The 72,089-nt window shown below is 41.1% G+C and overlaps 2 protein-coding genes across 4 annotated transcripts; one reads left to right on the top strand and one right to left on the bottom strand.

Annotated features, from left to right (window-relative positions):
* Positions 1-11,481: 11,481 nt before the first annotated feature.
* MRPL37 (mitochondrial ribosomal protein L37) lies at positions 11,482-26,629 on the bottom strand. Its single transcript, XM_020799647.3, has 7 exons — positions 26,129-26,629; positions 25,272-25,455; positions 23,265-23,380; positions 19,980-20,165; positions 19,637-19,782; positions 12,388-12,591; positions 11,482-11,686 (listed from the first exon to the last, which is right to left on the bottom strand). The coding sequence occupies exons 1-7, from the start codon at positions 26,517-26,519 to the stop codon at positions 11,609-11,611; spliced, it is 1,305 nt and encodes a 434-aa protein (XP_020655306.3). The 5' UTR covers positions 26,520-26,629; the 3' UTR covers positions 11,482-11,608.
* CYB5RL (cytochrome b5 reductase like) lies at positions 26,220-59,913 on the top strand. Of its 3 annotated transcripts, XM_078392909.1 has the most exons (8): positions 30,191-31,288; positions 35,485-35,664; positions 40,731-40,879; positions 46,643-46,730; positions 46,822-46,856; positions 50,411-50,515; positions 57,202-57,405; positions 58,129-59,913. In XM_078392909.1, exons 5-8 carry the CDS (start codon positions 46,842-46,844, stop codon positions 58,330-58,332), a joined length of 528 nt encoding a protein of 175 aa, XP_078249035.1. In that variant the 5' UTR covers positions 30,191-31,288; positions 35,485-35,664; positions 40,731-40,879; positions 46,643-46,730; positions 46,822-46,841; the 3' UTR covers positions 58,333-59,913. The 3 variants fall into 3 exon arrangements, with proteins under 3 accessions (XP_072853749.2, XP_078249035.1, XP_078249034.1); XM_072997648.2 differs by lacking the exons at positions 30,191-31,288; positions 46,822-46,856 and adding an exon at positions 26,220-26,347; XM_078392908.1 differs by lacking the exon at positions 46,822-46,856 and having other exon boundaries at positions 30,199-31,288.
* The last annotated feature ends 12,176 nt before the right edge of the window (positions 59,914-72,089 follow it).

The raw sequence follows: 72,089 nt of genomic DNA, 5'->3' as shown, positions 1-72,089 counted from the left end.
GTTACTGCCACTTGATTGCTTAGTATTAAATGTATTAATGAACCCTGGCATCATAGGCTTTAAAATCCACACTTTGAAATTCAGTTCCTCCTCCTAAGTTATACATCCGTTCATCATCTTGTAAGCAGCAATTAGCAGCAGCCTGAGAGTCGTGATGGGCTTCTGCCCACAGATGCTTGTTCTTCAAGCTGTTGACAAGCCTAAGCTTTGCTTCAATCCTTGGTCTACTTGTGGAGGCGAGTTCCTGCTGCAGGTGCTTTTTCAGAAACCCCCAAGGAAGTTTTTAGATTCCTTTCTCATAATCCTTTAATCGCAGATCACTGGTTTAGCAGCCCCACTGGAGCCACTCATTGAGACCAGTGGTTCCACAGTCTGTCGCTTTCTCACACTTTGCCAGCTTGCACTGTCTCTTTCATACCAACCACCATGCACCTGCTGGATTTTCTACTGGACAGCTGTCCTCCAGGGTTCCCATAGCCAATTCTATATTTTACACTATAGTTTGGAAAAGTTTGCTTGTACAGTGGGGTCTTGACTTGAGAACTTAATCCGTATTGGAAGGCGGTTCTCAAGTCAAAAAGTCTGTAAGTCAAGTCTCCATTGACCTACAGTGCATTGAAAACCGATTAATCCCGTAACAGGCAGTTTTTGTTCCATTTTGGTTTTTTTCTGGTCTGTAAGTCAAATCTCAGTCTGCAAGTCAAACCTAAATTTTGCGGCCAGAGAAGTCTGTAACTCAAAAAGACTGTAAGTCAAGCCGTCTGTAAGTCAAGGGTCCACTGTATAAACATCAGAAGCCACCATGCCCACTAGGACTTGTTAGCCTTCTCACCTCTTAGCTGTTGTTTTACTTGCTTCTTTCTGCAATATATTGGTGTGAGGGAGATTGTTTCTGCTAACACCAGCTATTAATGACTGGAGGATTAATTATTTAATGTCATGTTTTCACAATGCTTAAGAACTACATGCTTACTTAAAAAAATAATAAATCTGAACTTTTCTCCTACTGTATTATTGGCAGGTTTGTGTAAGCCATTGCTTTCCTTTCAGATTTCAGAACTCTTCCAAGTTGGTAGTTGCTAAATATAAATGTGGTGGGTTGTTTTTTTCAGTAAAAGCAGGTTGTTGACTTAAATACTTTGTGGAAGGTGTTACAAGCATACTTCAGCAGCGTTCTCAAAGCAAGCTTCCAAGAGTGCTCTTCAAAAGTCCTGGTCTACAAGCCCCATTCATACTCTGTCAACATGCCCAGTGTTGGGGATACTGAAAGGTATAGTCCAACACACCTTTGGATGGCGGTTGAAGAACCTGCAGAAAAACTAGGTTTAATATTTGCCACAACACAGGTTACACAAAACTGCAGAGCTACTTGAGAATACCTATTCTAATACTGGATTTAAAATAATGGACAAGGTAAGCCCGAAAGGAGACCCTAGAATTGCCTCACCCAAAGGAAATAAAAGCATTAACATAGGAAAATTTTATTGCCACCGAGGAAGCAACTTTTACTCTTCTTGGAAGGTTCATTGTCATCTATCTAGAAACTGGCCTAAGAACAATAGGTAATAAACAGCCTGTTTTAAGGAATGTTTTCAAAAGTCAGACAGTGTGACATGGATCTATTTCCATTTGCCATTTCTGCTAGTGTAAATACAAGAGGAAAATTAAGACTTGAGTTGTCTGTGGGTACATGCAAACCCCTGGTACCACTATTAGCACGGCCTGTAGCATTTGATTTCATACTAGCTTCACATCAATGGAACATGCTGTTTTAAGAAACAATTCTCCCCTTGAACAGCATACTGTACAAGCTTCATCATTCACTGCATTTTATCTGAGCCATGCATACCTGTTGGAAAAGTTCAGACAAAGAGATCAGTGAGTGGGAGCAGCTTCAAAAACCTATCACAAACACTCTGGCAGGTCCCTGGGGCCTGGCCTTAGAATTGTCACTGTAGTATAGAAACTGTAGGAGGAGAGAGTATTTGTCTGTGCTCATAGCAGAGGGAAACAAGAGGGAGGAAAGGCGTGTTGAGAATACAGATTGTTCCTGGTGGTTTTGTTGATGGTTTTTCTTTTCATCTCTAGAAGACACAAAACAGCTCAGCCAGGTCTTCCTGTATAGCAATAGGGCTTATGTATCCATTGTCTCCTGGCCTTCTCACTGTGGCTAAGGGACTGGTGGATGCTGCTCTTGGGCTAATTTATAATCTCCCAGATGCCCTGTCTGCATCACAAGTCAGTCTTAAGGTTTCTCAAAACCCACCCAAATTTCCAAGTTGAACTGCCTAGAGATTCCAGTTTAAAAGGCCTAAAATGGTATATGCAGCATTGCACCAACTGCAGTTGACAGCACCAGCTAAACAGTCTCTTGGAGACATACTATTTGCTTTATAAAGATAAGCTTGTAAAATAATTTTTCTTCCTCAATTATACACAAATAACAGGAATTCAAAAAAGACCAAATGGAATAATTTTTTAAACTATGAACAAGAAAAATGAGTATCTTCCAAATGGAAGTTCGTGGCATGTTTCAACTTCACTTCTCGTCATCTACCTCTTCAGTACAGTATGAGAACAAATATTTTACTATTATTTTGTTTCGATCCTACTCTTCTGCCTTGCACTTAACAAGGTAACTGCAAGTTACAGTGTAAGACATTAAATAAAGGTACAAACCAGTATACAATAGTTTTATACTCTTTAAAATTAAGCTATTTGAAAACAAAACAATAGCAAAATGATTTTTGTAAGGCGCTCCGAGTAGACGCTGTCTAGGGGGACGGGGTATAAATTGAATGAATAAATAAAATAAATAAATAAAATAATTGCCGTTAAAAGATCCTGATCAGTGCTCAAAGGTGTGTTAAAATAGTAATAGCCAAAATCATCTTGCCAGCATAAAAGTGGTATCACTTTTAGTGGTAAATTGCTGCAAGTTACAAGGTCTGTGCAGACATTGTTTTGTGCTAAGTTGTATGAATTGGTAACTGTCTATGCTGATTTCATAAATTGAAGCAAACATTGTGTTAAACGTTATACCAGTTGTGTTGCAACAGCAATAGGATTTTAGCCACTGTCTTCACCTGCCAGCAGAAAGGAAACTCCATGGTCTGGAAGCAGCTATGGAAAAGGCCTTCCCTCTCTTGTCCTTTCAGACATGCCTTCAGGGTTAGTGAGGCAAAGAGAAAGGCCATTCCTCAAGCTCTTAAGACTTGGGCAGGCTCATATAGGGAGACACATCCCTTCAGGACACCTGGACCCAAGCTATACAAGGCTTCACAGTGCATCACCAGCACTTTTGAATTGTGCCTAGAAATTGACTAGTAGCCAGGGAAGCTGTTGCAGCAGAGAATCTGTATGCTCGCTATAACGAACGCCAGGCAAAAGGCGGACCACATTTGGGACCTGGACCTGCTGGAAATTGAAAATGCCTTCCCAAGGTCGTTTTTGCTTTATTAAAGGCAAACCAACTGTGAGGCAGTGAAGATCAACTACCAGTGTTATTAGCTTAAGATGGGTTCTTTGTCTCTTTTGGAGGTATGCCACACTCTTTCAAGGTATCTCAAGACTACGGGGAGGGGGAATTGCTTCAGCTAATTGAAGGAAATAGCAAGCGACTGAATTTTTTAACATCTTATGGTTGATTTGTTGCTTGTCTGCTCATCTTTGTTTCGGACTGTAACTCTTAGCATACTGAAAAGGGGATCCCAACAACTGTGTTTGAAAAAGCTAAATTTCCAAAGCTTTAGAATTATGTAGCCATTTCTTCTACCTCATGAGAATAGGAGAACGCTATGGCAGAAGAGCAAACATCTACCTACCAGCTTTCCCACATTGATCAACTAGTCTGCCTGTAGGAATCCTGTTAGCAAGAAGTGAGAGCAATTAGTGAGACATCTTCAAGTGTTGCTGTATGGGAACACATCTGAACTTAATGAATGCATATAGCTATAATTAATAGCATGCATCCATCCACTCTCTGTTAAATTGTCTAATCCTCTTTTGAAGCCACCTAAGCTAGTGGGCGTTACATCTTGGCACCAAACTGTTATGAAGTTCCTCATACAAGGAGTTACTTCTGTGTTGTGACTCTAGTGCCAATTAATTCCCTTGGGTAAATTCCAGATCTAGCTACTTTATCCACATTATGATTACTCCATAAGCTCCTGTTACCCATATTTTTTCCTTAAGGAATACCAAAAACCAAATATTAGAACACACAGGAATAAACAAAGTGATTTATTCCTATGCTCACTCTGATTGCTTTTTCTGACCTCTTCCAGCTCTACAATATCATTGAGAGAATTGATGAAGGTGTGGAGTGGCAACCAGCAGACTTTTGTAAGGACATTAAAATACTGGTAGTTTGTTTTTCTTTTAATCTTAGGAATTGCACCCTTTCTACAGCAGCTGTAGAAAATACAGCTTGAGTTGTATACTCTGTCCTGCAACCTTAAGACCTCCTTCCTGGACAATTATTACATTATATTTGAGACAAAAATATTGTGCATGCATCTTATATTTAAAATGGCACAACAGAACCTCAGTTTTGGAGCTCCTTGTAGGCAGCTTTGGTTCTCACATCCTGCGTTATCTGCATTTTAATGTTCCTTCCTATTTCTGTTTACCTCCACTTATGAAGAAATAAAAAAGCAATGCTCCAATGCAACAATTCGGAATACTTCACTTCTCCCCATTCTCCATCTAAGTACTTCCTAACTGTTTTTTGTTGTTAAGTCATTAAGTCATGTCCGACTCTTCGTGACCCCATGGACCAGAGCAAAGCTTCCAGGAGTTTGGACAAATACATGTTGGTAGCTTCAATGACACTGTCCAACCATCTCGTCCTCTGTCTTCCCCTTCTCCTCTTGCCTTCACACTTTCCCAACATCAGGGTCTTTTCCAGGGAAGCTTCTCATGAGATGGTTGAAGTATTGGAGCCTCAGCTTCAGGATGTGTCCTTCCAGTGAGCACTCAGGGTTGATTTCCTTTAAAATGGATAGGTTTGTGCTCCTTGCACTCCAGGGGAATCTCAAGAGTCTCCTCCAGCACCACAATTCAAAGGCATCAATTCTTCGGCGGTCAGTCTTCTTTATGGTCCAGCTCTCACTTCCATACATTGCTACTGGAAAAACCATAGCTTTGACTATGCGGACCTTTGTCGGCAAGGTGATGTCTCTGCTTTTTAAGATGCTGTCGGAAGGTTTGTCATCACTTTCCTCCCAAGAAGCAGGCATCTTTTAATTTTGTGGCTGCTGCCACCATCTGCAGTGATCATGGAACCCAAGAAAGTAAAATCTGTCACTGCTTCCATATCTTCCCCTGCTATTTGCCAGGAGGTGATGGCACCAGTGGCCATGATCTTAGCTTTTGGGTTTTTTTGTTTTTTATTAATTTTTTTTAATTTTGGAGGTTGAGCTTCAGACCATTTTTGGTGTTCTCTTTCACCTCATTAAGAGGTTCTTTAATTCCTCCTCATTTTCTGCCATCAGAGTGGTATCATCTGCATATCTGAGGTTGTTGATATTTCCTCCAACAATCTTGATTCCGGCTTGGGATTCCTCCAGTCCAGCCTTTCACATGCTGTATTCTACATATAAGTTAAATAAGCAGGGGACAATATACAGCCTTGTCATACTCCTTTCCCAATTTTGAACCAATCCGTTGTTCCATATCCTAACTGTTACTTCCTGTCCCCCATACAGATTTCTCAGGAGATAGATAAGGTGGTCAAGCACTCCCATTTCTTTAAGAACATGCCATAGTTTGCTGTGGTCCACACAGTCAAAGGCTTTTGTGTAGTCAATGAAGCAGAAGTAGATGTTTTTCTGGAACACTCTGGCTTTCTCCATAATCCAGCACGTTAGCAATTTGGTCTCTAGTTCCTCTGCCCCTTCAGAATACAGCTTGTACTTTTGTGACTTCTTGATCCACATACTGATGAAGTTTACCTTGTAGGATTTTGAGCATAACCTTGGTAGTGTGTGAAATGAGTGCAATTGTACAGTAGTTGGAGCTTTCTTTGCCACTGCCCTTCTTTGGGATTGGGATGTAGACTGATCTTTTCCAATCCTCTGGCCACTGCTGAGTTTTCCAAACTCCCTGGCACATTGAGTGTAGCACCTTAACAGTGTCATCTTTTAAGATTTTAAATAGTTGAACTGGGATGTCATCACCTCCTTGTTGGCCTTGTTGTTAGCCATGCTTTCTAAGGCCCACTTGACTTCACTCTCCAGGATGTCTGGTTCAAGGTCAGCAACCGCACTATCTGGGTTGTCCGGGACATCCAGATCTTTCTGGTAGAATTCCTCTGTGTATTCTTGCCACCTATTCTTGATGTATTATGCTTCTGTAAGGTCCCTACCTTTTTTGTCCTCTATCATGTCCATCTTTGCACAAAATGTTCCTTTAATATATCCAATTTTCTTGAACAAATTTCTGGTTTTTCCCTTTCTATTATTTTTCTCTATATCTTTGCACTGTTCATTTAAGAAGGCCCTCTTGCCTCTCCTTGCTATTCTTTGGAAGTCAGCATTCAGTTTTCTGTAACCTTCCCTATCTCCCTTGCATTTTGTTTCCCTTCTCTGCTATTTGTAAGGCCTTGTTTTACAGCCACTTTGCTTTCTTGCATTTCCTTTTCTTTGGGATGGTTTTTGTTGCTGACTCTTGTACAAAGTTACAAGCCTCCATCCATAGTTCTTCAGCCACTCTTTCCACCAAATCGAGTTCCTCAAATCTGTTCTTCACTTCCGCTGTGTATTCATAAGGGATTTGGTTTAGATTATACCTGACTAGCCCAATGGTTTTTCCTACTTTCTTCAGTTTAAGCTTGAGTTTTGCTATAAGAAGCTGATGATCAGAGCCACAATCATCTCCAGGTCTTGCTTTTGCTGACTGTATAGAGCTTCTCCATCTTTGGCTGCAAAGAATATAATTAATCTGATTTCAGTATTGCCCATCTGGTGATGTCCATGTGTAGAGTCGCCTCTTGTGTTGTTGGAAAAGAGTGTTTGTGATGACCAGCTTGTTCTCTTGACAAAACACTTGAGCCTTTGCCATGCTTCATTTTAAACTCCATAGCCAAACTGTTGTTCCTTTTATCTCTTGTCTCTCTACTTTAGCATTCCAGTCCCCTATAATGATAAGAACATCTTTCTTTGGTGTCAGTTCTAGAAGGTGTTGTAAGTCTTCATAGAATTGGTCAATTTCAGCCTCTTCAGCATTGGTGGTTGGTGCCTAAATTTGGATTACTGTGATGTTGAAAGGTTTGCCTTGGATTCGTATTGAAATCATTCTATCATTTTTGAGATTGAATCCCAGTACAGCTTTTCCCGCTCTCTTGTTGACTATGAAGGCTACTCCATTTCTTCTATGGGATTCTTGCCCACAATAGTAGATATAATTGTCCGAATTGAATTTGCCCATTCTCGTCCATTTTAGTTCACTGACGCCCAGGATGTCAATGTTTATTCTTGCCATCTCCTGTTCGACCACATCCAGCTTACCAAGGTTCATAGATCTTACATTCCAGGTTCCTATGCAGTATTTTTCTTTGCAGCCCCGGACTTTCCTTTCACCTCCAGCCACGTCCGCAGCTGAGTGTCCTTTCGGCTTTGGCCCAACTACTTCATTATCTCTGGAGATACTCGTACTTGTCCTCCACTCTTCCTCAGTAGCATGTTGGATGCCTTGCGACCTGAGGGTCTCATCTTCCGGTGTCATACCTTTTAGCCTTTTGTTTCTGTCCATGGAGTTTTCTTGGCAAAGATACTGGAGTGGCTTGCCAGTTCCTGCTCCAGGTAGATCACGTTTAGTCAGAACTCTCCACTATGACCTGTCTGTCTTGGGTGTCCCTGCACAGCATATCCCATAGCTTCTCTGAATTACTCAAGCCCCTTCGCCACGACAAGACACCAATCTATGAAAGGGTCCTAACTGTTACTGTTTTGTATAATAAGTTATACATTTGCAAGCTTTGCAATTATTTCAGCATTTTCTATATGGAGCTTCTCCTGAACACTAAAGCTACTGCAGAATGCTACCACCAGTTGTGTTGGGAGGGAGATGTAGTAAAGGTGATCTAGGTGATCACGGAACAAAAGGAAAGCTAATGATGTGGGTGATCACAGACAATTAGGAAAGTAATTCGTTTCGTTTAGTCGTTTAGTCGTGTCCGACTCTTCGTGACCCCATGGACCAGAGCACGCCAGGCCCTCCTATCTTCTACTGCCTCCCGGAGTTGTGTCAAATTCATGTTGGTTGCTTCGCAGACACTGTCCAGGAAAGTAATTAACCTTAGAGAAAATACAAAGAAGTCGACCACAGGTGTCCAGTCCGAGCCAGCAGAGCCTAAAGGCAACACCTTGAGATCTCTTTTATTAACTTAGCAAGGTTACATATGTTGTGAGAATTCAGAAAGGATACTGGTTACCTAATTGCCACTAGGATTGGACAGAGAAAGCCTTTAAACTTATGATCTAACTCTAAGGGAAAAGGCAGAATGAATAGGTTACCTCGCCCACTGGAAGCTGCTGCTTCTCTGCCAGGAGAGTTTGCTCTCACTGAAACAGATATCAACTACAGTGGTGCCCCGCATAGCGACATTAATCCGTTCCGGATTAATCATCGCTATCCGGAAACATCGCAATGCAGGGGGGAAAACCGCATAGAAACACATTAAACAAAGTTTAATGTGTTCCTATGGGGCAAAAACTCACTGTTTTGTGAAGATCCTCCATAGCGCCGCCATTTTCACCGCCTCGGTAAGCGAGGAAATTGTGCGAAAATGGTTGCGGTGGCCATTTTGGGCACCCGGCGGCCATTTTGGAACCGCCGATCAGCAAACATCACAATGCAAAGATCGGTAAGCGAAACGCTTACCGGTCATCGCAATGCAATGTTTAGGCTATTAAAACATCGCAATGCGATCGCATTAGCGATTAAAAAATAGATTGCTATGCGGATTCATCGTTAAATGGTGCGCTCATTATGCGAGGCACCACTGTAACAGTCTTGGGCAGGAGCTTCCCACTGTGTTGGTAAAACATAAACATATTACATGTTAGTTTTGAAAGATCCGTGCTGGCCCCTAAGCAACCATCAGGCCAATTCAAGGTGCTTATATTAGCTTTATGAACCTGTCAATGGTTTAGGATGCAACTAAAGGAAACATCAGCTTTCCTGATCCCTTCCAACCAAAGAATTCACAATCAGGTCAAGAGCTCTGCTCACCATGCTCGTAGGGAATGTGGCCGAGAGAGCAATAATATATATAGCAAAGTTTCCTATGCTTATCTTGTTTAGGAGCCATTTGAAGATACATTTACTTACACAAGCTTTGGTCTAGGTAAACGCTACATTTGTTTTGTATCTTCAGCCAGAATCATATTAGTATATACTGTGAGACGCATCCCTCATAGAAATAGCTAAGTTTCTGTTGTGTGGCCAGCATGTGACAGGAGCCTGTTTAATTAGCTGCTTCCACTGTCATAATTGATGTTCTGTGCACAGTCAACAGGAGTACAATTCTGGCCTTACCAATTATTTATTATCTTAGAATTATAATTTGCATTGTGTTTGACTATGTGTTCACATTATGTTATTCGCTACCTTGGGCTCTTTGTGAGGAAGGATGGAATATAAATGAAATCAGCGATATACAAATAACTCCCATTTTTATGCCATTATTAATTCACTCAAGATCCTTCAGCAAGGTTTTGCTTCATAGAAGGCATGCTTTGGCGTGGGGCAAGACTTTTTCTTCCATATACTTGATATTCTGGTAACTTTTTAACAAAGTACCCAGGACAACTATCTAGCTTGTGATTTCCTAGTTCTTCCCACCATCACTACATGCTCCCCTCTTTAAAAATCGGGTGTTCCCTTGAACCACAAGATTGGAAAGTAGATAAAAGTCAATTTTACAGACTTAGTATATTTGCTAGAAGATCTGTAGTTTCCCATTTATACTCTCTTAAGACTTCTGGTACAAGTGATCAAAATACAATAAGACTAACTTCAAGAAGCCCTAAGCTAGAATTTCTCTTTAACTTCCAGTGCTCTCAGTTCTTCAGTTTCCCTACATAAAAGTTAGCTCGGCCATAAGCACCTGTCCGACATGTTTCACAGTGGTGACAATGGACGAAAAGAATTCATTCAGCGTCTCTGAAAATGTTAGCACATCTTTTGTCACCTTTTGTATAACTGTTCAGAATACACTTAACCTCTGTGCTGGTCAACCTACCCATCAAGTAACTCTCTTATTCCAGCAATTTTCTTACATATGCTCCCCTTTTTCTGAGTGTAGTGACAGGTAGAGAAAGACAATACCAAGGCAATAACACAAGGTGTTGGCTAGTGCCACAATGTCTGGATGAACATTGAACTAGTTTTCTCACCCTCAAGGAATCTGCTGTGACCAAAGATGGTTAAGAAAGAAGCTATCCACAGCTACTAACATACTATTTTTGTCACTTCCAAAAGCCAGTCAACTATTTGTGCATTTTATTTTTCTGGGCACATTCAGCATAGCTCGAATCAACAACCACTTCCTTTCCAGTGAATAGTACTGTGAGTAAAAGCATAAATGTGACTAAGCCAGAAGCAACACTATATATAAGCACTTTTCTAGTTTCGCAGTAGGATGTGAATGGATGTCAATATTCATTCTTACCTATTGTTGACTGCCACACCTTCATCTCTGCCCCACCCAGCACTCTCTGAACTCGTATGCATATTTTAGGTGAGCCACTATTCTTGTGATTTCACTAACATCCAAAGTATTTCAAGGATATGTTCGTACTGACACCTTTTGACACCTCCCCACCATCACCACACACACACTCCCAGTTAGGGTGTCATCACATAAAGAAAAAAGCTGTGGAGCAGTCCAGTACAATCAATTTCCTAGCAACTGTATGATATATGAGGAATTGTACCTCAGCCTGCCCCCAATTCATGTGCAAGCTGAACCTTTTTGGTCCAGCTCTAGCGCAACTACTTTTGGGGGCCAGGCTGGAACTACAGTATTCCCCAACAGATGGAATGATTGCTTTAAGAAACACGGCACCCAACAAAGCAACTCTTTCCAGCTGTCTGATCACACATTTAGTCCCCACAACTGGGGCACTGTCCTTCTTAACAACAGTAAATAACTTTATGTAATAGTCTTACAGTTGGGAAGATGTAGAATTTTTACCCACTACCCAATGATTCATGGACTGATAAAACATACTACAAGGTGTTCTGTATTTTGCCCTGTTTAACTATTGTCAACTGTAAAGCTGTGTTTAGTGCAGTTAGCAGAGTGGCAGAATGAGAGATGGCAGCACTGCTTACGGGGACTAATCATAAACTCACCAGTAGACTGTACTTCCCAGCTTCTCTTCTTAAGCCATAACAATTATAACAACGTTGTGCACATGCTAGTTCATTAAGTTATTAAATGATTTGATCACAAGAGATGCCATTTACACGTGCTTTAAAAAAATCTCCTTTATTCAGAAATATTGAATAGCCTCCAGTTTTTGACCATACTGCTAAGTATTGTTTTACAAGAAGAAATGTGGCACAGGCAGGTTAAACGTGGGCCCCTCCAGAGGGCTGTTCACACAGCACCATGCAAGTAGAATGCCAGGAACTTCTTGAATGTGTCTGGCTGATAGCCATGTATTCCAGCTGGAATCTGTAGAAAGAACATCTGGGTTTTCAATGTCTGGCACACAGATTAGCTCAGCAACGTATTTCAATATGTTCCAATATTGTCCTAGTGATATATTCTCACTGTCACTCCTTCAGGAAGCTATGGGTTCTTTTTCAGGGAAGGGTATTAATGAGGGACAACTAAAATCTTTTTTCTGCTTTGCATGCCTTGGACATGTGTCATTAGAGTCAGGATCTAGCTATTTTGATATCATTAGATATTACAGGGATTATTCTTCACTGTTCTCATGATGTACCCATGATGTACCTCTACCAAAGTTAAGGCATTTCATATTAGGTCTCAACAGGGCTTGGAATTGTTACTTTAGGAAGCAATATGCTACCTGTTAATACTGTAAGTAACAGATTATCTTCAGATTGGCAGCATGATAAATTTGTTTTCTTTCATACAAAAATGTGAACCTAAAAATGGTCAACCCTCCCTTCTAAGTAAAATTTCTGCAACACGTATTTTTCATTAGGGCCAAAAATATTCCTATATAATTTGATCATTTTTCTTAAAATCTGTAAAAGTACTAATAATGATTCCCTATACTAAAAATAAGTAATATCCTTACCTTTAGATGCTTTTTTTTCCTGCTCCAACAGATAAGCTTTTCTGACTTAACTACAGAAACAGAGACAAAGTTCTACTTGGTCACAAGTTATTTCACCTTAACCTACCTCAACAATCTTCTTCTTGATTACTGGATATCTCCTGGCATCCTCATACAGCAGCTGATCAGCATCCACCCAGGCCAGGTTTTTAACACCATCACTAGAATCTAGATCTGTTGTATTCAGCTGGAACACCAAAAACTGAAACCAATGTCCATCTGTACCGATACTTTGTACAACAATGGGGTTATCCAAGATTCTAGGTTCATTCTAGTTCGGGAGAAGGAAAAGGAAAGGAAAAAAATGATAACATACTAAATTATATTTGCTGGTCTGAGATCACAACAGCACACAGAACAGCCCTTTCAAACTTTACCATCCAATTTATGTTATACTTCAGTACATTAAGATGCTGTGCAAGCAGACAACTGAGGAAAGAAAAGTAAAGTATTACAAGAAATGATCATTACAGATGTCAGAAAAATACACTTGAGTTGTCTGGGGTTAATGCAGGTATGAACCTAGCACACTGCCAGAGGAATACTTCAAGTTGATAGGCCAACATGGTAGACCCTAACAATTCCTGGGCCTGCTGTTTACTCACATCTTTTTGATAACTGAAGTCTTAATTTGCCTGCAGGGAAAGTAACACTTACAGCAATCTAGGCAAAAGCGAAACATGCACAATAAGTTCAGGAGCGTGAGGGCTAAACCCTGACATTTGTGTGAAAAGTCATTGTGACAAACCCAGACCTACTGGGATATGTCACACAGTTACACTAAGCTGCCACCAACCATTCCCTTTAAGAAGTCACACAGACCAGGGATGGATTTTTAAACAATAAAAGAATAAGGTTTATTTACATACAACACACAGGGATAATAAAATGATTAGGTGAATAAAACAAAGTAACGTGGCTTATTCTCACTCATACAAGCATACAGTTTGGTTCACACAGAACCCTTAACTTAAAGCACAGACCCTGAACCTATCAGTTCTGGCTAACCAACAGACACCTGAACCTATCAGGTTGGTACTCTGACACACAGTAGTACCCTGTCTGACACACAGACTCCCACAACAGCTTCTTCTTCCCAGCTGCTGCTTCATCACAACCCAGTATCTCTCAGCATCTAAACTTCACCACACAGGCATCACATATTTATACAGTACAGCCCCTCCTCCTGATGTCCCGCCTTCCACTCCCCATAGGATGGAACTTTCCCTCCAAACCCATGACAGACAGGTAACATCAGTGCTGTATGTAACACCTCCCCTCTTTATAAGTTGTTTTGTAGGGGGAAAGCTAACGTGCTTTTCACCAAAAAACAACCTTGATAAAACACACAACAACAGTTATACATACCATATTATACTTACTTATACTTACATTCTAAGTTAACCATAGCAATTAGGCATTTAAACATTTACCATATACATTACATCAATTTACCTTTATTCATACAAACCAAGTTCAAAAAACAGGTACATTTAACTTTTTGTCATCATTATATACATATAGTCCATGTTCTTTCGCCGTCTTCATTCTTCAGGTCTTCTTGATAAGGCGTCAGCAACACAGTTCACTGACCCTCTGACCACCTTCACTTCAAAGTCATAGTCCTGTAGGTTTAAAGCCCACCTCATAAGTTTGCTATTGTGGGTTTTCATTGTCTTTAACCATTGCAATGGTGAATGGTCAGTACACAGAATAAAATGTCTTCCCCAGATGTAAGGCTTGGCCTTCTGGATCGCGTAGACTATGGCCAAACACTCCTTCTCCACGGTTGCCAAATGTCTCTCACCTTTTTGAAGTTTCCTACTCAGGTAGGACACTGGATGCTGGTCACCATTCTCATCCTCCTGGCACAGAACTGCTCCTACGCCGCTGTTAGACGCATCGGTGTAGATGATGAACTCCCGGTCGAAGTCTGGAGCACGCAGGACTGGATAGTTGATTAACGCCTCCTTCAACCTCTGGAACGCCGCCTCACAGTCGCTGGTCCACGGGATGCGGTCATCAGCCTTCTTCCTCGTCAGATCGGTCAGCGGAGCCGCAATCTCGCTAAACCTCGGGATGAACTTTCTGTAGTAGCCCACCAACCCAAGAAATGATTTGACTTTTTTCTTGGTGTTGGGTCTAGGCCAATCACGAACTGCTTCTATTTTGGCCTCTAGGGGTTTTATCATTCCTCCCCCTACCATGTGACCCAAGTATTTTATTTCTGGGCTACCCAGCTGACACTTGCTGGCCTTTACTGTTAGCCCTGCTGCACTTAACCTCTGCAGCACTAACTCCAGGTGTATCAGGTGATCTTCCCAGGTATTACTGAAGATCCCTATGTCGTCAATGTAGGCCACTGTAAAGTCACTGAGCCCTGCCAAGGTCTGGTCCATCAGCCTTTGGAATGTGGCTGGTGCATTTCTGAGACCAAAGCTCAGGACTCGAAACTCATAGAGACCAAAAGGGCTGCAAAAGGCAGTCTTTTCTTGATCCCTGGGATCAATTCTTAATTGCCAATATCCCTTTACCAGGTCCAATGATGAGATGAACTGACAACCCCCTATGATTTCAATCAGGTTGTCTAGCCTGGGCATTGGGTAGGCATCAGGAGTGGTTACACGGTTTAATTTCCTGTAATCGACACAAAACCTAATGCTCCCATCAGGCTTGTCCACAAGGACTATCGGAGAGGACCAAGGACTAGAAGAGGGGACGATTATGTTCTCCCTCAGCATCTCGTCCAGCTCCTTCCGCACCTTGTCCCTATAGGGTCCCGTTACTCGGTATGGGGATACTGCCTGCGGGGGTGCATCCCCTGTGTGGATCCGATGCATCACTCCCTTCACTATCCCCGGCTTGTTGGAAAACACCTGTTGATATTTACTAAGCAGCATTTTTAGTTCTTGCTGCTGGTCTTGGGTGAGTGCAGGACTGATCTTTACCTCCTCTGGGTTGTATTTTACTTCCCCTCTACCCTCCCAGAAGGGTAATTCAGCTTCCTCACTCTCAGCTGCTTTTATCGCGAATAAAACCCTCGGTTCCCCTCTGTAGTAGGGTTTTAGGGCATTCACATGAACCACCCTCCTTGCCTGGGTCTCCTCCTGCTCTATAAGGTAGTTCAGGTCTGACATCTTGGAAATGACCCTATATGGTCCTGCCCATTTGAGCTGCAGTTTATTCTCCCTGCAGGGCCTAAGCCAAAGCACTTCCTCCCCTGGGTCAAAGTGCCTCTCTCTAGCTTTGTGGTCATACCATGTTTTCTGTCTGACCTTCTGAGCTTGCAGGTTTTCTGCTGCCAGCTCTAGATTTCTCCTTAGGTCATTCATCAAGGTGTCTATGTAAGTCACAACGTCTTGTGGGTCATCCTGGGTGATCTGCTCCCAATTTTGTTTGATCAAATCAAGGGGCCCTTTCACCCCTAAGTGTGCAGCAAACATGTCAGAGTGACCCCTTTGTAAGATCATGGGGCGATACTTTTCAGGTACCACCAGCTGACTTCTGATCCCATCTCCCCCTTTTGAGATATTCCTCAGGGTTTCTCTATATAAAATCCCCTTTTTCTCCAGAAATCTCACTGGGGTTTCAGGTGTTAGCTGGGCGTCAGTCACCTGTTCAAAACACTTTTGGAGAGTGGCGTCTGCCTTTTGCTCCTGTCCAAATCTGCTGTCTGTGGTTAAGGTTTCCACCACAGCTTCTGAACTCCCCTCTGCTTCCGTCTCTGGCTCATCATTACCCCCCTGAACTGTCCCTGTGGTGGCTTGTGAGCGTGTAATCACTAGCACCCGTTTCACATGTTCAGCCAGGTCATTTCCCACGAGCACGGCTGCTGGCAGAGTCGATGAAATCGCTAGCCGCCAAGCTCCCCTCCAGCCTTGAAAGTTGACAGGTACCTCTGCTACTGGCAGAGAGATTACCTGCCCCTCAATCCCTGCCACCTTCATGCACTCATTTGGGATTATAAACTCCCTAGGAATAATATCTGGATGGCACAGGGTTACCTGGGAACAAGTGTCCCGCAGCCCCCTATACTGACGGTCAAGTATTCCTACGTCCACCCCTGCTGTCTCAAACAACTGAGAATCTGTTTTTACCAGCAAGCAGCGCTTTACCTCCACAAGAGGACCATTTTCCTCAGCCTGATCAGCAGAGGTAGCTGTTCCAGACTGAGTAGCCATGGCAACAGGCTCCCTCAGTGACACTGAGCCTTGCTCTTTCTGGACACAGAACACAGCTTTTGGCTTGGTCCCACTTGACTCCTGAGGCACCATTCCTTTTAGCTGCCTTAATTTCTCACACTCTGAGATTAGATGACCCTTTCCCTGACAGAAATAGCATTTTCTGGTGTATTTTGATTCTCTCTCATCTTGTTTTGGTTTTCCCTCCAAAATCTGAGGTCTTAGTTTCATGTCTGAGGGCTTCCCTTCACCATGGGCCCCTCCCCCTTGCTGGCTTTTCCCTGGTCCCTGAGAGTACTTGCTGTAGGTCTCTTTGGGTTTACCTACAGATTTCCCCTCACCCAAGGGCTTTCTTATTTGGGAAATAAAATCTGCGATCTCTGCGGCTGCTGCCACAGATTTCGGTTTCCTTTCCCTCACCTGGAATTTCAATTCCCCATGCAGGACTGAATAGAACTGTTCCAGTGCTATCAAGTCTTTAAGCTGTTCATAGGTCTCTGTTCCCTCCTGCGATAGCCATTTCTCAAGCAGCCTCACCAATTGGGCCCCCACTTGGGTAAAAGTCTGTTCTGGTTTTTTGGTGAGGGACCTGAATCTTTGTCTCAGCTGCTCCGCATTTATCCCATGTCTGGCAAACACCAGTTTCTTAAACTCTGCAAAATCTTTCATCAGTTCCTCAGGCATCTCGGCATAAACCTCAGCCAGGCTACCACTGATTAAAGACCGCATGATGGTCATCTTCTCAGTTTCCCTCACTGAGAAGTCCACAAACGCTCTTTCCACTAAGGAAAAGAACACCTCAGGACAATCTCCCTTGTGGTACACAGGGAATTTCTTCAGGTCAGCTTTAGACAATTGGCCTCCCTCAGAATCCCTATTGTTATTATTGTTCTGGTTCATCAGTTCCAATTTTCTTAATTCAAACGCCATTTTCTCTCTCTCCAATGCCAATTCAAATTGTCTCTGTTTCTCTCTTTCCCTTTGCTCCATTTCAAATTGCCTTTCCCTTTCCTCCCTTCTTTCTCTCTCTAATCTTTCCTCCATTTCCCTCACCCTCAGTTCATGCTGTTGGGCTATGAGTATTTTTCTGAGTTCTGGGTCTTGCTCTCCTGTGCTGTCACCTTGCACTGAGCCAAATTCCTCCTCAGAACCTTGGTCAATCTGGGGGTCTTTCACTTCACTCATTTCGGCCATCTGGCTTCGAGTCAAGGGCATAATCCCCCCCTCAGAACAGGCTGCTTTAAAAAGTCAAGCCTCAAAATAAAACGACCACTTTTTTCCTTTCTTGCCTCAGAACCAGCTCTCCCCAGAGATTGCTGCTGTTCTTCAGCACTTAGCTTGCAACAGTATCGAGTCAGAGCCTACCCCCCTCTGCTGGGCCTCTCAGCTGGCAAGCTAGCTCGCTGTTGCTACGCAGTTTTGCCTCAGCTTTTTCCCGCCAAAACTAGGCTGCCTCAGAGCACCTTAATCTAAGTCTCCCCAGTTGGCACGTTCTTCTACTAGCGCACCTCCCCGTGAGGTACACCTAGAAGATTACCTACGCGCCTCAGACTGTCCCTGACTAGACCCCCCTTCTCTGGGCACACCTGCCAAGGCTTTGCTGGACCGCTGGACAACTGGACCAGTCGTATCCCACACGCTGGACACCAATCAATGTGACAAACCCAGACCTACTGGGATATGTCACACAGTTACACTAAGCTGCCACCAACCATTCCCTTTAAGAAGTCACACAGACCAGGGATGGATTTTTAAACAATAAAAGAATAAGGTTTATTTACATACAACACACAGGGATAATAAAATGATTAGGTGAATAAAACAAAGTAACGTGGCTTATTCTCACTCATACAAGCATACAGTTTGGTTCACACAGAACCCTTAACTTAAAGCACAGACCCTGAACCTATCAGTTCTGGCTAACCAACAGACACCTGAACCTATCAGGTTGGTACTCTGACACACAGTAGTACCCTGTCTGACACACAGACTCCCACAACAGCTTCTTCTTCCCAGCTGCTGCTTCGTCACAACCCAGTATCTCTCAGCATCTAAACTTCACCACACAGGCATCACATATTTATACAGTACAGCCCCTCCTCCTGATGTCCCGCCTTCCACTCCCCATAGGATGGAACTTTCCCTCCAAACCCATGACAGACAGGTAACATCAGTGCTGTATGTAACAGTCATGACCTGACATACCAATGTAATAATCTGTAAAGTTATTTCAATCTCCTGAATTCTCCTGTTATTTCCAAGGAAACACTCCTCTTGGCCCACTGCAGCAAAAACACCATTTTGTGGAACTTAAAGACGAACAAGTTTTATTCAGCAAAACTTTTGTGGACTGTAGCCCACATATCTGACAAAGCGGACTATCATCTACAGACACTTGTGCCAAATAAAGCTTCTTAGTCTTTAAGATACAAGAGTCCTTTATGGTTTCTTGCAACAGTGAGATACCACACACATATGTAGAAATTTTTCACTTTTATACAAGAAACCAATATCCATATTTTGCACATTTGAAGTCTGCAACTTAGGATTCAATAATGGCTTCCCAAGCAAGCGAGGATGACAGTGACCATACAAATTACCAGCACTATTTTCCTCTCCTACATTATTTTATTCAGGATGGACAGTCCTCTCCAATGACCAAAATTCATGCACAACAGAAACTATAGGTTGAGCAGAACATACACACGCCACTTTCAACAAGCTACTCCTGCCTGTCTGGAACAGAACTTACTCACTTTCTAAATTGTGTACTACAGACAACATTCCCTCTAAGATGCAGGTGTGTGTGACTGCAGTGCTGCATCAGTGCCCTGCACACACAGCCAGTGTTGCTGCCCATTTGGTTCCATTCGCAGCCAGAACCCTGGGCACATGTGGTGGAAACCTCACCCACATTGACAGAAAATTACAGGGATTGTTGATTACAGGACAAACCCCAAAGCCTGCTCTGTCCATACAAACCTAGAACAGAGATTTCAGCCAACATGATTCTCTTTCAAAGACAGAAAATATCCAATAAGCTGTTACAGGAAAGGCTGCCAAAACACACACACACACACACAAAGGCCCATTCCTTATTCTAAAAATAACACAATATCATTTTATTATACTTACTCCATATAGCTCCTTAGCCTTGGCCAAAGCATTTCCAAAAGCAAACATTATCATTTTTGCCCGCATATATTCTGGTTTCATTATGTACTTATCATACGCAACAAAGTATATGGTGTGAGGATGATATGGATAATCTCTCTGAAAGCCTAGAATACCAAACAGATGATGTTAATAAACAGCAATTAAGAAACCTAATGCTTTATTTATTCCATTTACTACATTCTTTACATTAGACTCCAATATATAAAACATCATCTTGTAGAATTTTATGCATAACAAGTTCACCTGTACAAAACATATAATACTTTTCTGCATAAACCCTATTTTTTTTTGCAAAAGTTACCTGTGTCATTTTTTATCTCATATACATTCGTTTCCTGAAGGTCCATTGTAGGTGCAATGGGATAGAAGGTTTCTAAAGTGTGGTTTTCAGTGGCAAAGATCTCCTCGCTGGAAGCTAAAGGTGGCAGGGGACTTTTGACATTCAGAAGCTTCCCATTAAGACCACGTACTTGAAGAAGAATGGATTCTGTAATGGAAAATATGGTGTCATAAATAAATTAATATGTTTATAGTAAGGTGCCCAAAATTCTTTTATGAGATATATGCAAGTGAATAGGCCTTCTTTTCCTCAGAACAATGTTTTAACTATGGATAGCCCCATGAAGGGAGACCTACGCTTTCTCTAGTTAGGTGGCAGATGTCAGCTTTCTTCTGTACAGACTCACTCTCTTTCCTGCTCTGTTGGGCAACAAAATTTCAACAAGCCTTACAGTAGCAGATATCTAGAAGTACTCATTAAGAGTTCTGATGACATTGTTCCCCAACTCCCTTCTAGATTTTTGGTACCAAGACTACAACAATAAACCATTAGTCATGGTGCTAGCATCAATTTGGCCACTGTAACACGCTCTACGTGGGGCTGCCTTTGAGGCTGATGCAGAAACTTCAGGTGGTGCAGAATGTGGCAGCCAGACTCCTTACTGGAGTGAGAAAATACCAACACATTTCTCCAATGCTGGCCGCATTGCACTGGCTGCCCATTAGTTTCCACGCCAACTTCAAAGTTTTAATGCTTACTTACAAGGCCCTAAACGGTTTAGGACCTCAATATTTGGCGGAACGCCTGCTTCCACCAAGGTCTACCCGGATCACCCACGCGAGTCAGGAGGTGAGGCTGAGGAGCCTGATGCTGAGAGAGGCCCAGAAGGAAAAGACACAAAACCGGGCCTTCTCGGCGGTGGCTCCTCGCCTCTGGAACAATCTCCCTCCGGAGATTCGCATGGCCCCTACGCTGGGCATCTTTAAAACCCAATTAAAAACATGGTTGTACATCCAGGCCTTCCCTCCAGTCAACTCTTGATTTCATTTCTTACTTTTTCCCTATTTTTTATTTTATTGTAATTGTTACTGAATTATCATGTTCATGTTTGTGTTTTATTGTTTGATTTTGTATTGGAAGCCGCCTAGAGTGGTCTGGTAGTCCAAATAGGCGGGGTATAAAATAAATAAATAAATAAATTTCCAGAAGATTTACTAGCCACCTAACTGCACTAAAAAAATAAGCACACATGGAGCAGTTGCAGTATTAGACTATGAGCTGGCTTGGGTGTTAAGATCATCAGGAGAAGGCTTTCTCTTGGTCCCACCACCTTCACAGGTGCATCTGATGGGGAAACAGGAAAGACTTATCTGTTGCTGCTCACAAACTTTGGAAGTCCCTCCCATCTTTGCTGTCCTGCAAGCAGGCAAAGGCCTTTCTCTTCAGGCAAGTCTTCCCTCAGCTACCTGTGTGTGATTTTTAGATGGATGGTTATGCATTACTGCTTTGACTGGATTTTTAGTACTACAGTGGAACCTCGACTTATGAACGCCCCTACCTACAAACATTTCGACTTATGAACTGCTCCGTTCACAAAATTTTGCTTCGACTTATGAACGGAAAACAGTGTTCTGTTTAAAAGGTGTTCTCCTGCCCTTTTTTTAAGCTAAAAGGTGCTTGGTTTTGTTTAAAAGGTGTTCCCTCCCCCTCCCTCCTTTGCTGCCCTTTTTTTGACCTAAATTCATCTTAGGTCAAAAGAAGAAAAATTCTTCCCCTAGTGGTAGAGGACAGATTAACCAGCTTTGCATTAGTTCCTATGGGAACTAATGCTTCTACGTGCGAACGGCGCCTCTAGATAAGAACGAAAAATAGCCAGAACAGATTAAATGGTTTTCAATGCATTCCTATGGGAATTTTTCCTTCAACTTACGAATGTTTCAACGTACGACCACAGTTCCAATACGGATTAAGTTCGTAAATCAAGGTTCCACTGTACTTGTTTTCCATTTTTGGTTTTTCCATTTCTCAGAATGACATTTTTTAAATTTTTGTATACTTATTTGCTTTAATATTGCCTGTTAGTAATGTAAGATGCCTCCTTATTCACTGTTCATAGTTTTAAAATATTATCTTTTACTTATGTAAACCACCGTTGCGTACTCATTGTTTTCAACTTTAAATATTGTTTTCCGTTGTTGTAAGCCGCTTAAAAAGAGAAAGGCAGGATGAAAATGTTTTAAATAAATAAATAAAACTGTCTTAACTGTCCGGCAGCTAGATACTGCAAAGTCCCTTAGTATATTAAAGCTAAGGCTGCAGAACTGCAAATACTAAATATTCAAAAATATAAGTACTCATTTATTACTACTCAAAATGGATGTTCGCCAAATCTGAGTACATAAAAGCAAGCAAGAAATGGCCCCTTCGAGAGCAAATTTTGTCAACAGTAGGGAAAGGATCATACCAAGAATATTTGCAGCTATAATCCCTTTCCTAGTTCTGTGAAGGTTTAGCATGAAGCAAAGCAGTCCAACTGACATGCAAAATCCACGCTTCATTTCGCTGCTTTTTTAGGGGACCATGGCCACAACAAAATGGCACCCATCATCAATCAAATATAACATTTTTAATGACATTTAACAATCTGATTTAATACAGATATATCCCAAATGTTTCATGAACATACTCTACTGAGCAGCATTTTCCATTTGCATCCTGTTAAACAGACAAGTGATGACAGCAAAAACAGACACACATTTTGCTTTATGTATGGCAGTTTGCAATAATGGATTGTCCCCGCTACCGATGTCAGGACAGCCACTCCATTGGTTTTAATATCACAGCACTGCTATTCAAAAAAAGTTTGTTTTTGCTTTATGTGATTTCTTCCGTTTTTCTAGTTGTTGTCCGTAGACTTTAAAGATGGAAAGTCCAGCAACAATAGTGTCCCATCAAGTCAATTTTGACTTACAGCAACCCTTTCCAAAGTTTTCTAGATAAAGAGTACACAGATATAATTTACCATTCCTTTCTTCTGGGGGTGCCCTGGGACTATGCAGTTTACCCACAGCCACACAAGCTGACTCTACTCCCAAGAAGAACAGTGGAGAACTGAACTCACAACCTCTGGCTCTGCAACAAGTTACCTACACCACTAAGCTGTCCTTCTGATTTAATACCAAGGGGACACAGTTATATCACTTTTAGCTTTTATTTTAACCCTTGTGCAGAACCTTCCCTTTTAGTCAATAATGACTCTAGAAATAAAAATTTATGGGGAAAAAAGTCTAGAAAACTTTCACTAACCTCGTTGCCATGCAGCTGACAATCTGTAGTCTTCAGCAATCATTCTTTTAGCTAATTTCGGATATTTGGCTGTCATCATTCTGCACAAATGAAGCAAGTCTTCCAGAAGTACGAGGCTTCAGAACAAAGGGTTAGTTACATCTCTTGGCACAAACCAGAAATTCCATTGTATCGTGATTTTCGGGATATTTGAATATAATGGCTAAAATCCTTTTTGCACAACAGCAGGCCTTTTAAATGAGTGGGGATTTGTGAGTAAACTCCATATGTTCCACTGATTCAAACAGGTCTACTCTGGGTTCTGACTTACTTTAGCATAGTAAGTCTCAACAAGAACAGACCCATATGAATCAATGATACTTACAGAGAAGTTTACTCTTCAAATCCTCTGATTCAATGAGCCGAGTCTACAGCAACTTATTATACAAAGATTTCAGCCTCTGATTGATTACAGCATTTAAAAATGGCTACTATAAATTAAAATAACAAAAATTGTTAATATAAATTAAATGATAATTACCACATTTTGAAATAGCATGTCAAGTGTTGTTTATTACTCTGATCAATGTAGATTGTAATAACTGATACAATCTACATAAAGGAGGACAGTGTTAAAAAGTTCTGCATAATAGCAACCCAAATTCCATGACAAGTATAAATAATGCAATTTTGTTCTGAAATTCAAGTTTTCTAGCCACAGGGAGAGACAATCAGAAAGACGTAGATGGAAAATTTTACTTTCTTTTAACACCAGAATTAGAGGGTCATCCAAATATATTAACTTAAACTGGTTTAAAACAAAGAGAACACTGCACAATTAACTGATGACATTTACTGCCATTAAGATTTCTTCAGAAGACCACTTGAAAAGTCACACAGGAGTTAACATCAAAAGTTAAAGGGAACTCTCTTCTTTCTCTTCTACCTCATGAATGTTCTTGTGAAGCAACAGTGGTGGTGGGCTTGAGTACTACAGTACAGCTATGGAGCATTATGCTCTGCACTGTAAATAAGCTACTGCTCTCAGGTTGCAGCACATGCTGTTTGTACATTTCTATGGAATCTTTTCAGCCAAAGTATCTTGTTTTTTTTTTATTCAAGCTATTTGTGGGCTAAGATTCTGCAACGAGTGCTGCATCTAACAGTAAATTCTGTGCTTACAGAATACATACAGCTGTTTGTACATGACCTCTACTTATTTAGAACCAAGCTATATGAACAACTTCCTTCAAATCACTCCCCTCTTCATCAAAGTTTTTGATACATCCCCACCTCCATCCCTATGCTTTAAACTGGTGAAAACAGGTAGCTGCAATAGTTATGCATTTTTCTTGTTCACTGCCTCTATTTCTTACTTGACTGTTTACCTTATATCACAATTTTGTATTGTATGCTCCCCTTCGATATGCTTTCTCACACTCTGTAAAGCATATGCACGGTAAAAGTGCAATAATACCAAATAAATTTCACGCTTAGCACCAGAGAGAAACCACTGCATAAAGCACACAACAGGAAGGTCTCAGGACAGCATTTTCTAAACCCGGAGAGTGGAAAACCTTTTTAAAATGGAAGCAGGAAGTAAACTCTATTCTTACAATTCCCACGCAAACTTTTAAAAAATCTGCAAAATGAACTCTCAATGTAAGCAGAAACTGATGCAGGAATACATCAAACAAAGTCCTTTAAGAGTGGGTTTCTGCTGCAACCTTGTACTGTGCGTCTGTGTGGGCAGAGATCTGTCTCCGTGGGCCAGTTCAAGGAAGCCACGGACCGGATGAAAACAACACCCCAATAGCCAACCAGGATGCAGGAAGCCTTATTCTGTAAATGAGCACTACACTCACAGAAATCTCTAACAGTTTTACTGATTTCTCTCCTAACACCACTTGGAATTTATAATTCTGGAGTATGCTTATCTAATAACTACATATTCTGTTACAGCAGTTTAAACATGGCGTATTGACAACAATGAAATCAACTAATAGGCATCTTAACTCACACACTCACCAAGAACTTTCTTTTGGTATCTCTTCCTCAGTGCTAAGGCGAAAAAATGCATGAGAGATTGCATTTTGGACTCTCTCATCCTGGTCCTCCAGCTGATGAGCTGGGTCATTCATTATGTTAAGTATTTGAGGAGGTAAGCCTTGTATTAGCTTTGTCTTGGTCAGCCACAATGCTTGCTTCACACCTTAAAGATCAAGAAAATATATTACTAGAGGAAATTTCAGTAGTGCATTTTATGTCAATTGACCTTACACGAGACTACTACGCTTTTCCATCTTACTCATTAAGGACTGGAGTGGGAAAGATGATGACAAAACCATTCTGACAGCTAGAAGTGGTTATATTTATATCCATTTTTCCTTCAATCAGCCTGAGATAGTGTACAGGGGCTCTTCTGTGCCTGGGAAGCATGGTAGCCAATAGCTCTGTAGGAAACCACTGTTGTGAGGAGACAACTATTTCCCAAACCTAAGGACTATGCAGAATTTTGCCTTTTGAAGGTACTGTACAGTATTTAGCACAGCAATACACATCCCTCAACGTAAGAGTACTGTAGTACATTGCTTCATAAGGGTCCCTGGCTGGTATCCTTTTACCGTTACAATGTGACACTAGGATTGTAAACCCCACATAACTGATCCTGGCTCTCCTTCCTCTCCTCAAAGGTTTTGTCAAAGTGTACAGGTTATAGCCAAGTGCCTAGTCAAAACCAGAGACCCTCAGACTTCAGTTTCTGGGCTAAAACTCCCAGAATTCCCAGTTTCTGGACTAAAACTCCCAGAATTCCCTGGAGTGCCTCCGTTGCCCTGGGGAAGATCCGCCCCGCCTCCTCCCGGTGCCCGGCGCCCCTCCCGTACCTTCCTGTACCCGGGTGCTCTTGTGGAACATGAAGCAAGGCCGCTCCTTGTAGCCAGGCATCTCCTCCATGGGAGGGGACGGGTCTTGGTACGGGTGGTGCCATCCCCGCTCCCACTTCGGAAAAACCGGGGCGGCCAACCAAGGGACGGGGTACAGCTTCTCTTTGTACGTCACTGTGTTCAGCTCCGGCAGCTGCTCCCGCACCGGCGGGGCCTTCCGTAAGTACCACGGTAAGGGCTCGCCGGGGGCCGGCCCCCTAATCGTCATGGGCGTGCGAGGAAGGGGGCCCCGAGGCTTCCTCGGCCCGTAAAGGCTATTCCTGGCACGGCGCTGCTCGTAGAGCAACGGCCAGCACCGCAGCCGCCTGGCGGCCGAGCGTAACGGCAACATCTTTTCGTCCCTCGCCGGCGCCCGTCACTCTCCACCGTAGCAGCCTCACCTCCTCCTCCTGGTGCTGGTGGCGGCCGCCATTTTCCCCTTGGCCGGCGCAAAGCATGCTGGGTGGGGAGGCGGGGTTACTTTGGAGCTGTGGGTGGAGCGCTTTTTTTTTTCTCCAATCCCTCGGTAGGATAAGGGAGAGCGGTCTGACCTTAGGATTCCGTGTGAGGAGCCCAGTGACCGGCTGGGAGGGGTAGAAGTCGGGCGTTCTTGGGGGGGGGGACGACGTAGATGGTGAAACAATAAACAAATAAAATAATGTGAAAATAGAAGGCTCTAGTTTTCGCAACCATTCCCTCCGCGTGTAAGAGAGAGTTTGGAGAGGAAACTTTATGGTGGCCAGCTCGCTTTGAGGCGGAGGGTTTTGAGGGGAGAGTCTGGTGCCCAGTAGATTTGAGCAGGAGCTACTCAACTGTCAGCTAGGCCTTTTAGCAAATCTCCCAGAAACTAAATCTAAATGACTAGATTAACGGTACCTTCCTAAATGTTGTTGCTTTGTATTGTATGTATTACACTGATAACCCTGTCCTTTTGGCAGGAGTCCGAAAACAGCACACCTAGTACCCTGGCTCTGTTCACTGTCCTTAAGACAAGACAACCCTGAGTGGTGGTATATTTCTTCCAGAGCTAACAAGCCTTTAAGGTGAACAAAGGAATCCCATCAGAGGATGGGTTTGTGTATGTACTTGGTGGTATACAAATAGGTCTGGATTTTACCAGCTTTGTCTTCCCAAATAGTTATGAGTACTGTAGTGTTTAAACAGGAAATCATATTTTATTTGCAAGGTGGAACACAATAATAAAGCATACCAAAGATGTGATCACACTGGGAAATATTTCACAATTTGGACCACTTATAGAGCAAGCAGTCCAGTGCAATCTATTTTCTGCCAATCACACCACATAGCTGGAAATGTTCTTGCCCAACCCTGCTCTGTGTCCAAGCTGGACCTCTTTGGTCCAGTTGTGGGGCATCTCCTTTTTAGGGCAATTCCCTGGCAGGCAGAAGGGTTGTTTTAAGGGAGATTGCTTCTGTTAAAGCAACCCTTTCCCAGGCATGCATCCTTGCAGCTCTCTCATCACACTCTTAGCTGCTTGGCTGGCAGCATGAAGTTCTTTTATTATACCTGTCTCTTCTTTAACCTTTCTCTGAACATCAGCATGCCCCCCCCTACATTACACCATACGCTGTGACCCTTAGAAACTAGCTTTATTTGTTCATTCATTCATTCATTCAATTTGTATCCTGCTCCCATTAGTATAATAGCACTACTCTGTCCATCAGAGGAGATGGGTGTGCAAGGTTACGGAACAAGCTTTATGGCAGGGCATGAATTGCATCTGGTCTTGTCCTGGCCTTGATTGCAAGGTTTTGTAGCCCTATGATTCTAAACCTTTTGTCTCACCAACCACTCTATCAAAGAAACTAAGCCCCAACTTAATACAAAGAAAAAGAAGAGAAGAACATTTACATGTTTGAAGGCATTCAGTTATCATAATTTAAGGTACAGTTGTATGTAGCAGGATTAAGAAACTAGTGTCCAAGGTTACTGTTAACATATCAGAAGGTTACATATCCATGGCAGGTATATAGACAATATACAAATATACAAAAAATAAACTCTTATTGTTACTGTGCCACAATCATGGATACATTAGTACAGTATCATGACAGATTACTCACCCATGACTTAGTAGAAGAATACCTTCCAACATTTCACAAAAGAAAGAACAGAGGAAGTTGCTTTGTATTGATTAAGACCGTTGGGCCATCAGCTTAATAATGTCTGCACAAGGGGTAGGAAAACTAGTACTGTATATTTCAGGTGATTAGGACTGTTAGTGCCACAGGCCATGGCCATAGGAGCCAGCTACAGGGAGCATATAACACACTTGTTACTAGAACTGCACTGGCTACCAGTCCATTTCTGGGCCCAATAGATTGCACTGGACTGCAGGGGGTGGGGGAGGGGGAGGGGTGGAGGTGGAGATTAAAAAGCCGGACGTTTTAAGGAGGACATGATCCTGAAAAGTAGGACACGTCCTCCTTTTGCCAGACGTCTGGCAACCCTATCCTTTAGGGAACCTATCTATTATTTGGTCTTCCTCTTTTCCTGCTGCCTTCTGCTTTTCCCAGCATTATTGTCTTTTCCAGAGAATCCTGTCTCCTCATTATGTGCCCAAAGTGGGACAGTCTCAGTTTCAACAATTTTGCCTCCAGAGATTTAGTTCAGGATTGATTTGAACTTACAGGTTATAATTAAAATAAATTTGGATAGATTGAAAAAAGAGATAATTGGAAGGATAAAAGATTATCAGAAATTAAAGATTTCCTGGTTTGGTAGAGTAGCATTATGTAAAATGAATATTATTTCTAAATTAAATTTTATATTTTGGATGCTTCCTATAAAGATTACAGAAAAACAACTGAAAGAATGGCAGATAAATTGTTGCTGTAATGGAAATAAACATGTGAGGATTAATAAGAAATTATGGTATGTAACACAAAAAGGGAGATCTTGGATTACTCAATTTAAAATTATATTACAGTATGTATATAGTAAACCAACTTAGACATATCCCAGATATTATTAAAGGTAATAAAAACTTAATTTGGACAGAAATAGAAATGCAGGATAAGGAAGAAAAAATTGAATGTATATTGTTTAAAGAAAAGTTTGGAGAAGAGATTAAAAAGACTACTAACCCTTTCCTTAAAAATATGTTAGGAAATTGGAAAAAGTTTAGAGTTATATTGAGCCCACTGATCTCTCCCTTATCTCAGGTTGTAAATTTAAATAATTTTCCAGAAAATCTTTTTAAAAATCTTAAGAATATATTAAAAGACAAAGGGATAAATAGGATGAAAGATTGGATGAAGAAGATGAACTATAAAGGAAATATAAAAGATTTTGGGAGGAGGGGGGATTTCTTGGTTTAATATAGTTCAAATAGAAAGGTGGACAAGGGAATGGAAAAGAAAGGAAAGGAAAAGTAGAAAAATGACAACATTTGAAGAGATCATTGAAAAAATATTGAAATCAGACAAAAGGATAGAAAGAAAAGGAACTGTAAGTCAAATATATAAACTATTAATTCAGGCCGAACAGGATACACAAGGATTGAAAGCACAGTGGCAACATGATTTGGATAAAGAAGCATTAGGAGAACAATGGGATAAAAAGTGGGACCAAAGAATTATGAAGAACATGTCTGTAAGGATAAAGGAAAACTATTATAAGGTAATATGGAGGTGGTATTTAACGCTGGTAAAACTGAATATAATAAATAAAAATGTATCATCACTATCTTGGAGGTGTAAAAAAGAGAAGGGGACATACAGTGGTGCCTCGCTTAACGAGCGCCCCGTACAGCGATGAATTCGCATAGCGATCCCTTTTCCGGGATCGCTAATGCGAAGGCATTGCGTCGGCCCCAATGGGCGAAATTCGCATAGCGAAGATCGGTAAGCGTTTCGCTTACCGACCTTCGCTTTGCGACCCACGGATCAGCTGTTCAGCGGGTCCAAAATGGCCACCGGAACACCCGAAATGGCTGCAGGCAGCGTTTTCGCGCCCTTGGTAAGCGAGGGGAGGGTGCGAAAACGCTGTGCGCGGCCATTTTGGGTGTTCCGGCGGCCATTTTGGACCCGCCGAACAGCTGATCCGCGGTCTTGCTGCGGCCAAAATGGCCGCGCGCAGCATTTTTGCGCCCTCCCCTCGCTTACTGAGGGCGTGAAAATGGCTGCCGGACCAGGAAAACATCGCTGTACGGTGAGTTTTCTGCCAATTTGGAACAGCTTTTTTGATCCGTACAGCGATGTTTTCGCATAGCGAAGGTTAATCCGGAACGGATTAACCTCGCTATGCGAGGCACCACTGTATTTACATATGTGGTGGCTATGTGAAGTAAGGAAGAAAGAATGGAAGCAAATTTTTAAAGAAATAAGGGAAATAACTGGATTAAATATTCAGATGTCCCCATCAATGGCTTTATTGAAAGATCAATTGTTGAAAGAAAATAAGGATTTAATTGTAATAATGGTAACAGCAGCAAGGTTAATCTTTGCAAGAAACCAGAAGAATGATGACCAACTAAATTTAGAGGAATGGTATAGAGAATTATGGGATATGACAATTCATAATAAATTGACGTGATATAAAAATAAGAAGAGGCCTATCAAAAATAATGATTTTAAGAAAATATAGAGTGTATTCTTGGAATATGTATTTCGGAGAGGGAAGGGGCATATGCTGAGGGAAGAAACAATGCATTTTTGGAGAGAAAATGGACTGCATGAATTTTTTTAAAAAATATTGTTAATACTAGACTGAGGGGGAAGGTCATACTGGTGTTTATGTATATGTAATTGTATTTTAGGTTGTGTAGATTGGATGTTTGTTTAATACAATAAAATAAATTTTTTAAAAAAGGATTGATTTGATCTAGGACCTTAGGCATTCCAAGTATCCACAATGATCTCCTCCGAGGCCATATTTCAGACAAAACATTTTTTCCCCTGTCAGCTTTCCTGTCCAGTTTTCACACCTGCGCATGGAAGTTGAAAATACAAGAGTGGGGATGATCTTGGTCCTGGTTTCCAGTGACCCATCTTTACACTTGATGATCTTTTCTAGTTCCTTCACTGCTGCCTTTCCAAGTCTCAGTTTTCTTCTGATTTCTTGACTGCAATCTCTATTTGGCTTGATGATTGAACCAAGGTATACAACATCTCTAACTATTTCAGTTTCGTTATCATCAACATTACGGTTGTATAGTTCTTCTGTAGTTATGTTTTTTGTCATCTTAATGTTCAACTGCAGTCCTGCTTTGGCACTTTTTTTCACTTTCATCAAAAGTCGTTTCATGTCATTGCTGCTTTCTGCCAATAAGATGTTGTCATCTGCATATCTTAAATTATTGATGTTTCTTCCACCAATTTTCACACTTCCTTCATCTGAATCTAGTATGGCTTTTTGTATGGTATGTCCCACATACAGATTGTTTTTCCCCTTTTGTTGTTCTCTTTTTCTTTGCACTGATTGTTTTAGTAGTTCTCTTTGTCTCTATGTGACATGTTGTAGCCATCCCCAAATCTGGAATTATAACTTTATGAGGTGCTGAGAATATTCTGTTAGTGATCAGAAAATCTGCTTGCCTACTTAACTGAGATTCCCCTTCCCAAATTTCTTGGGAAGAGATTATTACTGTTAAATGAGATCAAGGGTACAGCATAGGTACACACTAGGAATAAGAAGCATTTGACTGTTTGTTTCAGACTTCTGATTTTTTTATCATTCTTCCATGGATGGATTCCTATCCATCTCAACTGATGAATCTATATGGGGATAACATTGATAAAAATGTGGGTAATACTACAGATTTGGGTTGGGCTGATTCACATTGTTCTGTTGAATACACAGCGCAAATTGAAATGTGAATCAGCCTGTAGTCTCCACTACCCAAAATCCATAATCCCCCCCCCCGTGCTGCTGAGGCTTCTACTTTTTCAAAAAAATTTATCCATTCACATTGGTTCAGGTGTGTGATCATTTGAACCGATACAGAAAAGGGAGGACAAGCTGTGTGTATGCAACACAAAGCAGTGCTTTGCCAAAGCATCTTTCACCTCTCCTCTTGCCTCATGAGGGGAGATGAACCATGTGCGCGCACGCACGCACGCACGCACGCACACACACACACACACACACAGAGTCTCTTCAGCATAGCCTCTCTTTGTAAGCAAGACTTCTGTTGTTGTTTTGTTTTTGTTTTGGATAGCTTAAGAATTGAGCCCTTCTCTGCTAACAATTTTTTTAAGATAACAAGATGAAAATAGTGAGGAAAGAAAGCCTTATCATAGCTTGTTAAGGCAGTTCTTTGTAACAGCACCACCTACAGGGCTATAGGTAGAACTGCAAGTAAGACTTTTCTCCTCTCTCCCTGTGTGGCTGCTTAAATTGAGCATATCTGAAATCCCTGGTACATCTTCACAGCAAGTGAAGTCGTATTTCCTTCATTATGCAGTTGCTCCCTTAGCCTCCTGCTAAGAGGTGCTAAATTGTCTTTTTTGCAACAACAAGATATTGATTCTGTCTGAATGCTTTCTAATTATCTGAAATATTCTATATACAAAAGCAAGAAGTGTTGTCTTCCTTCATTCCACAATGATAGAATTAAAATGTCTAATCAGGACGATCTTGGATCAGGAATAAACCCAAATAGATTTAGGGCAAAATACTAACCAGCCAGAATTGCTGAGGCCTGACACTAAGCTAGCCAAAGCTACACCGGTTTCAAATTCCTCCCAGTCTGGAGATGTTGGAAACTACTTACAATTACTCTGATCCTTTCCTAATTTTGTACTAATATAGTGGCTGTGAGTCTGGAGTGACAGGAGTTTGATGTAGCTCAGCTTCCCACCCACTCCACTCCCTCTTTTGGCTGTTTTGCTAGTTGATCTAAGTCAGCCTAGCAGTTCTTCTGGCAGGCTCATTTGTGCTGACAGATCTCCAATCAGCCAGCATGAGGATACTTGTGCCACCCCAAAGGATTCTGCCCATTTTGAACAGACTACAGCTAACATATTTCATTTGGGATTTCACTGCCATATGGTAGGAAAGAGCTAGACATTCATTCAGCTAACATTTATAGATATAGATATATGTATATGTAAGAATTAGACTTTCTTTATTTCACCATTGCACAAGGAGAGAAAAAGATCCAAGAATTGTGGAGACCAATTCATCTTCATTTGTAGAACAAACAATAACCCAGAATTTGACAATTACTTTTTAAGGAGCATCCAGAAGGCCATAAAAATGTACAAACTTTTGCATTCTCAAGACCCATTCATGAGGCTACAAAAAAAGTACCAGGTGACGGAAGAAACAAGAAGAGTCCAAACATTAGGCCAGATGTTGTGGCCTTGAGCTCTGCCATTTGATTAAATCCAAGGATGTAAATTTGAAACTGAATGAAGAATGGTAGGTGTGCAGATATCAGATTATAACCAGCAATACATGCTGGGACAAAGAAGCAATCAGCGACTGCCCATTTCTGGAAACATGATGTTTGACTGCAGCTCAAACATTTGTCTCTTAGAGCATGGTTACATGTGGAAAAACTATTTGAATCAGGTTTGCCATGTTTGGAAAAAAAATTTAAGGTGACTACATGGTGTACATGGATGTATGGAGCTTTTTTGCTTGAGAAATGTCATTTTTTGTTGGAAAGTGAGGTATTTTGCTGAGCTGCAAGAGGGTCGTTTATTTTAAATTGCTTGTCAAATCAATTTATTTTCAATAGTTTTGGCCTCTGTCAGTGTAAATTGTGTCTATGGCTTTGCAACTCACTGATGTGCCTTCTGTGCTTTTTCTTTCTCCTTCTCTCACTCCTTCGCAAGCCTAGAAGTGCCGATCTTCTCAAAATGTCTCTGGTAAATTTCAGCCCCAGCTGGTTGGTCTGTGCTCCCTCTCTTTCTCCACTCCCTCTGTGTGTGTGTGTGTGTGTGTGTGTGTGTGTGTGTGTGTGTGTGTGTGTGTGTGTGTGTGTGTGTGTGTGTGTGTGTGTTTGCTTGCTTGTGTGTCTCCCTCCTTCACAAGCCTATTGAATGTCTCTGGTCAGTTTCAGACACCGAGCTCCCTTGCTCCCTATTCTTCTCCACCCCCTTTGTGTGTGTGTGTGTGTGTGTGTGTCTGTCTGTCTGTCTGTCTGTCTGTCTGTCTGTCTCAGTGCTTGTGTATCAGGCTGCAGAGAAACCTCTGTTTTATTTTTTTTTAATCACTCTGTACTAATACTATGTCAGATTGCAGGAAATTTATATATAATTTATTATTATATATTGATTATATAATAATAAATTGATTATATATATAAAATACCACAGCAGCAGTGGCCAGTGGAGGGAGGGAGGGAGGAAGGAAGGAAGGAAGGAAGGAAGGAAGGAAGGAATGAGAGAAGGAAGGGAGGGAGGGAGGGAGGGAGGGAGGGAGGGAAGGAAGGAAGGACAGAATAAATAATGGAAGGTGGAAGGAAGGAAGGAAGGAAGGAAGGAAGGAAGGAAGGAAGGAAGGAAGGAAGGAAGGAAGGAAGGAAGGAAGGAAGGAAGGACTGAATGAAGTAAGAACGAAAGGAAGAAATGAGAGAAGGAAGGAAGGAAAGAAGAAAAGAAGGAAGGAAGGAAGGAAGGAAGGAAGGACTGAATGAAGTAAGAACGAAAGGAAGAAATGAGAGAAGGAAGGAAGGAAAGAAGAAAAGAAGGAAGGAAGGAAGGAAGGAAGGAAGGAAGGAAGGAAGGAAGGAAGGAAGGAAGGAAGGAAGGAAGGAAGGAAGGACTGAATGAAGTAAGAACGAAAGGAAGGAAGGAAGGAAGGAAGGAAGGAAGGAAGGAAGGAAGGAAGGAAGGAAGGAAGGAAGGAAGGAAGGAAGGAAGGAAGGAAGGAAGGAAGGAAGGAAGGACAAGGGAGGACAGGGCACAGGACAAAGCCTCAAATGCAACAATTCTAAAAGCTCATGTAGCCTGCTTGACCAATATACAACATCGTTTGAAAATGGATCAAAAGTTTTCCCAAGGGGATGCACACATTGAACCCTAAAACCACATGACTTTAAACCAAATTCAAAAACCCTGATCCATCACCTAGTTTATTTCAATAGTGTAACTGTGCCCTTGGGCAAAATACACATATCCAAGCTGGGATAGAGCAGAAGCCATACTACTCTGAAACCCGAAGCAGATGTGGATGACAATGGAAATATCTGAGGTTTATGAGTTCTTGCAGCTGAATCCTGGCTATGTTTACCCAGAAATAAGTCCAACTGATTTCAGAGGAGTTCATTCCTGAGCAAGGATTGCAACTGTCATCAGCGGTCTCCACCGAATTGAAATTCTGTGATGTTGGTTTGTGTTTTGTAGATAATGGATGATAGCGAAGATTTCTGGTTGTATCTCAAGCCCAGTGAACCATTGCCATCTCAGTGCTGTGGCAGTGGATGCAAACCCTGCATCTTTGATATTTACCAGAAGGAGCTGGAGCAATGGGAAGAGGCTAAAGCAAAAAAAGACAGAAGCCTGCTGACCAGGAAGAAACAGCAAGTAGACATCTTCAAATTATTTGAATAATAATATTTCTACCTGATTCCAACTGCTAAAGAAATGGGGGGAGGGGGGAGTTAAAAAGTAAATCCCATTCACCTTTGCTTAGAATTTTAAACTCTATCCAAAAGACATTTGACAGCTGTTGAAAATCTTAAGGAAGAAATGGAACACATGCAACACTCATAGTGTAATATGAGGAAATATTATCCTTACAGAAAGTAACAGTAATCTTTAGTCTCTGTGGAGAGCTATTTTGCTGTTACTTACAAATTACCTTTTTGTGATTCTATATCTTTATTGAGCAGCTTCTCGTAAATCTATTTGCTTAATAAAGCTTATGACTTACAGTAATTTTCCTACTACTTCAGTCTCTTGTAAGTAGGTATTTAAAATATTTAGTCTGATAACAGTCGCAACATTTCCCACCTGATGGATATTTGTAATTTTAACTTTCTGAATAGAATGTTGTATACCCTTCCTGATAAATATGGATAAGCATTTTTACTAAAATATCATTACTGTATAAATGCAGAAGATTTAATAATTCACACTGGGGAACTAGTCCTTTGAAGCATACCTCACATTGAAGAATATTTCAACTTTGTCATTATTTAATCTTGTCTCATCGTATTTGTTGGCTTTGTAAATATTTTCTCAAACCTCTCAGTTCCTACCATGTTGGAGGGGTGAGGGATGCTGTCTCTCAGTCTAGAGTTCTAATACAGCATGACAACACCTCCTGGGGGGAAATGATGATGGCAAAATCAGTGTGTCTTTCATTTGCAGTGAAAGAGGCTGGGATTGAAACATGATAGCTATGGCAGCTGAGGCAGAAGTACATAGCCGCCTAGAGTGGTCGAAATGACCAGATAGGCGGGGTATAAATAGAATGAATGAATGAATGAATGAATGAATGAATGAATGAATGAATGAATAAATAAATAAATAAATAAATAAATAAATAAATAAATAAAATATTCCAGGAGTGTGTACTATAGCTGCTACTGCTACTACGATGATGATGATGATGCAAAACTGATTTCCTAGGAATGAATTGAGAACTGCATCATAGCCTGCATGCCATGGAAAATAAACTTTTCCCTATGCCAGTTCATCCTGTGTAATTCCGGCTACCATGGCGTCATTGAAAATATAGGAGCTTTGCCAAGATTAAAATAAAAAGATAACTACATAAAAACATGAAACAGAAGAAGTTATGTTTAAGAAAGAAGCAAAATAAAGAGGAAAAAACTTAGAATAGGTAGAAAATCATCCATCTTGTCTTCAGTAATCTCTTGCTATGCATTTGAGTACTTAAAATGAGTGTTGCTGCCCATATGTGGACATGCCTTTGGAGTTTCATCTTACAAAATCCTTATTGACAAAGGCATTTTGTAGACCACAATGAAGGGAACTGAAACAATTTATAGGATTTAAATATGTCCTAACAAAGAGAAATATACTGGCTGAAATCCTGTTGCCTAGTGTAGTAAGTATCAACTAGAGGTGGCCAACTGACTCAGTGGGGATTTGATGGGCCACCTCCTCCATAAGTATCGGGACGTGGTGGCGCTGCAGGCTAAACTGCAGAAGCCTGTGCTGCAGGGTCAGAAGACCAAGCAGTCATAAGATCGAATCCACGCGACGGAGTGAGCGCCCGTCACTTGTCCCAGCTCCCGCCAACCTAGCGGTTCGGAAGCATGCAAATGCAAGTAGATAAATAGGGACCACCTTGGTGGAAAGGTAACAGCGTTCCGTGTCTAAGTCGCACTGGCCATGTGACCACGGAAGATTGTCTTCGGACAAAAGCACTGGCTCTATGGCTTGGAAACTGGGATGAGCACCGCCCCCTAGAGTCGAACACGACTGGACAAAAATTGTCAAGGGGAACCTTTATTTATTTATTTATTTATTTATTTATTCATTCATTCATTCATTCATTCATTCATTCATTCATTCATTCATTCATTCATTCATTCATTCATTCATTCATTCATTGTATTTATACCCAGCCTATCTAGTCATTTCGACCACTCTAGGTGGCTTACAACATAAAGGATAACAAGTTCAAGAAAAATTTATAACAATTAATTAATTAAATGATTCTGCAAGATGGGAAAAATACAAAATAAATCAAATAAAGAGAAAAATAATAAAAAAGAAAAGAGGACAGGAATTAACTGGAAGGGAAGGCCTGCCTATACACCCATGTTTTTAGTACCCAGCGAGGGTGCAGCGCGAATCTCTGGAGGTAGGTTATTCCAGAGGCGAGGAGCCACTGCCGAGAAGGCCCGGTTTCTAGTTTTTTCCTTCCGGGGCCTCCCTCGGCGTCAGGCTCCTCAGCCTCGCCTCCTGGGTTGCGCGGGTGACACGGGTATAACTAGTTGGGAGTAAGCGTTCCATCAAGTATCGAGGTCCTAAACCTTTTAGGGCTTTATATGTAAGCATTAACACTTTGAAGTCAATGCGGAAATGGATGGGCAGCCAGTGCAGCATGGCCAGAGTAGGAGAGATATGTTGGTATTTTCTCACTCCAGTGAGGAGTCTGGCCGCCGCATTCTGCACCACTTGAAGTTTCCACATCAGCTTCAAAGGAAGCCCCACATAGAGCGTGTTACAGTAGTCTAATCTAGAAATTACGAGCGCATGTACTAAGGTAGTGAGCACCCCCGTGTCTAGGTAAGGTCGCAGCCGGGCAATCCGCCAAAGGTGGAAAAAGGCGGTGCGGACTACCGACGCCACCTGCGTTTCCATGGTGAGCATCGGGTCCAGGTGTACCCCCAGGCTGTGGACCCCACATTTCGCGGCTAGGGCCACCCCCCCAAACATGAGGGAGTTTCCCAAGCCACCATACACAGGGCCACCCACCCTCAGAACTTCCGTCTTGTCCGGGTTCAGCCTCAGCCCGTTCTCCTGCATCCATTGCTGTACGGCCCCCAGGCAGCTCTGGAGGGACAGGACGGCATCACCTGCAGTTGGTGAAAAGGAAATATAGAGCTGGGTGTCATCAGCATATTGATGACACAATGCTCCACACCCCCTTGATGACTCCACCTAGCGGCCTCATATAGATGTTAAACAGCATTGGGGAGATGATCGACCCCTGTGGAACCCCACAAATGAGATTCCATGGGGCCAAAATACTCTCCCCAAGCTGCACTCTCTGGGGGCGGTCCTCCAAGAAGGAACGGAACCAGGCCAGAGCCAAGCCACCGATACCCAACTCAGAGAGCCTCCCCAGGAGGATACTGTAGTCGACGGTATCGAAGGCTGCCGAGATGTCGAATAGGACCAACAAAGAAATTTTACCACTGTCGGCCTCCCTCAACAAGTCATCGTACAGGGCGACCAATGCCGTCTCTGTACCGTGGCATGGCCTGAAGCCCGACTGAAAAGGATCCAGGGCATCTGTTTCATCCAGATGTGCCTGAAGCTGGTCAGCCACCACCCTCTCGACCACTTTGCTCATGAAAGAAATATTGGCAACGGGCCTATAATTTGCCAATTTCGTCTGCCGCCAAATTAGGTTTCTTTCTTATGGGCCTAATGAGTGTCTCCTTGAGGGCAGAGGGAAACCTGCCCTCAAGGAAAGATCAATTTATTATTGCAGTGGCCCATTTTGTTGTTATCAGCCTGGCTGCTTTGATTAGCCAGGCCGGGCAAGGGTCCAAGGAGGAGGTGGTGGCTCGACAGCGGTCAAGCACTCTGGCCACAGAATCAGGCATGACACGCTGAAAGGAATCAAGGGTTACTGGGCAAGACGGAGCGCTGGACATCTCTGCTCGACTCACTGTGTTCAAAAAAGGAGAGAGGTCCTGTCGAATGGCCTCCACTTTAGATTTTTAAAAGGCTGCAAACTGGTCAGGTGAAAAACTAGGGGGAGACCTATCATCCAGACCAGTTCTGGATAGGTCGCGCACTATACGGAATAGCTCCGCATGCTGGTTGGACGCTTCGCTTATCCGGTTAGCGAAGTAAATTCGACAAACACCCTTTACCTTAGACACTTAAAGGTTAGTTGCGACCCTGACAGCTATCCTATTATAATCTGTTGGGTTCTTCCTCCAGCTACGCTCTAGCCTTCTCCTATGTTGCTTCAGCGTTCGAAGCTCCTGGTTAAACCAGGGCACTGGACGAGCTCTACGACGGAGAGGGTGTTTAGGTGCGATTGTGTCTATAGCCCTGGTTGCGAAGGTGGACCAGCTATCAACCAGAGCGTCGACAGGAACACTAGCCAGGTCCACCGTGACCCCTCTCATGACGTCCTGGAATCCAGCCGGATCCAGTAGCCTTCGAGGGTGGACCATAGAAATAGGTCCCTGCTCCCTGCGAGGGGGGAGAGCCACTGTGAGGTTACATTTTATTAGGTGGTGATCTGATCATGACAAGGGGACTGACATGATCACACTCACTCCAACTGGAGAAAAAACCAGGTCCAGTGTGTGACCACCCACGTGGGTGGGGCTGTTCACATGTTGGGACATGTTCAAGGAAGCCATGGTTTCCAAGAACTTAAGAGCTGACCCAGATGGCTCTGCCCCCACGTGCACGTTGAAATCACCCAAGACCAAAAGCCTCAGGGATCCCAATAGTGCTGTGGAGACAAAGTCAGTCAACTCTGGAAGGGAAGTGGCTGGATCGCGGGAGCGCGGTAACCCAGCAAAATCCCAATACCATCCCTGGCCCCAGTCGACACGTGGAGTGCCTCTAGACCCGGCTTTACCATCGAGGATCACCTAGTTACCTCCAAGCTGGATTTATAAACAATGGTTACTCCTTTACCTTTACCTTTACCTCCTCCATAAGTTCCATTGATACAGTGGCCCTACTTCAGTTGCAACTTGATACGCTAAGAAATAGGATTTCAGCCACTGAATTAAGACCTGATATATTTAGTTTTTAAAACTAAGTGTTTTTCTGTTTTGTTTTGTTTTTTGTATACCACATTTCACAAGTGCTTAATATACTCCAGTTCTCTTTAAAAAAGGAAGAAAACAAAAGAAAAGTAGAAAGAAAAGGAGGACAATGATTCAAACAGTAATTATTTGTTGTTGTTCTTGCAGAGTAGCAATTCAGAACTAACACAAGAAACATTTACGGCTTTCATCATAAGCTCCATTGATCAGCTGACAGAGGACACCTACCAGTATACTTTTGAATTGCCTGGAAATAGCAGGCTGGGATTGAGTTTGGGACAACATATTGTACTAAGGTAATGTGCTAAGTTTCCAGTTAAACAGGCCACAGTGTGCGATTTAATTTGCAACATTTCTGTTGACTTACAAAGCTTTCATGCCAAGTAAATCATAATTTCTGTGCTGCCATTTGATTCTGTTGAAAGAACTTGTGAGCTCATTGAGCTTTATTAACCTTGTTAATATTATGGTGTATGCTACTCTACAGTTGCTTTTTCCTTCAATTTTAGTAGTGCTGGAGCTGGAGTTATGTATGAATAACAAAGCCAATTTACAGAAAGGGAAAGAGCAAAGAATAAATATGTTGGGATCATAATTATGTACAAATTCACAAGGACAATATATTAACTTTCTCTTACTTCCAGGTAGTTTAACATGCTGTAATACAGAGCTGCCTCTTGTACAAGTTAGGTAATTGTTACCTTTGTGTCCTGTCTTTCTTTCAAGGAATTCAGAGGACTGATGGAAACATTTTACTCTCCCAGTAACTCTGTGAGGTGTGTTACAGTAACTGATGCAATTGGCTTGCCCAGTGAATTTCATAAACTGAATGATTGTGCATCCCAGTATCCCATGGCCAATATTCAACATGCTGTCCATACCAACTATCTAAATGACTTGTGGCCCATTAAGAACAATCAGTTATATGGATAAATGGAGATTGCATAGTGAATTCTGATACTGTAGCTGGTTGCTTCACGTAACTTCATTTTTGATGATAGAATGGATTGTTTTACAGTGAAAAGTTGTCAGTTGTTTATTTCCAGTTGATTGATAGTTCAGGACTGCAGTAGAATACTTCTCAAGTCATTTTCTGGCTTTTAAGACAACTGTGGTTAAGTTGTTTCCTGCAAACAGAGTTAATAGCACAATGACAGAAGCTTGGCTTCTGCTGTTTAGTAGATTAAATCATCATGTGTACATGGTAGGCGGAGTAAAACAATTTCAGGCTGTTTCAAAATGGATCTTTTAGAAAAATCATGTCTAGATGCAACCACAAAATGGTACTAGATGTCAGAAGTGATCTAGAATTAAGACCTCAGCTATCTCTCATGCGACATAGCTTAGCCACCATGATATGATGCACCAAAGAAAGAAATCAGACTCACTAAATATTCCCAGCACATAATCTTCAATTTTCTGACTGTATTCAAAAAGCCTGTAAATAATTTTAATATGGAAATGGGCTTTAATATGTCTCCATCCATATAAGATGTTAATAAAGCATTCAAAAACACTTGTGGAAAAGACCGACTGCAGCATTTCATAACCAGTTCCTGATTAAGCCAGGAAGTTGATCCCATTGAGCTCTGTGGAGCTTCTATGTAACACATGTGGTTTGTAGTTTTGCATTGTTATTTGTATCCCTACCTGTAGCTAGAAATACTTTAAAATTCAAGATTTCAGGGCATTTATTTATGTATTTATTTTTAATTTTTTATTCTATCACAGACAAACATTCAAGATACTGTATATCAAACATATATGTAGGGAGGTGTTTTCCATATAATCATATATAGTCTTTACTGCATAACCATATTACCCTATTAACATCTTTAAACCATATTATCTTCTCCACTCTCTGTGTGTATATATATACACACACATATATATATTTCAGATCAAAACTTCTAGTATTAAATTCAGCAAAAGCCTTTTTAATTTAAAGTTATTATCATAATACACTGTCTAATATATAATCTTAATTACATAGCTATGTTATAATACACATATGTTTACTTTTCACTCAGCAATTTCTGTTACTGTATTTAACATGAACATTTCTAGTTTAAAAGTTATATATGCTTATCTATCACCTATACAAAGGAAAGTCCAAAGTTGCTAACAGTATTTTGACCTGAATTGATCTTAATATATAACCTTAACTACATAACTACAATGGTGCCTCAACTTACGAACCTCCCAACTTACGACCATTTCGAGTTATAACCAGCTGTGGCCACAAATTTTTGCTTCAACTTGTGGCCGGAGCTTCCAGCTATGAACAGAAAAAGGCAGGGGGAAAAGGTGGGAAATTCAAATTGCTAACCATTGGTAGGCGAAGAGGCTGCTTCTTTGTAGCTCTTTCACCTCAACAATTAGAGTGAGTGCGATCGGAGGCTTCAGGCTGCCTCGTAAGCTAAGGTGCTACTTTCTGCTTTTTAAAAACTGTTCTGGGTGGGTTTTGCAGCATCGTTTTGGACTTGGGAGGTTATATTTCTGTGCTGTGATGGGTCTTGGGGGGTTTGTTTTTTGGTATTTTCCCAATTTCTGATGGGTCTTGAGGGGTTTGATTGCTTTTGGGATTTTTTCCCCAATTTCCGATGGGTCTTGGGGGGTTTGTTTGTTTTTTGGGTCCCCCCCGTTTCTGATGGGTCTTGGGGGGTTTGTTTGCTTTGGGGGGTTTCCCCCCATTTCCAATGGGCCTTGCGGGGTTTGCTTGCTTTTTTGCTTTTCTTTTTTTAAAAATTTCTGATGGGTCTTGCACACTTCGCTTGTTTTCGGCTTTGCTTTTTTTGCATTTCCGATGGGTCTTGAAGGCTTTGCTTGCTTTCTGCTCTGCTTTTTTTTGCATTTCTGATGGGTCTTGCATGCTTCGCTTGTTTTCTGCTCTGCTTTTTTTCCATTTCCAATGGGTCTTTCATGCTTCACCTGCTTTCTGCTTTGCTTTTTTTGCATTTCCGATGGGTCTTCCACACTTTGCTTGCTTTTTCTTTTTCCCTCCCTTCAGCCGGAATGGATTAATTGTGTTTCCGATGGGTCTTGCAGTAATTTATGATGATGATGATGATGCTTATGATTATGATTATGACTTTTTTCCTTCAGCCGAACGGATTAATTGTATTTCAATGCATTTCAATGGGAAATGGTGCTTTGACTTATGACCATTTCGAGTTATGACTGGAGTTGCGGAACCAATTAAGTTCATAAGTCGAGGCACCACTGTATATTATAGTACACATATGTTTACTCTCTCTCTCTCTCTCTCTCTCTCTCTCTCTCTCTCTCTCTATATATATATATATATATATATATATATATATATATAGAGAGAGAGAGAGAGAGAGAGAGAGAGAGAGAGAGAGAGAGAGAGAGAGAGAGAGAGAGAGAGAGCATGTTTTAGTCAACAATTTCTTGTATTATATCCTACATGGACATTTTTAATTTAAAAGTTATATGTACTTATCAACCACTTAAACAGAAGAGAATCCAGAATTGCTGACAGTATGTTAACCTAAATTAATCTATATGTATATGTGTATCTTTCAATCAGCAATTTCTGTTATTAGATTCAATAAGAATATCTGCCACCTGTACAAAGAAGTCCCAAGTTGCTGACAGTATTTTAACCTGAATTAATCTCTTAACACCCCTTTTACCAGTTTTAAAGTGCCATCTATAGAACCTCTTTAAACAATTTTCTCTCAAATTTACTGATTTAATCCAACTGTAATTATCGTTCTACCTTTGAATGCACATATATATCTAAATTATAACCAGAATTTTATACCCCTTCCAACCTCATTGCCTTCACATTTTCCTTCTTTAAGTTCTCTTCTATCAAGCAAGTATACATTTTTGAGTAATCTTCTCATTAATATAAATCCCCAACTCATCCACCTGACCCCCCCTCTCATGCAGGCCCATTATTTTAGCCTCCTTTGATCTTAATTCTAAAGTCTTTCTCTCTGCTGCTTCTACTGCTCTGGTGGGCTGGGCTTCCATCTGCACATTCTGCCCCTCCACATTATACTGTATCCTGAAATCATGGCCTTAACTTCAAAGGTCTGGGCCTTCATGTGACCCTTAATTTGATTGACAATGTTCATTTGAAACTCTTGTATGTAATTCTTGAAGGAATCTTCCATTGTAAATTTTGATTGTACATTAAAACAAGGGCCGTCCTCTCTTCTTCCTGAATGTAAATTTAGTATAGAATACAGTGGGGTCTTGACTTGAGAACTTAATCCATATTGGAAGGCGGTTCTCAAGTCAAAAAGTTCTCAAGTCAAATCTGCATTTCCCATAGGAATGCATTGAAAACCATTTAATCCATATCTGCTCTTTTCTGTCCATAGAAACTAATGGGAAGCTGCTATTCCACCTTCGACCACTAGAGGGGGATATTTTGTTTCTTTTTTTCTTAGGTCAAGAAAGGTTCAGGGAAGGCAGGGAAAATACAGTCCAGGCAAGTACAGTACCAGGCAGCCTGAAGACTGTCTCCCAATCCACTCTCTAAACGCTGGGAGGAGTGAGGAAGCAGACAGGCACCCTTTTCACTGGCCAACAGTTAACTGAAAGTTTACTTTTTGCACTTTCCCTGCCTCCCACGTGGTTTTTTTTCAGTTCTTAACTCAAATCTAAGTATGTAAGTCAAGTCAATATTTTCCTATGAGAGCGGTTCTTAAGTCAGAATGTTCTTAACTCAAGTCGTTCTTAAGTCAAGACCCCACTGTAATGCTTTCTGCTATAGCATAAAAGAGTTATTCTGTTTTCTCCCAAGTCCACCAAGTCCAGCTTTTTATTTATTTTTCCCCTTTCCTGTACTCCCAATTCAGTCAGAGGCCATAAAACAGTAAAACTATAATCAGTTCACCCTCATGTTAAATGAGTCAGCCCGGACTCAGACTCCCACTAACACATCCAGTTGTAAATCCAACTTTGGCCAGGAGCCGTTTTAATTTATAATCCACTGTTCGCAGCTCATAGCAGGATCACTTATGGTGGGAGTTCCCAGTCTTTTTAAATCTCTAATTTTATGATATGATAATTATGCCATCCAGGGAGGACGCGGGGATGAGGAAAAAAATCTCTATGTCTTTAGCTAGTTTCTGTTTCTGTTTCTCTCAGATGTGACACAGTAAATATTTGCTGATGTTTCAAGGATACAAATGCTTATTTGCTGCTTTTTGTTTACTTTTCTCTCCTTTAAAACCAGCCTCTTAAGTTTGATTTGTACTTGCTGAAGCTGAATAGAAAGTCAGTTACTCACTGTTCATGCAGTCAGGCATAAATCTTCCTCATATACCTCCCCTCCTGGCAAAGTTGGCAGTTGATTCACCAGACATGGCGTCTCCCGAGCCAGTTGCTTTAGGAAGGAAACTCTCACGAAGACAGATTTGTTGTCTGAATTCGGAGGTTTCCTGGCCCTACTTGTTGCAAATCCACTCTCCTGTGAAAAACTCCCCCCCTTCACTTCTGGGGGGTCCGCTGACTCGGAGTTTACACAGGGGTTCCCAGAGCCCTAGGATTCCCCTGTTCTCGCTGCCATCGCTCCGCCCCTCCTCTCCAAGATTTCAAGGCATTTATTAATATTATTTTTGCATATTATTTAACCTGTTTTAAAACAGCTGTAGAGACTCAGACTGAAAGCTCCTTTTTGCCCCAAACTATTCACAATCTCTCCCTCACTCCCTGAATTTTAGTTCCCTGTTTATCTTGCACAAAATACCTAGGCTGGCTGCGTAGTTTATCTGGCCTCAGGAAAAGGAAGCATTGTTAAGGAGGGCAGTATAGCTTGATGAGAGAGAGAAATCTGAGGTTATTTCAGTAGTTTGCATCCCTGTGATTTCATTGAAAAATGGGAAGGAATAATCTATTGTCTGGCTTGGCAAAGGACAGCCCATGGGGAAGCAGGAAGAATACCTGCCGTGCTTTTCACGCAGCAGCTTTTGCTGAGAGATCATTACTCTACTGATAGAATTGTCAGGAATTCAAATCGGGGTTCAATCCCTCTTATTCTCTCTCACTCTCTCTCTCTTCCCCCCACCCTTCCTCAGAGGACTAGTAAACGGCTTGGAGGTCCAGAGAGCTTATACTCCAATTACCCCTGTGAATGCTGAAGGGTACTTTGAAGTTTTAATAAAGGTAAATAGCTGCCTTTGTTCTATAGATTAACAGCTAGTTCCACTTAGTTCCGATCAATACTGTGAAATTCTGTTTCTCATCATTTCTCCAGAATCAAGACCAGGTCTACATATGAAGCAGGATGAGGTACTAGAACAAGGTGAAGGAATTGTGGGCTGCTTTGATTTTAGGATATACCAGTTCAGAACATGTTTTCCACAATGTATCATTTCAGAGATTTCTCTAATGTTAAAACTAAAGATATTTTCTTGAAAGTACTTGAGAGTTGCAATATGTGAAAACCTTTTCTCTGCCGTGTAGTTCATTATATGTAGTGAGCTATTTAGGGCTATATTTTAAAAATATGAAATCCCTCAGCAGGCTGAGGTGGTTGTCCATCTTACCATCCTGGAATTTTACCTTTCATTCTGCTGTATATCTAGACCAGGCCCAGTTCAGTCCATGTAACAACAGAAATGGCAGTACTTAAGTTTGATTAAGTTGATTGTCCTGGGAGAACAGTTTTTATCCAAATGAGCTTCTGGTGTATGACTTGGAAGGGTTTTCTGCAGTGCCTGCGGAGGTTTCCTTCCTTCCTTCTCTCTCTTTCTTTGTACGCACTTACTGGTGCCGTTTCCCACCTGTCCATTAGAGATGGAAGAATGTGTGATGGGGATGAATCTGAAATTATGCACCATCATATAGCCATTTTGGACCCTACCGAGTCATTTACCTGACACTGAAACGTATGTACATATAAAAGTAATCAGCTGTATCTGATTGGTGGTATAGCCAAACACGGTTACTCCATAGCAGAGAGCTGTGCTAATTTCAGTGCATGACATTTCATGTAATAAAACAGTTCTATATGTCTTAGGATCAGTCAGTCCACAATATGATATTCCTAAGTAAATACAGTGGTTTCTGTACAGAACCAAGTGACTTATTGATGACAAACCTTGTATCATCATATTTAGAAAAAATGTTAGCTAAATCTCAAGTCAAGGACAGGTGCATTCGAATAATTTCAAGCTCAGGAATATGAAAATAAAGTCTTTCTCTTCAATCTATATTTACACTTTCTCCAGGGGAGACACATTTTATGGTCACTGGAGCTTCCAGCCGGCCACAGAGAACTGGTTTTTGTCCTCTGCTCACTCTCCAGGAGTCTGTGCTTTTCAGGGGCTTATCATTGCTTGTGTAATAGTTTGAGCATGAATTATACTCCTTTTGAGGTGTGTATAGCTTTTATAAGACACTTGTGGGTGGATCATTTCATTATTATTGTGGCAATTTGAGGGGGGAAATGCTACATTTGAGCTGCATTAATATGTTACCTTTATAGGTTGACTGTGAAATTTCATATATGCTTGCTTATTACACACAAGTTTTGCATTTCAATAATAGTAGTAATGATTGTAATAATGCCTTCCCTTTATATAGACCCTTTCATCCTAAAGAGAACCACAGTTATTCTCTTGCTGTAACAAAAGAGATGGAACACCCATCGTACAGCACCCATTTGTATAACTTGCTCTGTAGATTGTAGTGTATTTCTCGCTATTCAGGCAATTTTTGGAAGTACTATATTATTATTATTATTACTATACAATCCAAGTGCTGTTCAGACACCCCTGTGTCCCATGATTACAGCACTGCATTTGTGATACTACAGTTAAGTGCAAGTGAGTGGCGATTTTCTGCGCTTAACCCTCCCTTTGAGTGATTCTATAATGTTATGGTGTTTTTTGGTGTAAAACCTGCCATAGAGGTTTTCTCTCCAGGAATTTTCTCCTTCTCTTCTGTTTGTAAGAATTCATTATAAACCAGTTTGGTCATTTCTCCATTAGAGCGAAGAAGAAACCTATTCAATTTTAAATAAATTATCTCCCCTGCAACCAATATCCCACTACAGAAGAAACATAGTAACTAACATCTTGATTCCCCATGCCCATAATTTAATATCCCCATCTACCTTGTCTTTACTATGACTAGAATTCCCAACATATTTTTTTCAACTGACCCTGAACCTGTGTTTTTATGGGGAGCCTGACACGCAAACTTTTCTTTCCTTCCTATATGTGCAGCATAGGTCATTACTGCCTATACACATTAGTTGAAATCCTGTGGCTTAGTGTAGTAAAACACAACTAGAGTAGGCCCATCAGTGGCAATTTGGTCAGTCAACTCTTCTGTAAGTTCCATTGATTCAATGGTCCTACTTTAACTGTGACTTATTACATTAAGCAACAGGATTTCATCCACTGAATATAAACTGATATTAATTTTAGAGATTTGTTTTGTTTTAAAGGATTTCACCTTGTTTATCAAAAGGTGACCATGCAAATCTTATTTGTCTCTCCTGCTTTCTGATTAGATTTCCCACACTGTACTACCAACTCCAGACAAATACTGTATTTTTCCAAGTATAAGATGCTACCTTTTCCTAAAATCATTACACTAAAAATTGAGAGGCATCTTTTACATGAAAGTAAGCTGAGATAGCTGAGGAGAGAACAAAACAGCCCATACCTTGCCTCTGTAAACAGGCTTCCTTCAATCATGAGGCTTAGTTTCCCACAGTCAGGAGACTTAGCTTCCTCCAATCACAAGCCTCATGGAATTGATATCAGCTGATGCTGAACAACCTTGTTGCCGATGGAGCCTGTAGGCTCAGATTCAATAGGGACTCCTAATGTCTGAGTGTTCTGAGCCTAGAGGCTGAATACTCAAAGTTAAATTTTCTTAATATTTGGGTTAGAAAATTGGGGGGTGTCTTATAAACGGGGGTGTCTTATAAACGGAATACTATAGTACATTCTTGTGCATATGATAGTATGATAGTCATCAATTGTAAACATTCCTATTTTCATCTAAATTTACATGCAGTCAGGTAGCAATAAAAATGTCACTGAGATAAGTGACAATAAAGGCTCTGTCCCTTTAATTCCTATGAAAAGGACAAGATTCATCTGATGCATTCTAGGTCAAGAATACCTATGCAGAAATATATTTGCTAGTCTTTAAGGTGTTGCAAGCTTCCTTAATTTGCCACAACATACTTTCATATCTACCTTTGTGGAAGTAAATACTGTATGTCATTCTCAATGTGTAAGGAGCAGCATCAGTGTAAGGCTGGCAATTTTAGTTATGGCTTCCTTGTTTCATTTGTAGTGCATGCAAATTATTAGAATAGTCATTTTTGCTGAGGCCACATAGATTGTGTCTTACATAGTCATAGATGAAAGAAACATGAGAAGGACAAGATGTATAAATACTCAAGCAAATGTCCAGAGCCATTGTGTTCATTGTCTCTTACAAATGCACAGCAGTCCAAAATATATTAATAATTTCATACAAGGGGTACTGCTTTGTGCATCTTTCTGGTACAAATCCTAGTTGTTCGTAATCAGAGGAGTTCTGAAAATACTCATTTGGTCTATCCATTAGTGGAGCCATTATACAAAGATCACACAAAGCAAGGGACAACATTAAGTTAGCATATACTTAAATACATACACACACAAGACTAAGTGCTAGATTCTAGAAATTTGAGTATTAAATTTATTTAAAAACTTTTCCCAAATCATTTTTAAATGCACAGAAAATTCTCTGTTTTAGCTGAAGAAATGTGGATTATTGATATTAAACTTGAGTTTTGCATTGCTAAATATCTACTTATCTGCTTTGTACTTTGTAAGTGCTACGAGAATGGACTAATGTCACAATATGTAAAATCCTGGAAAAAAGGAGATGCCATTTTTTGGAGAGGCCCATTTGGAGGCTTTCCTTACACAGCCAACCAGGTAAGAATTATAATGGGGAGCAGATTGCTGAGGGAATGGGTTTATTTTCTTAGTATTAAGAAATGAATGAAAAATCATTAGGCAGAATTCTTGTCACAAGGTTCTCTATAGAGCGAAGTCTATAAAACAACAGAGAGGAAGTAGAGAAAATCCAGCAGATAATCAAAACTAGCAAAAAGTTCATTCACTGTAATTTTCTTCTGGATTTGATAATTAAGGCTTCTATCCTCTGGACACTTATCTAGAACTAAGCTCTACTGATCTTAGCAGACTGATTTCTGAATAAACGTGCAGAACATAACAAGAGCCTTCTGGATCTGGCCAAAGCCCTATCTCTTCCTTATGGAAAACCCACAAGCAGGAAATGGAGGTGATACCATGCCCACTATGGTTCTCCAGTCACTGTCGTACAAATTGCTGGAGGTAATACCTAGCCATCTTGACTGATAGCAACTGGGAGATTTAGCTTCCATGAATTTGTCTCCTTTGGAGCCACCCACATTTGTGCCATCATCTATGACATCCTGTGGAAAATAATTCCATAGTTTAACCATAAGCTATGTGAAGAAGTATTTTTATTTGCCCTGAAGCTCTCAATGTTCTGCTTCATTGGCCTGCAATAGTGTGAATGTATTTTTGCTGTATAGTCCCTGAAAGTGGAATAATGCAAAACTCATGGTATTTACTTCAAAATTGTGAAATATGATTTTTTTTCATGTGAGCTGTTTAAACAGAGCCACAAGTATAATAAAATAGAATGCTTAAATTTATGAGACTTACTTGAGGGCTGACATATGGTACCAAAATAAAATAGTTCTTCATAAAGAAATACATGTGGCATCCATGAGTACCCTTCTCTCTGAGTCTGCCACTTCTTTTCTTTTCATTCTTTCATTCATTACTAAATAGCCAGGGTTTAATGGACAATAAGTGCTCAGCAGGAGGAATAGATTTAGACCTGCTGCTGTTTTTGGCATCGAGTAAGGTGATGTGAAAGTTCCTGCAGAGGGTCAGTAGATAAGTAAACATAGGCTATATGCAGGCCTCAGCCACATAATTGATGGTTTAGCTAAAATAATGGTATTCTATTATTTTGCTAGTTTTGTTTCTCTTCATCATTAGTGCTTTCTTACTGGTTGAAATCCATTATGCAGTATGTTTTTGTTCTCGTTTTGGAATAAGGTTTTTCTGCAGAGTGGTTTTCAGTGTATAATTGAGTCTTGTAGCTCAAGCCCCTGGACGTGACTGATAAAGTCATCAATAGGTATCTATTGAAAATACAGGTATATCACTAACTGTCAGCATTTATTTTCATTTGAGCAAGACGTATAGCTCATTTAACATTGTCCATAACTATCATTTACACACAAATATCCTGAGATAAGCCAATGCAGCAGGTTCATAGGTGAGCTGGGGATGAGCTTCTGAAGAACAAGGGCACCATGAATTATTGACAGACATCTTTAACAGAATTTGTTTTATCTTATTTATTTAAAAATATTTTTACTCTGTCTTTCTCCTTGAAAAGGACCCAAGGCAGCTTACAACATTGAAAGACAGTATTTAAGGCTAAGAACAATGAATATAAAGAAGCATCTTACATCATTAAAAGGCAATATTAATAGGAACAATACATACACAAATAGTAAAGAGAAAGGGGAAAAATATCATTCTGAGAAATGGAAAATACAAACATGGAAAACACAATAACAATCCCTCTAAAACTCACGCGCACAGGTAACTAAGTTACTGAGGGAAAGCTTTCCTGCAGAGAAAGGCCTTTGCCTGCTTGCAGAAAGACAGCAAAGATGAGGGCAGCCTGGCCTCCTGTGGGAAGGAGCAACAACAGAGAAAGTCCTCTTCTGTGTCCCCATCAGACATACCTGTGAAGGTGGCAGGACTGAGAGAAAGATCTCCTCTGATGATCTTAACACCCAGGCCGGCTCATAATGGGAGGTACTGTACGTTCTTTGAGACAGCTTGGACCCAGGTCATTTAGGGCTTTATAGGTTAAAAACAGCACTTTGAATTGTGCCCGTAAACTGAGCGGCAGGCAGTGGAGCTGCTGCAACTGGGAGCGGGGGTATGTGATCCATGTGACCAGCCCCATCCAGCAATGTAGCTGCTGCATTTTGGACCCACTGAAGTTTCCTGACACTTTCCATCAGCAGCCCACATAGAGCATGTTACATTAATTCAGACAGGAAATAACTAGGGTATGTCTCACAGTGGCCAGATCAGATCTCTGAAGAAATGGACATAGCTGGAACACTAGTTTTAATTCAACAAATGCATTCCTGGCCACCACCGAGACCTGGGCATCCAGACTCAGGGATGAATCCAGGAGCACCTCGAGACTGCATACCTGTTTTTTCAATGGGGGTGTAATCCCATCCAATACAAGCTGCATCCCTATTCCCTGATTTGCCTTTTGACTGACCAGAAGCACCTTGTCTGGATTAAGTTTCAATTTATTCACCTTCATTCAATCCATTACTAATACCAAACACTGATCTAGAACCGAAGCAGCTTCCTCAGATGTAGGTGGCAAGGAGAAGTAGAATTGAGTGTCATCTGCATACTGGCGACACCAAACCATTGTAAAAAATTATCCCAATTCCCATTCCAGAGAGATGGGTCAGGAATATACTATGGTCAATAGTATTGAAAGCTGCTAAGAGGTCCAGGAAAACCCACAGGGACACAAATCCCCTATCCAGTTCCTGGCATAGGTCATCCACCAAAGCAACCAAAACATCCATACATTGCTACTGGAAAAACCATAGCTTTGACTATGTGGACTTTTGTCGGCAAGGTGATGTCTCTGCTTTTTAAGATGCTGTCTAGGTTTATCATTGCTTTCCTCCCCTGAAGCAGGCGTCTTTTAATTTTGTGGCTGCTGTCTCCATCTGCAGTGATCATCGAGCCCAAGAAGGTAAAATCTGTCACTGCCTCCATATCTTCCCCTTCTATTTGCCAGGAGGTGATGGGACCAGTGGCCATGATCTTAGTTTTTTTGATGCTGAGCTTCAGACCGTTTTTTGCGCTCTCCTCTTTCACCCTCATTAAGAGGTTCTTTAATTCCTCCTCACTTTCTGCCATTAGAGTGGTATCATCTGCATATCGGAGGTTGTTGATATTTCTTCTGGCAATCTTAATTCCATTTTGGGATTCCTCCAGTCCAGCCTTTCGCATGATGTATTCTGCATATAAATTAAATAAACAGGGGGACAATATACAGTCTTGTCGTACTCCTTTCCCACTTTTGAACCAATCAGTTGTTCTATATCCAGTTCTAACTGTTGCTTCCTATCCCACATAGAGATCTCTCAGGAAATAAATAAGGTGGTCTAGCACTCCCATTTCTTTAAGGACTTGCCATAGTTTGCTGTAGTCCACACAGACAAAGGCTTTTGTGTAGTCAATGAAGCAGAAGTAGATGTTTTTCTGGAACACTAGGCTTTTTCCATTATCCAGCACATGTTAGCACTTTGGCCTCTAGTTCCTCTGCCCCTTCGAAATCCAGCTTGTACTTCTGGGAGGTCTCAGTCCACATACTGCTGAAGCCTACCTTGGAGGATTTTGAGCATAACCTTGCTAGCATGTGAAATGAGTGCAGTTGTATGGTAGTTGGAGCATTCTTTGGCACTGCCCTTCTTTGGGACTGGGATGTAGACTTATCTTTTCCAATCCTCTGGCCACTGCTGAGTTTTCCAAACTTGCTGGCATATTGTGTGTAGTACCTTAACAGCATCATCTTTAAAGATTTTAAAGAGTTCAACTGGAATGCCATCACCTGCACTGGCCTTGTTGTTAGCCATGCTTTCTAAGGCCCACTTGACTTCGCTCTCCAGGATGTCTGGCTCAAAGTCAGCAACCACACCATCTTGGTTGTTCAGGAGATCCAAATCTTTCTGATATAGTTCCTCTTCTTGCCACCTCTTCTTGATGTCTTCTGCTTCTGTTAGGACCCAATCATGTCCATATTTGCACAAAATGTTCCTTTAATATCTCCAATTTGTATCCCAGTACAGTTTTCCCACTCTTTTGTTGACTATGAGGGCTACTCCATATCTTCTACAGGATTCTTGTCCACAATAGTAGATATGATAATCGTCTGAATTGAGTTTGCCCATTCCCATCTATTTTAGTTCACTGACACTCAGGATGTCAATGTTTATTCTTGCCATCTCCTGTTCGACCACATCCAGCTTACCAAGGTTCATACATCTTACATTCCAGGTTCCTATGCAGTATTTTTCTTTGCAGCATTGGATTTTCCTTTCACTTCCAGCCACGTCCGCAGCTGAGCATCCTTTCGGCTTGGGCCCAACCACTTCATTAGCTCAGGAGCTACAGTACTTGTATTTGTCCTCCACTTTTCCTCAGTAGCATGTTGGACACCTTCCGGAGTCATAACTTTTAGCCTTTTCTTTCTGTCCATGGAGCTTTCTTGGCAAATATACTGGAGTGGCTTGCCAGTTCCTCATCCAGGTGGATCGTATTTTGTAAGAACTTTCCACTATGACCTGTCTGTCTTGGGTGTCCCTGCACGGCATAGCCCATAACTTCTCTGAATTACTCAAGCCCCTTCACGACGACAAGGCATCAATCCATGAAGGGGTAGATACTGGTTAGTAATTACAGTGGTGCCTCGCTTAACGAGGGCACCGTTTAACGAAGAATCCGTATAGCGATCCCTTTTTGGGGATCGCTATACGGATCAGCCCCAATCGCCGCACTCGCTTTGTGACGATTGGGGCGTCCGGCGGCCATTTTGGAGCCCCCGATCAGCTGATCGGCGGCTCCAAAATGGCCGCCGCATGACCCGAAATGGCCCCTATCAGTGTTTTCGCGCCCTCCCCTTGCTTACGGAGGTCGCGAAAACGCTGCGGGGGGGCCATTTCGGGTCATGCGGCGGCCATTTTGGAGCCGCCGATCAGCTGATTGGGGGCTCCAAAATGGCCGCCGGATGCGAAAACATCGCTGGAGGGGTAAGTTTCGACGCTTATTGGAACGCATTAAACTAAGTTTAATGCGTTCCAATAGGCTTTCCTTACCCGCACAGCGATGTTTTCGTATAGCGAAGGTTAATCCGGAACGGATTAACCTCGCTATACGGGGCACCACTGTATTTAGTATTGTGGGGTCTAAAGATGGCTTTTTAAAATAATGGTCTTACTGTTGCCTCCTTTAAGCATGATGGGATCCTAACCTGTTGCAAGGAGGCATCCACCACTCCTCCTACCCAGTTGACCAGTCCCTTTATAGCAGCTTTTATGAACCAAGAAGGGCAAGGATCCAGAAGGCACATTGTAGCCCTCATCTCTCCAAGGGTCCTGACCAGAAGAAATTGCATAATCTCCACACAGTTTTCCAGAGCCTCTAAACCTGTGTGTTCTGTACTGTCAAGTCAGAACTGACTGACATGACTATAAAAGGACTTTCAAGGTAAGGAAGATATTTAAGGAGTGGTTCTACCAATTTCACTCCCCCAGTGAGCGCTCAGGGCCAAGCAGGGCATCAAACCTTGTTCTCTAGAGTCTTAGTTCATCACTCTATCCACTACACCATACTGGGAATCTGTACCTTTGGTTAAATATGCGAAGGCAAAGTTATGCTTACTGGAGAGTTTTGCTAGCCAAACGATAACTTGATTCAGTAGTCTGGGCTAAGACCCGTAACTGCTCTTGGAGAGTTAAGATGACCTGCTTCAGCCAAGAGTAGGTTATTCAGTCTTTTACTGTAATTTCCCTCTCTAAAGCTATTACTACCAATAGGCCAATCAGGATTCAAGACTGAAAGAAGAAAAAGGATATTATGAGGGTCCTCTGTTGCTATAATGTCTGGGGAACTGACTTTCTTCCTCTCTTTTGCCAGGAAATAACTAGCAAAAATTTTGCTGTTCTTTGCGTCTGTGCATATATGATGTGTTGTGATTTTTGCTGTAATACTTTGAGTCACACATTTTCTTTTATTCTTTCCATACATTAACATTTAATTGTCAAGTTTAAAAAAAATAGTAGTTACAACAAAGCCATTCTCACCAACTCTGAAGTCATTTTAGTCCCAAATGGATAGATCTGTAAGATTATGGTTGACCTAAGGCATAAGGATGGCCAGAAGGCATTTCAAAACATAGGCTGAAATCTTATTCTGTAGATGTCACTGTCATCAGCTGCAGCAATTATTTGGAAATTACAAATTCTGATTCCACTCCCCTTGAAGATCCCAAGGCTCTCATTTCATTGTTGTTCACTCCTGAAGCCATTGAGCAGCAATGATTTGCTGGTGATGATTATGTCATCCCTGCTCCACACAGGGAACTGTGCAACAGGATTTCAGCCATTAAATGAAAATTGCCTTAGCCTTGATTTGCCAGTTCTAAGAGAAGCTTTATAGCTGTTTAGCAAATATTCAGATTTTGGGTTAAAGAAGACATATGGTTGAGGGTTAGCTACCATAAATACCTCTCCTTTTAGCTTTTGGTGCTTGGCATATGGCTGTTATGGTACAGAATTCTGAGACTGATGAAGGAGAACAGGTAGTCCCTAAGGTATGCAGAACTCAGACTGAGAAAGGTTTTTGGATTTTTTTAAAAAATGGCACCATAAACTGAGTTTATATATTAATGGTTTCCATTTCCAATTACTGAAACACATTTGCCATTTTTGCTCAATTTGTAGTATGGAGAACTCCTTATGCTTGCTTCTGGTACTGGTCTAGCCCCAATGCTTCCTATCCTTCAGTATATAACAGAAAATGAGGATGATGAAACATTTGTAACTCTAGTGGGCTGCTTCCGGACCTTTGAAAATATTTATATGAAGTCTCTTCTTCAAGAACAGTCCCGATTCTGGAATGTAAGGACGTTTTACGTATTAAGCCAGGTAATAGCCTAATAACAACCAAAGAAACTGGATTGTCTTTCTTATTTCTGGTTTGTTTCTCTCCTGCTCCTTTGTCAGCCCCCAATTTAGGATGAGCAACTAGGAAACAAGGCAGGAACGTGTTATGATTGTGGGTTCTGGCATCATGATGAGCCAGGGTTTATATCAACAGTGGGTTCACAGATCATGAGAAGGCAAGTTTCTGCTTGTTTCTTTCCTGTCCCTTTGGAGCAGAGTAGAGTTTGCCATAATTAAACTAAGGCTTGTCATGAAATGTGGATATGGTCTATATTTTCTGTAACTCTAGTTCATGTAATTGGGATTGAAAGTTATTAAAGCAAGAATAAAACTTTGTCCTGACACACACACACCCAATTCTAATAGAAGCCAAATGTACAGACTGCGATCCAGCTAAAATTAGTTATGACTACATTCAGCTGGGCTTGGGCTATTAAACAGCATATTTTTATGGAGTAGTTCACAAAAAAATAACATAATTGTTACAGAATATATCTTCCTTTATTTGGAAGGGGGAATAACCCATTCCCTCAGAGGGAACACTACCTGAATATCAATGGATTTCTCATACTGAACGTTGAGAGGAAGTTTTCTCAAAGAGAAACAGATCTTGGATATTACCAGAGCTATTTTAATAAAATTAGTATTGGTAATATGTTTTTCTGAGATAATTTTGCAAATGTCTTATGCCTTTTTCTTCTTCAGGAATGTTCACTAGAAAATCTGCCATGGAGTTTTCGAGAGAACACACACACTGGTCGAATAAATGAAAATTTGATTAGGAGTATGTTGAACATGTGCAGAAAGCAACCTTTTGTACTGATATGTGGCTCAGTGGCGTTTAGTGAAGATATGGAGAAATGCTTGAAAATTATTGGTCTTGAAAAAGAGTCATATTTTATATTTTAAATGAATTCAAATGAATAACTTTTCATTTTATTTTGTTATACTGTTCCACTCATGTTTATCTGTTCCATGTACTTATTTTTTTAAAACAATATTGTAAAATGAACAGATACTGTAAAATAAAGTGTACATTTAAGGAAGGTGGTGGGATTGTTGAATCCAAACAAGACTGAATTTTTAATTTGATCTAATACAGTGGTGCCCCGCATAGCGACATTAATCCGTTCTGGATTAATTGTCGCTATGCAGAAACATCGCTAAATGGAACGGAAAAAGCCATAGGAACGCATTAAACGAGTTCCTCCATAGCGCCGCCATTTTCGCGCTCTCGGTAAGCGAGGGCAAGGCGCGAAAACACTTGCAGCGGCCATTTTAGGCACCCGGCAGCCATTTTGGAACTGCCGATCAGCTGTTTAAAAAAACATCGCAATGCGAAGATTGGTAAGCGAAACGCTTACCGATCATCGCAATGCGATGTTTTACCCATTAAAACATCGCAGTGGGATCACATTAGCGATCTAAAAAATTAGATCGCTATGCGGATTCGTCGTTAAACGGTGCGCTCATTATGCGAGGCACCACTGTAATATATAGCAGAAAAATCATTAGTGTTATTTTGGCAACATAAGTTACTTGGAGAGAAACATATGATTTTCTGGGTTTTTTTAATTCTGTGAAACATTGTCTTCAACACGGGAAACGGTTATACATCTGCTTTACATGAGCACATTCCCAGATTCAACCTGTAGAACTATTATTTAAAGAGATTTCAAAAGTCGGACCAATGATCTAGCCCAATGGTTCTTAACCTTTGTTACTCAGGTGTTTTTGAACTGCAACTCCCAGAAACCCCAGCCAGCACAGCTGATGGTGAAGGCTTCTGGGAGTTGCAGTCCAAAAACATCTAAGTAACAAAGGTTAAGAACCAGTGATCTAGCCTACTGCAATGTAACTTTGTGGCAAGCAGCTGCAGTTTTTCCTCTTATCCTAGGGTAAGGATAAGTGACCCAAATCAGACTGGGAATCTGGTATGCAAGTAGTGGGGCATTAACCATTAGTTCTCCTTGGTATCCCAGTTGGATTGGAGGAGGGGCACAACTTCCATTTTTATTGCCAGCAGGATATATTGAGAAATAATTCACTTTTGACAATAAAAATTGCAAAGATAGATTTGGCGGACAGCCCACACGTCACTCATGTCAGTTATTTTAGATCTCTAGTACAGGAGCCTATGACAGGACAGGAAGGGCGGAGTCAAGGGAACTGGGATGCCAGAGAAGCAGTTAGAGTGTGACAGAGAGAGTTAGGAAAAAATGGTGAAGACTTTAGACAGAGAGAAGATTGTGAAGTGGTTAGACAAGATATTGGACAGTTGGTTAGTTAGAGAGTATCAAAGAGTTAAAAGGAATTGGAAGTACATTGACAGGCAGAAAATATACTGAGATTTTGATTAAAGCCAATTAATACAAGCAATTGTACATGTAATCAAATCCACGTTTAATGAATGAATGATAATAGAACATCCATGATTTTCCTTCTGTGATTCACTTATTTATCCTTAAATAAATCTTGTTTTATTTGGCAGCAAGTGTGTGAGATTCTTAATAGATATAGTGAGGATAATATCCTCTGGTGGCAGCGAAAATGTGGAAAGATACAAGTCGTGTCCGAAGGTGAACTTGTGTGAGGGACAAAGCACACAGGGGTCACTGGGGGGTACGCGACAGTAGGCATCCATTAACACCATAGTAGGCTGGCTTGGTAAGTCAGCAGAGCCAGGGGTTATGAGTTTGATTACCCACTCTTCCTTCTGCAAGAAGAGGCAGCATGTGTGACCTCGGCAATGCTACACAATCCCAGAGCACCACCAGAAGAGGGGATTGGTAAACCACTTTTGAGTACTTTTTATCCTGGGAATGGTCACTGTAACTCTGAAGCAATGTGATCATGTGCAATTAATTAATTAATTAATCTATTTCCCCCATCCTAGGATCTCATGCGGAATTGGATTCCCTGTGCTTATTGCAAAAAAAGAAAAAAAGAAAAAACATGTAGCTTTTATATGTATTCAAATATTTCGGCATCTGGAAGCTATTTGCATAAATAATAATCATCACCATGTACCATCAAGTCAATTCTGATTTATGGCGACCCTTTTCAGGGTTTTCTAGGTAGCGAGTACTCAGAAATGGTTTACCATTCCCTTCTTTTGGGGGCACTCTAAGACTTTGCAGCTTGCCCAAGGCCACACAGGCTGGCTGTATTCACAGGCAGCATGGTGGAGAATCTAACCACCAGATACCACTGAGATGTCCAGAGCATGCTAAATCTACACTATGCTGAGAACTACACCACATTGCTCCTGTCATTTCTTCTGCTATTTGAGGTGCGCCTATAAAAAGAAAGATTGTCTATAGATATGGTGCAACTTAATTTTTAATTTTTAATTGTTTTTATTCAGTTTTGTTGTGAACCGTAGATGGGTGGGATACAAGTTTAATAAACAAACAAACAAACAAATATATCTTAAAAGTCTTAGGAACTTGGAAAACATTTAATTAATAACAGGGTGCAACCACACTGACAAGCCAACTCACAATCATCATCATCATCATCATCATCTTCTTCTTCTTCTTCTTCTTCTTCTTCTTCTTCTTCTTCTTCTTCTTCTTCTTCTTCTTCTTCTTCTTCTTCTTCTTCTTCTTCTTATTATTATTATTATTATTATTATTATTATTATTATTATTATTATTATTATTATTATTATTATTATTATTATTGGCAGTATTTGGTTTAGGAGATCAGACAAAGATCAGTGTCCACACTGGCCCTCAATCAGATGTGACTTGGTATGCACCCACAGGCCCCCTTCCTTTGATATCACCCACCTGGCAATCCTCAGTTCTTCTTTCTTTTTTTGTATGTGTAGAGATTATTTAGCATTAAACTAATATATTAGTGCAGTGATAAGGTCATCTAACACTAAACATGATAGTTTGTTTTTTAAAAGTTAAAGAACATACTCTGTGACAACTAGGGGGAAAGAACACAGGCTTCAAAAAAGTAGAAGTCTCAGGCAAAAGAGAAAACCACAAATGCGAGGCAAAAAGGACCAGGCATTAGCCTTTGCATAGAGCAGTTATTGAAATTTATTTTGAATTCACCCATGCTAATTACAGCACAAATCCTGACGTATTTATCAACGTAGTTGCAGCTTAAGATAAAAATGTGTGTCAGTATAACCCTATGGAAATTACATGGAACAAAAGAGATACAGAATAAGCAGAGAACCAAATTATTAATTTCTGAAAGGATGATAATAGAGTGAGGAAAAAGTTCTGCTGTTCATCGGAAATGTTAATATCTCAACGAGGTAACCTCGAGTCTTCCCAAACAGCCTGAATCTTTGCAGATAATATGGGCAGGGGAGGGAAGATACGATAGCCATTTATCCTAAAATCTTATTGGCAAACACAGAAATAATCTTGCAGCCGGAGCTGTTCTTCAGAGAGACTATAACCTTATTCAGAGATTTGAATGCTCAATTTCCTGAGCAGTCATAGAAGGGGGTACCTACCACTACCCCCTCTGTCTTTGCTTTCTTCACACAATGATTGAATCAGAAGAAGGCTTAATCGGTTACATGAGTATGTATACATACCTATTTACCCTAGCAAAGGAAATAGCTTGGAAGAGTCGTTTTGGAAAAATGGCTACCCTGTCCTCTTCTGCCTCTGGTCATCCTTTTCTAGTTGTTGCTTTTCAGATAGCCAGTTAGATCTGCTTGTCTCACATTTGGAAGTGAGAAGGAATGACACCAGATGTTAAGGAATACAGATACACATTTCATCTTACTTCTGAAAAGTAGAGGTAAGGGAGCATATATACATATATATAGAGAGAGAGTACTGACAAACTTCCTTTTCTCTTATGGCTTCTGTGTCTTTAATGGCTACATAACTATTAGAAACTCAGAAGATGTATCTGCATACCAAGAGAAGCTTCACCTATTGCATTTCTGCCTGCCCCAGAGCCATTAAATGGGTGCACATCTTTCCTGGCAAAAAGACTGAAAAGTGAAAAATTCTGAAGCGGGGGGTGATTCATGTCAAATACAATGGCAGGTTCTGTTGGGATCATTTCAGGAGAGAGAGAGAGAAATAAAACTGAGAAAAGTAAAACTGCTCACATACAGGGTTTGGTGAAAAGACTGAAGAGGGCCCATGAGGGCAAAAAGTAGCCAGAATAGATAGGAAAGACACTTCTTGTGATAACTAGGTATATATGTATATCTAGTCCATATACTGTATGGGTACTTAAGAATGAGAAGGGACGTGGTGGCGCTGCGGGCTAAACCGCAGAAGCCTGGGCTGCAGGGTCAGAAGACCAAGCAGTCATAAGATCGAATCCACGTGACGGAGTGAGCTCCCGTCGCTTGTCCCAGCTCCTGCCAACCTAGCGGTTCGAAAGCATGCAAATGCAAGTAGATAAATAGGGACCACCTCGGTGGGAAGGTAACAGTGTTCTGTGTCTAAGTCGCACTGGCCATGTGACCACGGAAGATTGTCTTTGGACAAACACCGGCTCTATGGCTTGGAAACGGGGATGAGCACCTAGAGTCGAACACGACTGGACAAAAATTGTCAAGGGGAACCTTTACCTTTACCTTTAAGAATGAGAAGTGAAAAGTTCTAAAGAAGAATAGGAAGAGGCATGAGCCATAAGAACACCAGCAGCCAGAAAGTTCCAGCACCTTCCTTTTAAGAAAATGGTAAAGTTGTTCCTGAGAACTGCCATCCCTTCAGAACCTCCAGATGCTCCCCAGCTCCCTCTGGAGGCCTCACGGGATGCCTAAGAAGAGAGTGGAATGGATGTGTGGCCCTTACGGAATGAACAAACCTGCTTTTACCCTTTCCTCTTGGAAGGCTGTGTTGGCGCCTGGTAATGCCAATGCTCTTCAATGCCTCTGTTTTATAACTTTTAACTTTTTGCTTATCTATATCTATCCAAAACATGATTCTGTACTACATAAGACTAGGTTACTATATCAAAATATTTCAGTGCTCAGAGCTTTTAGATGACTTTAAGGCAATTGCATCAATGAAGCTGTGATTGCATATTTTGAAAAATACATTGGGAAGATAAGTTAGAGGGTGGTTTTTAAAAAATTAAAAAAAATAAAAACACCTTCAAAATATACTTTCCCTTTCCTTTTTAAAATTATTCTTGATTCTATCTAGAATTGGATACTGAGTGGACACCTTCTTGCACCAGTGCCCTGGCACCCCGTGCCCCCTCCCCGCTTCCTGCCGTTGCCCTGCCCTTCCCCCTCCATATTCAGGTTGACAAATGGCAATTCTGCTGTTTTAAGGCTCAGTTTGTGAAGCAGAGGCACCAGGTCATGAGAGGGTGAAACATGTCACAATGCTGAAATACGACGTCTCCTGGGCTCAGGTCACAGCTGGCGCCTCTATGCAGTCCTTACTCTCTCTCTCTCTCCTGGCTGAGAAAAACCATTGTATCCATTGTGTGCAGAAAATTGAGACATGAAACAAGCCAGAAAGGAATGAAGAAAAAAAAACAGGCAAACGGAGTAAGTGCTGCTACAAAAGAGAACAGGGCAGGAATCCTGTTGCTGCAACCCTGATGCTTTAGAAAAATACAAGGGCAAAAATGGAATGGTGTGACAGACTGTATAATACAGCATTGAATCCCTAATATTTATTTCAGTCAGTCAAAATTGACTGTTTAAAAGTAAAGCAATTGAACTTAAAAGAAAGCAGAATCATAATTCCTGTATTGTTCCATGGTTAAAGGGGCATTATAGATAAAAAAGTAACAGAGCTCATGTCATACCAGTTAATACATATTAAGCACCTGCAATTACCTGCTCATTTTTCAGCCGTGATAGGCATGCAGTGATAAGACTGGTATCTTGATTAGCTTTCTTTATTGGTTTAAATCTGCAAGTAAAATGCAAGGTCCAATATCAACTATGAAATGGGAGAATGTTATATAGCAGTCCCTCAGAGGTATTCTGATATCAGGGCACTGTGTTTATGTTGCAGTCTGAGTGCTTACTGCTCAGGAAAGTGGAGTGTCAGCATAGGCTGGTTCTGCTGTACAAGAGCTTTGAATATATACATTCTAACATACATATTACGTTACAGTTCACAGACTCAACTTAGAATTGTGGAAAATAGATGCACAGAAATGGTCTGCTTGCTTCGCCATACATGTAGCCTCTAACTCAGATTTCAGGCAGTATATTTTTAAATGAATTCAACATTAGAACAAGTGGATTTCAGAGATGGGTTTGTGCCAAAATATCTCATAGTCATTACAGCAAACCTTGTATACTGAGAGAAACCATAGTCAGTTTGCCCTGACACTCCATTAATAGAGTAAACTGTGGAATAAACTGTAGGTTGCATGCACTATCTGGCTGGTACTGTGTGATGGCTGGGAAAGATGACTGCTATCCACCGGATAGCAACAGAAATTGGGTATGGGGCAAGGCTTCATCATATAAACTACAGGGTAGCCAACAATGCTGTATCTAAGTCAGAATAACTGCTAGTATGCTGTACAATAAGCAGCATTCACTACTACCATACACTGCCTGCTGGTAAGGATTCTCTTTTCCCTCTTCAAATCAGAAGCAGGCAAGGGTAATTGTACTAAGTCAGACTAATGTTCTAGATTTTAAGAGAGCTGACTTTAACAAACTAAGAGATGTAATAGGAAGGATTCCATGGATTCCTGACAGGTGAGATAATAAAGGCTGAAACCAAAACAATACAACAGAGAAAGAAAAACAAGATACGTCTGACAAGACCCATGTGGATGCTCACAGACCTCTCTGACAAGCTAAGGAACAAAACGATAAGTATAGAAAACTGAAAAAGGAGCTCATAACTAGAACAGAATACCAGTAAATAGCTCAAAGCTGCAAGGATGGAGTCAGCTAAGGCTCAGAATGAGCTAAGACTTGCAACAAATGCCAAAAATAACCAAAAAAAAGTTTCAACATATAAGGAGCAAGAGGAAAGTCAAGGAAATGGTTGGTCCACTAGTGGGAGAAGATGACAAGAAGGTGACAGGCAACAGGGAAAAAGCACAACTGCTTGATTTTTTTGGCATCTGTATTTATGCAAAAGGAAAAATTGGTCCACCCTGTCAAAAGCAGCACTCTGGGAGACAGGAGAGGGAAGCAGGTCAAAATAGATAAGGAAGTGATAAAAGAACACCTAGCTACTTTGAATGAGTTCAAATCTCCTGGACCAGGATTTACATCCCAGGGTACTAAAAGAACTGGCAGATGTGATCTCGGAACCACTGAATGAAATCTTTGAGAGGTCCTGGAGCAGGGGCAAACTGCCAGAGGACTGGAAAAGAGCTGATGTGATCCCAGTCTTCAAAAAAAGGAGGGGAGTGGATTCAGGAAACTACAGACCAATCAGCTTGACATCAATGCCTGGGAAAATCCTGGAAAAAATAATCAAGCAGCAGATTTCTGAGCACTTAGAAAATAACAAGGTGATTACTAGAAGCCAGCATGGCTTTGTTAAGAACAGGACATGTAAAACAAATCATATTGCCTTCTTTAATAAAGTGATGAAATTAATGGACCAAGGAAACGCAGTGGATATAGTATACTTAGACTTCAGTAAGGCATTTGATAAGGTAGACCACAAACTACTTCTGTGTAAGATAGAACAAGGTGGGATAGACAGTGCAACTACCAGATGGATTTGTGTCATGAGTTCAGCCAAAGAAGATCTGGAATCAGAAGGGTTAATTACAGCTGAGGAAAATGCTGGGCAATTAATATCCCCGTCAGCTGAATCACTGCCAGATTCTCCTACCCCACTAGCCAGAGTGAGAGATAAGCTTCAGCAGAGACTCACAACATGGAGGTCTGAAGCTCACATGAATGCTTCTCACAGGAACATCAGGTTGACCAGCCCTGAGTTTTAACAGGATGGAATATTTCTAGGAATTAGATTATTGTTGCTGCTATATAATTTGTACCCAGAGGCTTGGAGGCTGGTGGAAGCAACAAGTCAATTATCTGGCTCGCATCCACGCTCCTGCTTATCTCGAACCTTGCTCTCTTGACCCTTGGCTTTTGGACTCTGACTCCTGACTATGGTTTGTGTTTTGGCTTTGACGTTTTGGCATTTGTTTTGTATCTCCCAGACTTCTGACCTTGGACTGGCTTATTGGACTTTCGCCTGCTGAATCCCCTAGGAATGTGACAATTTGCAGTTGGCTGACCAACCGCACTCAATGTGTAGTTCTCAATGGAACCACATATATGTGGAGGGAATATGCAGTGGGGTCCCTCAAGGTTTTGTCTTGGACCCATTGCTCTTCAACATCTTCATAAATGACCTGGATGAGGGAATTGAAGGAGCACTCATTAAATTTGCTGATGACACAAAGCTGGGGGGGAATTGCTAATACTTTGGAAGATAGACTCCACATTCAGAAGGATCTAGACAGATTTGAACATTTGGCCCTATCCAATAATATGCAGTTAAGTGGCGGGAAAAGTAATGTTCTGCACTTAGGCAGGAGAAACCAGATGAACAAGTACAGGGTAGGTGGTACCTGGTTCGACAGTAGTACTTGTGAGAGGGATTTAGGTGGCCTGGTGGACTACCACTAAGGATGAGTCAGCAGTGTGCTGCAGCTGCCAAGAAAGCCAACACAGTTCTAGGCTGCATCAACAGGGGGATAGCATCAAGATCATGGGAAGTGATAGTACCATTCTATACTACGCTGGTGAGGCCGCACTTGGAGTACTGTGTCCAGTTATGGTCACCACAATACAAAAAAGATGCTGAGACCCTGGAAGGGGTGCAGAGAAGAGCAGTAAAGATAAGAAGGCAACTGGAGGCTAAATCCTATGAAGAACAACTAATAGAACTAGGTATGTTTAGCTTAACAAAAAGAAGATTGAGGGGAGACATGATAGCAGTCTTCCAAGATCTGAAAGGTTGCCACAGGGAAGAGGGCATTGATTTATTCTCCATTGTGCCTGAAGGTACGATAAGAACCAACCGGGGGGGGGGAACCTTATCAGAGGAAGATCCAACCTGGAAATAAGGAGGAATTTCCTGATTGTGAGAACCATTAAGCAGTGGAACAGCTTGCCTCCCGTTGTTGTGGGTGCCCCATTGCTGGAGGTTTTCAAGAAAAGATTGGACAGCCATCTGTCTGGGATGGTATGAGGTCCGGGATGGTATGAGGTCTCCTGCCTTGGGCAGGGAGTTGGACTAGAAGACCTCCAAGGTCGCTTCCAACCCTACGATGATTCTATGATCACCACACAGTAGGGATTACTTTCATGATTTACGAAGGAGCTAGTAGGCAGGACCATCACTTACAACAATGGCAGTAACATTTTAAAATCTCATGACATATATCCCATGTGATTGTATAAAACAAGTTTTTTGTCACCATGGATGTTCACTGTTAGTGTATGGGAATTCTATATATCATAGTGCATTTCACAAGTCAGTTGTGCCTAATATAACAATACATTTCACAATTCAACTCATTGTTTTGTCTCACATCAGTGATTTAGCTGACAATTTCAGTGTCTTTTGGTTTTCCAGTTATCAAGCTATACCAGGTCAGCCATCATCACACCGTTTAATGAATACTGAGTTATCTTTAATTTTTTTGTCCTTTGTCAGATGAACTAGCTGGATAGCTCAGTGATTTAGGTATATAGCTGTGGAGCCAGAAGCTGGGAGTTTGATTCCCCACTGTGCCTCCTGTGAGTAGAGCCAGCCTATGTAACCATGGCCAAGCTGCATAGTTTCAGGACATCTCCCAGAAGAAGGAAATGGCAAACCACTTCTGTGTATTTTTTTGCCTAGAAAACATGTAAGTCAGAATAGACTTGATTACTCATCATCATCATCATCATCATCATCATCATCATCATCATCATCATCATCATCATCATCATCATCATCATCATCATCATCATCATCATTATTATTATTATTATTATTATTATTATTATTATTATTATTAAGATTGGATGACAACAGACCTCTTCCATGTGTTCTTGCCTTCTGAAGTTTGCTAGCAACACATAAGAGGACCTTCTCTGTTGTAGCACCTCATAATGTAATTGTGTTGACTTGTTGACTTGTTCCAGGAAAGCTCACCTTAAAATATAGCAGTTAGTCTTTAAGGTGCCGCAATATATTTGTTTTTGCTTTTTAAAAAATTGCTTTTGTTTTGTGTTTCTTATTGATATATTTTTACTCCAAGGTTGTCTTCCTCTTTTGCTTGTGTTCTGTTGGCATTTGAAGTCTTTTCCTTTACTATGAATTTTTATTTTACTGCTATTTAAGTTCTTACATGTTTGCTTTTTCTTAACTGTTAGATTATTATTGCATTTTGCATGGCTTGTTAGCTGCTTTGAGCATCTCCGATGAAGGGGAAAAGTGGCTTATACATTAAGCATTTTTTTAAAAAATAAATTCATCCCATCAAGAAAGAAATTTAAGCCACGCGTACAGCTAGCAGAGCAAATTTAGAAAAAGTAGAACCATGAATGTAGTTTAAGTCCTGCTCACAAGAACAAATATGAGAACAACCATGGTGTAAGAATTTTGTATGTAGGGTTTTGTGGCATAGGGAACCAAATATAATATGAACAGTTCAATAGTATCCACTTTTCATGGAAGTGGCACTACACTTTGCTCCAGATAGTCATCACCATCACACACTTTATGAGAGCTGTCCTGGACAAATACAGGTTGTGACTTGTCTGAGAGCTCATACAGGCAGCTGGGGGCAAGTTCCGAATATACCTCAGTTGTACTTTCCACATAGTTTGGTGTTTTTAACCACAAACCCAATTCCTTCAAAAGAGAGGAGAAAAGGCAAAAGGAATTTAGATAGAATGCCATTACTTGACTTGGAATTTGTCCCGGAGACTGTGGTTAACACTTCATCTAATGCTGGAATGTTTTTTTTAATTGCCCCTCAGGGCTTTGTAACTGTTCCCTGTTTGCTTAACTAAATAGCCGGCCCTTTAATACACTGTGTGGACAAGGCAGGACCTATTCCACATTAGTCTTCATTAGGCAGCCACCACTGACTAAGCTGTGAAACACTGGTAGTTGACCACAACCTCTTGTAGAAAGCACCTTTTACCCCAGTGTTAAACTTTATGCATTTTACATGAGCACTTAAGATCAGAAAACACGGGATGTCACTGAACCATAAATGTTAACACTCAGCAACCTGAGCACAAACCTAAGCCTTGACAGAACTGAGGGAGAGACTGTTAAAGCAAGCTTTATTGATTTTTCCATTGAGTAATAGATTTAATTCTGAGACTAATCAAGTTAGCAAAGACAAGATTTAAAGGACCAGATGAAGTGATAAAGGACTGGCTATCTTTAAAAGGGCCACATGAAGTGATAAAGGACTGGTATTCTCCTTGGATAAAGAAAGCATTTCCAGCCATGAATGGGATAAACCAACATGTCTCAATTAATTGCGTTAATTGGGAACAGGAGCATTGAAACTCAGCTTTGAACTTCTGTAATCTTTGAGTTATGAAGCCAAAACAGGAAAAATTCTAGACTCCTCCTCCTTCAGGGGTCTAAAAGCAATTTAGCAACTTTTAAAACATTAAACAAATACTGATAATAACTATGTTAAACATCTATAATGATATTTGCATTGCACCCTGCCCTCTGAGGAATTCAAGGTGTCATAATGACATGATCTCATTTTATCCTCAGAATAATCTTGTGAGGTAAATGAGGCTGAGAAAGTGAAGAAGACAGATATGTGAGGAAACCCAGTGAGCATCATGTCACCATAAGTAAAAGATCAAGAAGCTATATAAAGGGCTGTTTCCCTCTCAAGAATGTCCTCAGACATTTCCAAAGAAATAACTCTGTTAGTCTCAGCATGTTGGCAAAAGAAAAGAAAAAAGAAAAGAAATGTAGCACTTTAAAGACAAAGAATTTCATAACAGTGTGGGCTTTCATGTATCAAAGGAAGCGAATTTTCATTCACAAAAGCTCACACTGAAATAAAACTGTTCGTCTTTAAAGGAATACAATATTTTCTTTTTTCTTTCTTTCTTTTTCTCCTTCTCGTATGCCAACATGGTCAGACATTTCCTCTCCCCTTTCCCACCCCCAGTAGCTATCCTTGTATACAAGAACCCCACAAGAACTGAACTGTTGGAATTCTGGAACACAATCATTTGCTTCCTCTTTATCACCCACACCATGCTGGTAATTCTCTCCTAGACATCCAAGAAATGATTCTCCTTGAGATGGAGCACCAATCTATGCAAGTGAGAGTCCAAGTTGAAGTAAGAGGAAAGGCATATTCCCCATGTCCAACCTGGTTTCCCCTCCAGTCCTTGGACTATAACTAAGGCACGGCTGAAATCTGGAGATAAAAGTACTGGTGAGTATTAGGAAAATAAATGGCAGCACTGTCTAACAGTATTCACTTTCCTCCTTTCTGAAAGCATGATTTTTTTATTTCTTTCGGAGGCTACACCATATACTCCTTTTTCTTGAGGGCTTGGGGCCCATAACTCAGGGTGGTTGGTTAGAGACTATGCTACTTGTCTCAGGTGCCAAATTACTAGATACAACTCTGTCCAGTGAGAAGACTTTCTCCAATCTGTGTGACTCGACAATCAGAGTTGCAAACCAAACTTGAGTTTACTTTCTCATTACCAGTCATGAAACAGATCACAGCTAAAAGCAGCATATGGAAGCAAGGGGAAGTGTTTTGTTATAATGAACAAACCTATTTCATCATTTGAGGGATCACCACTTCTACATACATGACAACCAGATCATTTAATTGGACCCTTGTTTTGGCACCAGAAGCAGAAAATGTCATAAATCACTTGCAGCAGCAAAAACAAAATAAGGATCAATGTAATAACAATTTGCTGCCCTTCCACAATAGTGTACTCCAAAACCTACTGCCTGTGGCAGATGCTTCACTCTGTTCAATAGTGGAGCCAGCCAGGTGACCGCATGCCTTGTTTATATTCTAATTCAGTAGTTCCTAACCTCGCCTCCCCCCCCAGATGTTCTTGGATTGCAGAAATCCTTCCCAGCACAGCTAATGGTGAAGGCTTCTGGGAGTTTTAATCCAAGTACATCTGGGGACCCAAGGTTTGGAACCACTGATCTAAATCATTTTCTTGGAAGGTGATGCCTGCAATTATAGTACACAGCAAGTACAGAGGGTGTTCATTTAATCCAAATGGCTGGAAGTTGCCCATCCTTGCTATAATGGTCATTCTGATAGTTAAACTACAATAATGGTACTTTCAAATTAGGCTTTTATTGGGTAATCATCCTGTCTTAAAATTGTATGGGCAGTTCAGGTTTAACTGTGTTCATCAGTAACTCCCAAATGTTTTCCGTTGTTTAAATGCTTCCCCCCCCCCTTCTGTTGAACAGGGAAAGACAGAACGGTTTGATACTTCTAGGGGTTCTCCAGCTGGAAACACCCTAGACTTGAAAACCTCCAACACTTTCTAACCTTCCTAGTACAGTCCCTGCAGATTCAATCGTGTATATTGATCAGATAAAGACATTCCCATTCTCATCCATTATGGTCTCTAGTGCAATCTGGTGGCTCTAACTTGATCTTATTACTGTGTTTCTAAACCAGTAATCACCATATTATATAACAGTACCTTGAATTTTTTTAACAGTTCTCTGGGCAGCAAGAAG

Source organism: Pogona vitticeps, chromosome 4, assembly GCF_051106095.1.
Source record: "Pogona vitticeps strain Pit_001003342236 chromosome 4, PviZW2.1, whole genome shotgun sequence".
In the NCBI taxonomy this organism is placed as follows: domain Eukaryota; kingdom Metazoa; phylum Chordata; class Lepidosauria; order Squamata; family Agamidae; genus Pogona; species Pogona vitticeps.
Note: the sequence above shows the minus strand (reverse complement) of the source record. Positions and strands in the feature narration are given on the sequence as shown.

Bases quoted from the DNA above. Each gene is read 5' to 3' on its own strand.
- CYB5RL (XM_072997648.2), top strand. From the start codon at position 35,488: ATGGATGATAGCGAAGATTTCTGGTTGTATCTCAAGCCCAGTGAACCA. The intron at 46,731-50,410 runs GTAAATAGCTGC...GTACTTTGTAAG, and splicing joins ACTTTGAAGTTTTAATAAAG to TGCTACGAGAATGGACTAAT. The intron at 50,516-57,201 runs GTAAGAATTATA...CTCAATTTGTAG, and splicing joins TTCCTTACACAGCCAACCAG to TATGGAGAACTCCTTATGCT.
- MRPL37 (XM_020799647.3), bottom strand. From the start codon at position 26,519: ATGTTGCCGTTACGCTCGGCCGCCAGGCGGCTGCGGTGCTGGCCGTTG. The intron at 25,456-26,128 runs GTACGGGAGGGG...TTGATCTTTAAG, and splicing joins GAGCACCCGGGTACAGGAAG to GTGTGAAGCAAGCATTGTGG. The intron at 20,166-23,264 runs GTTAGTGAAAGT...TTTCCATTACAG, and splicing joins GTCAGCTGCATGGCAACGAG to AATCCATTCTTCTTCAAGTA.